At 40.6% G+C, this 72089-nt stretch overlaps 1 protein-coding gene across 1 annotated transcript; it reads right to left on the bottom strand.

Annotated features, from left to right (window-relative positions):
- Nucleotides 1-11626: 11626 nt before the first annotated feature.
- Nucleotides 11627-47641, bottom strand: LOC101147715 (zinc finger protein 729). The gene is made up of 4 exons (XM_019014857.4): nucleotides 47490-47641; nucleotides 29206-29332; nucleotides 28311-28406; nucleotides 11627-19523 (listed from the first exon to the last, which is right to left on the bottom strand). The coding sequence occupies exons 1-4, from the start codon at nucleotides 47517-47519 to the stop codon at nucleotides 16018-16020; spliced, it is 3759 nt and encodes a 1252-aa protein (XP_018870402.2). The 5' UTR covers nucleotides 47520-47641; the 3' UTR covers nucleotides 11627-16017.
- Nucleotides 47642-72089: the final 24448 nt, after the last annotated feature.

The raw sequence follows: 72089 nt of genomic DNA, 5'->3' as shown, positions 1-72089 counted from the left end.
GACTCTTTTATACATACCTAGTCAACAGTTTGAATTGCCATGTTCATACATAGACCGAGCCTACCGGTGATGTCCTAAATCTTACACATGAACCCATTCCACCATTGAAATTGTGACTGTCATGTATGGATCCAGCCACAGGTTGGATGGTGACAAATTTCTGTACCCAACTCACTTGCACAATGAACCTGGCCAATAGAAGATATTTTGACTCTTGTACCTAGGCTTAGGGCAACAGGTAAGGTTTTGGGTTTTCTGCTTGTATAAATGTCACAGAGGATTATCACACTCACTTATGCCCCCAGGGTTGTAAAGAAAGTGCCATTACATAACTCAGCACAAAGTTGAGATTGTGACTCTCAGATGCACACTCAGCCAACAGTAAGAGAATTGCCATTCATACACACGGACAGAACCCACTGGTGAGGTCCTGAATTTTACTCACAGATGCAATCCACAGTTGGAGTTTTTAATGTCATGTGTACATCTAGCCACCGGTGGGATGGTGACTCATATCTGATCCCAACTAAGAGGCACAGCAATGACTTTTATACCTGGACACAGCCAATATGAGAAATGTTGACTCTCATACCTGGGCGTGGGGCAACAAGTAAAATCATGCATTTATACAGCACTAATGTCTCACGGGGGATTGTGAGTCTCACCCAAACAATGTACAGCCCTCTGGTGGTACAGAGAGTGTCATAAGAGGACCCAGAACACAGCTGAGATTGTGATTCTCATATACACTTCCAGCCCACAGTAAAAATTGTCATCCTCCCACATGAATACAGACAACTCTTGAGCTTCTGAATCTCACACCTGGACACAGTTGAAAGTTGGAATTATAATCCTTACATGTAGATTTTGTCTACAGGTAGATGGTAACTATAGGACCAGGATTCATTTTACCTGTGAGGCTTTGCCTCTGATACCAGTACACAGCCTACAGGTAAAATTGAGGGTCTCATGCATGAATCTAGTCCGTCATTGAGATTGTGACTCATGCATTTGGATGCAACTCATGGGAGGTGTTGACTTTCCCACCTGAAGCTGGAACATATGTGGAATTGTGAATCTCATCCCTGGACCTTCCCACAAGTGTGATTGTGACATATACTTTTGCATAACCCCTGAGTGATTTTACTTTCCTGCCTGGGCACAGCCCTCAGGGGAGATTGTGACATATACCTCGGTCAAGCACCTAGGTGATGTGACTCTCTTGCTTAAGCCCTGCCCACAGAGGGTATTGTGAAATATCACTGGGTCATCTGACTCTTATCATTAGCCTGGGCCCTGCCCAGAAAGTCATTTGTGAGATATCACTGAGCCCAGTACCTCGGTGATGTGACTGTACTGCCTGGGCCCTGCCCACAGTAGGTATTGTGACATACCTCTGAACTCATTGCCTAGGTGATGTGACTTTTTTCTTTTGCCTGCATTCTGCCCCTTGAAAATGGACTGTGACATACCACAGGCCCAAGTACTTAGATGATATGATTCTTCTCTTCTGCCTGGGTCATGGCAACAGGAGGCTGAATTATTTTAGCAAGCCCAGATTGCAGGTAATGTAAGCTTCTATCCTAGGCCCTGCCCACAGGAGGTATTGTGATTTATCTCTGTGGCCATAATTTAGGTGCTGTGACTCTTCTATTCTCTCTAAGCCATGCCAATGGAGGGGGATTGAAATATATCTTTGGGACAGCATAAAGGTAATGTGAAATTCCTGCCCAGGCCATGCCCATAGAAGGCATTGTGACATATCACTGGTCACAGTATGCAGGTAACTTAACTCTCCTTCCTGGGCCCTGCCCACAGGGGATATTTTAACATATCTTTAGCCCAGCACTTAAAATACGTGGCTCTCTTAGCTTGTTTCTTTTCCACAAGTGGGATTTTAACATATAAGTGCACCCAGTACACAGATGAGACTGTGACTCTTGTATGCTCATCCGGCCAACAGTTATGAGTGTCATTCTCACACATGGACAGAGAACTCTAGTGAGGTCCTGAGTCTTGTACATGGACACAGCCCACAGCTGGAATTTTGACTGTCATATGTAGATCCAGCCACAAGCATGATGTTAGCTCACAGGCACCATGATGACTCTTATAACTAGACCCAGCCAATAAAATACATGTTGACCCTTATAGCTGAGCTTAAGGAAACTGGTAGGGTCCTGAGTCTCCTACCTGTATGAAAGTCACAGCAGATTATGAAACTTATTCATATTGTATAATGCCCCCTGGCAGTACAGAGTTTTATTACAGGGGCCAGCACACAGGTGAGATTATGACTTTGATATGCAGACACAGCTAACAGTATTGTTGCCTTGGTGCTAAGCCCAGCAGTACAACTCAATTCTTTTTTAGGACTGTGAGCCCTAGGAGCAGCAAAAGTCACATCCACTAGGTGCTGGGTCCAGTAATATGTCACCATATCCCTTGACAAGACAGCACAGGTAAGATAGTCACATCAACTAGGTGGGAGTGAGAACCTGGATAATAGAGGAGTGACATCAGCTTGGTGCTGGGCCCAGTGAAATGTCATGTTGGGTATAAGTACATGAGTCATGATCTCAATGGTGTACTGGATCCATGCATGACAGCATCAATCTGTCCTGTGGACTGTCTTCTTAGTAGAGTGACAGCCTCACAGGTTTGCTGAATGTTGGTTGGAGAGTCAGAAACCCAAATGTGAATGAAATCTGTATATAGAGTCAATTCACTACTTTTGACTGGCTTTGGGTGTGAGATTCAGAACCTCAACAGTGGGCTGTGTTCAGGTGGGATGATGACAGTCTATACTGTTGGCTGGGTGTGCATATCACTGTCACAATCTCAGCTGTGTGCAGTGCTCAGGCAGAAAAGAAGACTCAAATCACCTAGATGAATAATTAAGATATTTTATTCTCTTTTATTCGTCTTTTCTAATACTTCTATGGGCAAAGCCAATGCAGGAGAGTTGCATCCCCTATGTTTTGGACACAACCATATGTCACAATACACAATGTATGCAGGGCCCAGGCAGTAGAGGGAAGTCAAATAACCTAGGTGCTGGACCCAGTGATATATCACAATACCTCCTTGGACAGAGCCCAAGCAGTAGAAGAGAGTCACATCCCCTCAGTGCTGTGTGCAAAAATGTGTCACAATACCAACTGAGTGGATGGCTCACTCATGAGAGTCACACCACCTAGGGGAGGGTCTCAAAAATATGTTGCAATGCCCCCTGTGGGTAGGGCTCAGATGGAAAAGAAGAGTCACATAAATTAGGGGCTTCATGTCACAATCATTCCAGTTGAAAGAGATAAGGCACAAGAGAAGTGATGCATCACATAGATGCTGGGCCCAGCAATATGTCACATTCCTCACATGGACAGGCCCTATGAAGAAAAGAAGAGTCACATCATCCAGGTGATGGGCCAAGAGATAGGTCTCCATGAACCCTGTCACCTGTGTACTGGGCCCAGTCATAAGTAACTTCCTTCTGTGGGCATGGCCAGGTAAGAGAGGAGAGTCATATCACCTAGACACTGGTCCTAGAGATATGCCACAATCTATTCTATGGGCACAGTTCAGGTAAGAGAAGAGAAAAGTCACATTAACTAGGTGATTGGCTCAGAGCTATGTCACAATGCTCCTACAAGGCAGGGTCCAGGCAGAAGACCCAAATCATCTTGTTGCTGAGCCCAGCAATATGTCACAATCTCCCCTGTAGGCAGATCCTGAGACTAAGAGTTACACCAATTACCTGTTGGCCTACTGATAGGTCATAATCTTCCCTGTGAGCAGAAACCAGGCAGTAGAAAAGGTTCATATCACCTGCATGATTGGCACATAGATATGTCAAAATGCTCCCTGCTGGCAAACCCCAGGCAGGAGGCTTACAAAACATAAATGTCAGCCCCAAAAATATATCACAATGATCCACACGGGCTGGGCACAGGCAGAATAGACATACAACCTGAGTGCTGAGTGTGGGGCCTAGAAACATGTGACAATGCTCCATGTAGGCAGGGCCATGGCAGAAGAGTAGAATAACATCACCTATGTTCTGAGTTCAGTGATATGTCACAATTTCATCTGTGAGCTGGGCCCAGGTGGGAGACTTCAAATTATGCTGGGTGCTGGGCACATGTTATGTCAGTCACACCTGCAGGAAGGTCCAGGGATGAGATTAACAATCCTGCACATATCCCAGTTTCAGATATGACAGTCAACACATCCTGAATGTTGGGTCCAACTACATGAGGCAGGTCTCATCAGTGAATCAGATCTATACGTCATAGCCTCAATTCCTATAGCATATTGTGTTGACTTAATGGAGTCCCAGCCTTCTTGGTGTGCTGAATCCCAGTCTGAGAGTCACCAACCCACCTGTGGACCACATTTATGTATAACAGCCTTTTTAAAAAAAATCTTCTGACTGCCTCTGGTTGTTAGATTTAGAACCTCAACGGTGCACTGTGTTGATGTACGTATGACTTACATCTTTACTTGACCATCTTACTTTCAGCTGGGTGGTTGACCATCTTTACTTTCAGCTGGGTGTTCATATGAGGGTCACAATCTCACCTGTCTGCTGGGCCCTGTGAAAACATTCTCTGTACCAACTGATGGCGTTATACAGTGTATGTTAGTGTCACCATTCACTCTGAGGCATTCATGCTAGTATGGACCAATGATTGTACCTGTGGCCCTAAGCACAGATATGACAGTCAACATCACTCCTGTTGGCTCAGTCCAGATAGGAGAGTCCCACCTATGAGTGGATTTAGAAATAAGTTACCATTCCAAGTGTGGCCAAATCTTCACATATGAAAGTCTTAATTCCAATTGTAAGCTGCATTTCTGTGTGTTTTAAAACTTCACCAGTGGGCTTTGTCTATGTGTGAATGTGATGAATGAAATGGTTGGCAGGGTGTATGTAAAACACAATTTCACCTGTGTGCCAGGCTTTGTGTTAACACTCTCTGCAGCATCCAAGATCTTTATATGATATGCAACAAAGTGGTAACCCTCTATTACCTTCAAACAAAGGGAAGACCCATAGTATTACCCATATTGTCTGGTTTGAGGTACAAAAGTCATGATCACACCTGTAAACTGAGCAAAGATATATGTCACAATCTTACTTGTGGGTAAGGAGCAGGCAGGAGAATCACATCATCTGGGTCCTTCTCTGGGAATATGTCACAATCATTTTTGAGGGTAGGGAATTGGCAGGAGAGTCACACTATCTGTGTGCTGGGCTCAGTGATAAGTCATTCTCTATTTTGTGCAGATGGTCCAGGGCAAAGCTCACAGGAGACAAGGTCCCATCAATGAATTGACGGGTCCAAAGATATGTCAAAATACCCCTTATGGGCAGGATCCAGGCAGGAGACTCATATCACTTTGGTGCTGGGCCCAGAAATATGTCACAATATCTTGTGATTGCAGCGTGAAGGCAAAAGAGTAACATCAACACAGTGCTGGGACAAGGGGCATGTTACAATCTCCCCAGTGGGCAGAAGCTAGGAAAAAGAGAAAAGTCACATCAGCTAGGAGCTAGTCTCAGAGATATGTCACAATTTTTCCTGTAGACTGAGACCAGGCTGGAGAAAAGAGTCACGTCACCTGGATAATAGGCAGAGATAGGTCAAATGTCCCTTATAGACAGAGCTCAAGCAGGTAAGTTACATCACATGGGGCTTGGGACTCAGCAATAGGTCTCAGTGGCCCATGTGGGCAGGGCACAGGTAGGAGAGCCAAATATCCGGGGTGCAGGATCCAGTAATATGTCACAGTGCCCTCTGGGGCATCGCCAAGACAAGAGAGGAGAGTCACATCATCTGCGTACAAGGCTCAGAAATATGTCACAATGTCACCTGTGGTTACAGACAAAGCAGAATAGTCACATAAATTAGATGCTGAGTCAAGAGATATCTCACAATTTTACCTTTGACTGAGCCCAGGCAGAAAACTCAAAATCACTCAGGTGGTGGGCAGGGGCATATGTCACACTGTCACCTACAGGAAGGTCTAGTAATGAGATTAACAATTTAGTTGCTGGGCGTGGTGGCTCATGCCTGTAATCCCAGCACTTTGGGAGGCCAAGGCAGGTGGATCACCTGAGGTCAGGAGTTTGAGACCAGCCTGACCAACGTGATGAAACCCCGTCTCTACTAAAAATACAAAAAATTAGCTGGTTGTGGTGGTGTGTGCCTCTAATCACAGCTACTCGAGAGGCTGAGACAGGAGGATTTCTTGAACCTGGGAGGCAGAGGTTGCAATGAGTAGAGATTATGCCACTGCACTCCAGCCTGGGTGACACAGCAAGACTGTCTCAAAAAAAAAAAAAAAAAAAAAAACAGAAAAAAGAAAAGAATTTGGCACGTGTCTTGGTTCTAGGTACAAGAGTCAACACCTCTTGTATGTTATGTCTAAATACAGGAGTCACAATCTCAATGGTGGACTGGAATCGTGCATGAGAGCCTCAATCACTTTTGTGGACTGTGTCTCCTTAGTCACAGCCTTACAGGTATGCCGAGTCATGGTCTGAAAGTCACCAGCCCTCCTTTTGACTGGATCCACATGTGAAAAGTCCACCCTTGGCCTCCAGTTGTGAGATTCAGTTCCTCAGCTGTGGGCTGTGTTCATGTGGAAAGATGACAATCTTGAATGTTGGGTGAGTATGCATATGAGTGTCATATTCTCACCCGTGTTCTCAGTCCTGTTAGGACACTCTCTGTACCACCCAAGGGCTTTATACATTATGTATGAAAGTCACAATCTACTCTGACATATTTGTACTGATATGGACCTATGATTGTACCCATGGCCCTAAGCCCAGGTATGAGTCAACATCTCTTCAATTAGGAGAGTCCAGATAGGAAAGATTTTACCTGCTTATAGGCTGGGTTTATTAAAGAGTCACTAACCCAAAAATGGCCAGATGTTCACATATGACAGTCACTATTTTAACTTTGAACTGTGTCTACTTGTGAGTTTCAGGACTTCAAAATTGGACCCTGTCCATGTGTGTGGGTGACTTTAAAGGTTGGCAGGTGGCACACACAAAAACAATCTCATATTTGTGCTGTGTCCTGTGATGAGTTTGTACCACTTGATGGCTTTATACTGTATGTGAGGGAGTGGTATAACTTTTTTTTTTGTATAAATGTCATCATCATATCAGTGATCTCGGTAAATATATATATCAACATCCCTCCTGTGTGTAGGGAATGAGTAAGAGAGTTACGTCACCTTGGCACTGGCCCAGGAATATGTCACAATATTTTCAGAGGGCAAAGACCAGGCAGGAGAGTCACATCACCTTGATGCTTAGCCAGGAATATGTTACAATCCCCACCTGAAAACAGGGCACAGGTGGCAGAGTCGCATCACCTGGGTGCTGGGCCATGTTATATCCCAAAACTTTCTGTGGGCAAGGCCCAGGCAGGAGAGGCATGTCACCTGTTTTCTGTGCCCAGTAATAGGTTACAATCTTCCCAGTAGAAAAAAGAAGAGTCACTACTTTTTGCTGATGAACGCAGATATGTCACAATTTCCTTGTAGATAGGGTCCAGACATAAGCCTCTAATCTAATTCCACTAATCCACACTAATTCCAACTCTGGCTCTGACAGCTTATGACTTATCATATACTTATCATTTCTGTTATGCCCCAGGAATGAGTTTCTCAGTGACTTTTGAAGCAGTTTGTCCACCTGCTTTGGATGAACATTATTATCCTCTTGAATCCAAGGGCTGCTGTTTTGTTAAGCATATGAAGTCTTCCCTTGAGTATTCCTCTCACTTCCGTTCACTTTCTTCTGTAGCGTCCATTTTTCTAATTACTTTCCTGCCCTTCTCAATATGCATCAAGACCTTCAAGGTCATATATAAAAAGAGTGGGGAGGGAAGTCTAGCCCCCTCTGGGCAGTTAGCTGAAAAATGGGCTTCACATATACTAAAAGAACATGGGAAGTGGAAATCTGAGAAGAGAAATACTTATTTTGTTGCTAGAATGCTCTAGCTAGAGTCACTAGGTCAATGGAGTCAATGATGTAGGCCAGGCGAAGGCCACAGGTGCAAGAGACCCATAAAACAGAGATCAAAAGCTAGTTGTGCATGGTAAGACTTGAACCCCAAAGATGAAGAGGGGGACACAGTTCACTCCAGTATCTTCTCTGTTCTCAAGTGGGCAACTAGTGGATCACCTACAACTAGTGATCAGCAGCTTCCCAATAAGATCTCAAGAGTTGGGCAAGTAGGGGGAAGTAACCAAGACCCCGGAAGTATGTCAACATACAAAATCCCAAGTCAAAAAGTCACACTGTGCACTTGCCTTTTAAGTCACCCACTTGGCCCTCTTCCAAGTGTACTTTCGTTCCTTTTGTTTCTGTTCTGTAGCTTTCTAATGAACTTTTACTGCTGCTTTAAAACTTGCTTCGGTCTCTCCTGCTTTATGCCCCTCAGTCGAGTTGTTTCTTCTAAGGCAAGAATCGAGGTTCCTGCACTCATACCCGTATGAATTCACTTCCAGTAAAAGGTAGGAGAAAAGAGTGACATCACCTAGGTGGTGGTCCAGAAATATGTCACAATACCGTATTAGGGGAGGGTCAAGGAAAAGACTCATATTACCTAGGTGAAGTGCTTAGAGATATATCACAATGCCCCCTGTGGGTAGGACTCAGGAAGAGAAGAGTTAAATTACCTAGAAGCTGTGCCCAGCTATATGTCACAATTAGCCCAGTGGGAAAAGCCAAGGCATGAGAGGCACATCATGTAGGTGCTGGGTCAAGTGATATGTCACAATGTCCTCTGTGGCCAGAAAAGGAGACACACATCATCCAGCAGAAGAGCCCACAAGTATGTAATGATGATTCCTATGGACAAGGATCAAGGCAGTAGAATCACATCACCTGAGTGCTGGGCCCAGTGATAAGTCACTCTTCTGTAGGCATAGCCCAGGCAGGAGAGCAGAGTTACATCAACTAAGTCCTGGGCCCAGAGATATGTCACATTCTCTCCTATGGGCAAAGAGCAGGTATAACAAGGTAATCATTTCCAATAGTTGAGCTTCCAGAGATTATGTCACGATGGTCTCTGTGGTCAGGGTTCATGCAGGAGACTCAGGTCACGTTGACTGTGCCCCAACAATGCGTCACAATGTTTTCTGAGAAGAGGGTCAAGGTAAAAAAAGCAATGTCACTTTGGCATTGGGCCCAGTGATATGTCATTGTCTCCCATGTGAGCAGACATCAGGCAAGAGAAGACAATCACATCCCCTTAGTTATGAGCACAGACATGTCACAAAGCCCCAGGTAGGTAGTGCCAAGGCAGGAGAATAGTGTCACATCACCTAGGTGCTGTGTCCAGTGATATACCACAATCCCATCTGTCAGCTGGGACCTAAGACAGTCAAATCACTCAGGTGCTGGGAGAGGCATATGTCACAATAACATCCACAGAAGATCCACGGTGAGATTAACAATTCCATACATGTCCCAGTTTTAGGTATAAGACTCAACACCTCCTGAATGTTGAGTCTAAGTACATGAGTCACAATCTCAACAGTGGACTGCATCAGAGCCTCTACTCTTCCTGTAAACTTTGTCTTCTTAGTAAATTCACCATGTCGTGGGTGTGCTGAATCATGCTGTGGGAGTCACCAACCTACCTGTGGACCAGATCTATGTGTGCAAGTCAATTTTCCAACTTTTGACTGCCTTCAGGTGTAGGATTCAGAAACTCTACAGTGGGGTGTGATGTCCCCAGCTGAAGGGCTATTCATGCACAGAAGGGTGGTTATTGTAATCATCATGGTTTCTGTTGTTTTTACCTTGCTAAGAATACATGTGTAGCTTATAGCTGTGCAAGAAAACCATAAGGGTTTTGGTTAAATTACCTGTTGTTATATGTTATAAAGTAGACATAAAATTGGCCAAAATAGATTAAAATTCTACAAACATGGAGTCAAGTTTCTCTTGACTCCAGATAAACTTGGAGGCTTAGGAAAGACAGACCTGGAAAAAACCCAGTAAAAGGCTAATCAGAAGCTCAGAGGAAATTGCAACCAGTTGCCCTTTATCTACCTATGACCTGGAAGCTCCCGCCCCACTTCGCGTTGTCCCTTTCTGAACAATGTGCATCTTACATATAGTGATGGATGTCTCCTGTCTCCCTAAAATGTATAAAACCAACATGTGCCCCAACAACCTTGGGCACGCATTGTCACAACCTCCTGACACTGTGTCATCTCAGATACTTTGGGCTCAAATTAGTAATTTCAGGTAGAAATTAAAATTCTTCTTAAAATAGAAACAAACAAAAGGACTAAACACAGAAAAACTAATAAAAGTGTGCTCAAGTCTGGGCACAGTGGCTCACACCTATAATCCCAGCACTTTGGGAGGCAGAGGCGGGGTCAAGACCAGCCTGGCCAACACAGTGAAACCCCATCTCAACTAAAAATACAAAAATTAGCTCTCTCCCTCTCCCTCTCCCCTTTCCTTTCTACGGTCTCCCTCTCCCTCTCCCCTTTCCTTTCTACGGTCTCCCTCTCCCTTGTCTCCCCTTTCCACGGTCTCCCTCTGATGCCGAGCTGAGGCTGGACTGTACTGCCGCCATCTCGGCTCACTGTAACCTCCCTGCCTGATTCTCCTGTCTCAGCCTGCCGAGTGCCTGGGATTGCAGGCGCACGCCGCCACGCCTGACTGGTTTTCGTATTTTTTTGGTGGAGACGGGGTTTCGCCGTGTTGGCCGGGCTGGTCTCCAGCTCCTGACCACGAATGATCTGCCAGCCTCGGCCTCCCAAGGTGCTGGGATTGAGTGAGTCTCGCTCACTCAGTGCTCAATGTTGCCCAGGCTGGAGTGCAGTGGCGTGATCTCGGCTCACTACAACCTCCACCTCCCAGCCGCGTGCCTTGGCCTCCCAAAGTGCCGAGATTGCAGCCTCTGCCCGGCTGCCACCCCGTCTGGGAAGTGAGGAGCCCCTCTGCCTGGCCGCCCAGTCTGGGAAGTGAGGAGCGACTCTTCCCGGCCACCATCCCATCTAGGAAGTGAGGAGTGTCTCTGCCCGGCCGCCCATCGTCTGAGATGTGGGGAGCGCCTCTGCCCTGCCGCCCCGTCTGGGATGTGAGGAGTGCCTCTGCCCGGCCGTGACCCCGTCTGGGAACTGAGGAGCGTCTCTGCCCGGCCGCCCCATCTGAGAAGCAAGGAGCCCCTCCGCCCGGTGGCTGCCCCGTCTGGGAAGCGAGGAGCCCCTCCGCCCGGCGGCCGCCCAGTCTGGGAAGTGAGGAGCCCCTCTGCCTGGCAGCCGTCCCATCTGGGAAGTGAGGAGCGTCTCCGCCCAGCAGCCGCCCCATCCAGGAGGTGGGGGGCAGCCCCCGCCCGGCCAGCTGCCCCGTCCGGGAGAGAGGTGGGGGGCAGCCCCCACCCGGCCAGCCGCCCTGCCCGGCCAGCCACCCCGCCCAGGAGGGAGGTGGGGGGCAGCCCCCACCCAGCCAGCCGCCCCATCCAGGAGGGAGGTGAGGGGCAACCCCCACCCGGCAGCCGCCCCGTCGGGGATGTTGGGGGGGGCCTCCGCCCAGCCACCGACCCGCCTGGGAGGTGGGGGGCGCCTCTGCCTGGCCGCCCCGTCTGGGAAGTGAGGAGCCCCTCTGCCCAGCCGCCACCCCGTCTGGGAGGTGTACTGCACAGCTCATTGAGAACGGGCCATGATGACGATGGCAGTTTTGTCGAATAGAAAAGGGGGAAATGTGGGGAAGAGAGAGATGGGATTGTTGCTGTGTCTGTGTGGAAAGAGGTAGACATGGGAGACTCCATTTTGTTCTGTACTGGGAAAAGTTCTTCTGCCTTGGGATGCTGTTAATCTATAACCTTACCCCCAACCCCATGCTCTCTGAAACATGTGCTGTGTCCACTCAGGGTTAAATGGATTAAGGGCGGTGCAAGATGTGCTTTGTTAAACAGATGCTTGAAGGCAGCATGCTCCTTAAGGGTCATGACCACTCCCTAATCTCAAGTACCCAGGGACACAAACACAGTGGAAGGCCACAGGGTCCTCTGCCTAGGAAAACCAGAGACCCTTGTTCACATGTTTATCTGCTGACCTTCCCTCCACTATTGTCCTATGACCCTGCCAAATCCCCCTCTCTGAGAAACACCCAAGAATGATCAATAAATACTATTAAAAAAAACACACATTTTTAAAACAACAACAACAACAACAACAACAACAAAAAATTAGCCCAGCATGGTGGTGCGTGCCTGTAATCCCAGCTACTCAGGAGGCTGAGGCAGGAGAATCACTTGAACCTGAGGGCAGAGGTTGCAGTGAGCTGAGATTGCAGAACCGCACTCCAGCCTGGGTGAAAAGAGTGAAACTCTGTCTAAAATAAAACAAAAACAAACAAAAACCCTAAAATTTATATGATATGACAAAAGACCCTGAATAGCAGAAGCATTCAAGCAAAAAAGAAAGGCTAAAGGTATCATCCTACCTGACTTTGAAATATACTGCAAAGCTATAGTAATGAAAACAGTATGGTACTTGAACAAAATGAGTCACACAGGGCAATGGAGCACAAGAGACAAGAAATATATCCATGTATTTAAAGCTAACTGATTTTTTATATAGGTGACAATTTCTTAGGAAAATGACAGTATCTTCAATAAATAGTGTTGAGAAAACTATAGCCACATGCAGAGCAATGAGTCTCTCATCTTACTCCATATATATAAATCAACTGAAAATATATTAAATACTTAAATGTAAGGCCTGAAACTCTGAAACTACTACAAAAAATATAGACTGAAAGCCCCGTAACATTCGTTTCGGCAGTGATTTTTTTTTATTTAACCTCAAAATCCCAGGCAACTAAAGGAAAAATAGATGAGTCAGATTACTTCATATTAAAAAGTTGCTGCACAGAATCTGATATAATCAACAAGCCAAATGGGAGAACATTTTTGCAAACCATACTTGTGACAAGGGGTGAATATCAAGATTATGTAAGAAAGTGACTATACAATAAAAAACAAATAACTATGAAAAATGAGCAAAAGGCTTAATATTTTAAAAAGACATACATATGGCCAAGAGATATTTTAAAATGCTCAATGTCACTTATTATCAGAGAAAGGCAAGCCAAAAAATCTATGAGATAAAAAGTCACTCATATTAGAATGACTCTTATTAAAAAGAAAAAAGTGTTGGTAAAGATGTGAAGTAAAAGGAATGCTTGCACACTGCTAGTTTGAGTGTAAATGAGAACAGCCATTATGAAAACAGAAATAGAGATTTCTCAATAAATTTAAAATAAAACTGCCATATAATACAGCAATTTCACTATTGGATATATATATATTTAAAAACAAATGAAATCAGAATGAGAAATATTTGTATTTCTATGTTGTCTGCAACACTCTTCATAATAGCCAAAATATAGAATCAACAGTTCAACATCTAATGATTAAATACTGACAAAGTAGTATATATACAAAATTTATCTATTTATCTTTTAATAAGCCAGGAACAGAAAGAAAATTTTATGATTTCACCTAAACATGAATGATATAAAACTTAAATTCACTGAAGCAGAGAATAAAATTGTAACCACCGGACGCCAAGGTATTTAAAAGAGGGCTTTAGAAAGATGTTTGTCAAAGAATAATACATAATTATAGTTAGATAGAAGTAATATATTCAAAAGACTTGTTGTACAGCATGGTGTCTGTAGTTAATAGTAATGTATTTTTGAATAATGCTAGGACAATGTCATGTGCTCTCACCACAAAAATGTTAACTATGTGAGGTACAGCATTAATTACCTAAAATTAAGAGTTTGACAATGTATATATATACTTCAAAACATCATGTTTTACAGAATACATGCTTTATCTGTCAAGTTGAAAAATATATATTTAAAACATTATAGAAGGGTATCAATTTTTTCAAATATTCTCTGTCTTTGTCATTAACTTGGCTAAATGGTATCAAACGTATATAGTTTTGTGCTGTCTTGTCATTTAATTTTTCAGTCATAACCATAGGAACTCTGACATTTAACAGCATGTTCTGAACTCAGTACCGTGCATGGGAGGAGCCAACGTACATTAGGGCTTTTATTTTAAGTTTAAGACAGCAGAAGTTTCTGGTGCTAATTGCAAAGGTATGAAAGACATTAAAAGGGTAGGTGTTGTTTATGACCTAAAGATTGGCCACTGTTTGAACACTGTAAACAAGTTTGCATGCAAAATAACAGGAAATGTTTTAACCTGAAAGCCGTTACAACTTCGTTTCCAAAATTTTTCCAGAGAAAATTACCAGAGTTGCCTACAGTGAGGTGACTAAAAATAAAAACTGTAGACTGAAATTCACCCGCTTCAAAAATTGTGAGTGAAAAATGTCTCCAAATTGTAATATCAATATGAAAAATAAACATTATTTCAACATTAAACATGTAAACACATAAATAGAATGGTTATAACATTATTCACATTTGTAGGGTTTCTCTCCCATTGAATTATCTTGTTTAGTAAGAGTTGAGGACTGGCTAAAAGTGTTCCCACTTTCTTCACATTTGTAGGGTTTTTCTCCAGTATGAATTTTCTTATGTCTAGTAAAGTTTGAGAATTGATTAAAAGCATTGGCACACTCTTCACATTTATAGAGTTTGTCTTCAGTATAAACTATCTTATTTTGAGTAAGGTCTCAAAACCAGTTAAAAGCTTTGTCACATTTTTTATATTTTTAGGGTTTCTCTTTAGTATTATCTTATGTTCAGTAAGATTTGAGAACCCGTTAGAAGCTTTGCCACATTCTTCACATTTGTAGGGTTTCTCTCTAATATAAATTATCTCATATTCAGTAAGTTTTGAGAACCCGTTAGAAGTTCTGCCACATTCTTCACATTTGTAAAGCATCTCTCTAGTATGAATTATCTTATGTTCAGTAAGTTTTGAGAAACACTTAAAAGTTTTGCCAAATCCTTTGCATTTGTAGCGTTCCTCTCCACTATAAATTATTTTGAGTAAGGTTTGAGAACTGGTTAAAAGCTTTGCCCATTCTTCACATTTGTAGTGTTTGTCTCTAGCATGAATTATCTTATGTTCAGTAAGATTTGAGGACTGGTCAAAAGCTTTGCCATATTATTCACATTCGTGGAGTTTATCTTCTTTAGGAATTCTCTCATTTTGAGTAAAAGCTGAGCAATGGTTAGAAGCTATGCCACATTTATGATATTTGTAGAGTTTTCCTTCAGTATCAATTATCTTATGCATATTTAAGCTGCGAGGACTGGTTAAAGGCTTTGCCACATTCTTCACATTTGATGGGTTTATCTCCAGTATGAATTGTTTTCTGTCTAGTAAGGTTTGAGGATTGGTTAAAAGTTTTGCCACATTCCACATATACACCATGGAATACTATGCAGCCATAAAAAAGGATAAGTTCATGTCCTTTGGAAGGACATGGATGAAGCTGGAAACCATCATTCTCAGCAAACTATCATAAAAACAGAAAACCAAACACCACATGTTCTCACTCATAGGTGCAAATTGAACAATGAGAACACCTGGACATAGGGTGGGGAACATCACACACCCAGGCCTGTCAGGGGGTGGGGGGCGGCGGGAGGGATGGCATTAGGAGAAATACCTAATGTAAATGACGAGTTGATGGGTGCAGCAAACCAACATGCCACATGTATACCTATGTAACAAACCTGCACATTGTGCACATGTACCCTAGAACTTAAAGTATAAAAAAAAAAAAAAAGTTTTGCCACATTCTTTACATTTGTAGGGTTTCTCTCCAGTATGAATTGTTTTATGTCTAGTAAGGCTTGAGGACTGGTTAAAAGCTTTGCCACATTCTTCACATATGCAGGGTCTGTCTCTAGTATAAATTATCCTATGTGTATTAAGGTTTATAAAATGGTTGAAAGCTCTGCCACATTATTCACATTTTTAAGGTTTCTCCCCAGTATGAATTATCAAATGTTTAGTAAGGGTCGAAGGACGGTTAAAAAGCTTTGGCACATTCTTCACATTTGTAGGGTTTCTCTCCAGTATGAATTGTTTTGTCTAGTAAGGTGTGAGGATTGCTTAAAAGCTTTGGTACTTTCTTCACATTTGTAGGTTTCTCTCCGGTATGAATTGTTTTATGTCTAATAAGGTATGAGCACTGAATAAAAGCTTTGCCACATTCTTCACATTTGTAGGGTTTCTCTCCAGTATGAATTGTTTTGTGTCTAGTAAGGTGTGAGGACTGGTTAAAGGCTTTGCCACATTCTTCACATTTGTAGGGTTTCTCTACAGAATGAATTATCTTATGTTTAGTAAGGATTGAGGACTGACTAAAGGCTTTGCCACATTCTTCACATTTGTAGGGTTTCTCCCCAGTATGAATTATCTTATGTTTCGTAAGGGTTGAGGAATTGTTAAAAGCTTTGCCACATTCGTCACATTGGTAGGGTTTCTTTCCAGTATGAATTACCTTATGTTTTCTAAGGGCTGAGAAATGCTTAAAAGCTTTGTCACATTCTTCACATTTGCAGGGTTTCTCTCCAGTATGAATTACCTTATGTTCAGTAAGTTTTGAGGACCACTTAAAAGCTTTACCACATTCTTCACATTTGTAGGGTTTCTCCCCAGTATGAATTATCTTATGTTTCAGAAGGGCTGAGAAATTGTTAAAAGCTTTGACACATTCTTCACATTTGTACAATTTCTCCCTAGTATGAATTAGCTTATGTTTCTTAAGGGTTGAGGAATTGTTAAAATCTTTGCCACATTCTTCACATTTGTAGGGTTTCTCCCCAGTATGAATTGCTTTATGTCTAGTAAGATGTGAGGATTGCTTAAAAGCTTTGCCACATTCTGCACATTTGTATGGTTTCTTCCCAGTATGAATTATCTTATGCTTCATAAGGGTTGAGGAATCATTAAAAGCTTTGCCACATTCTTCACATTTGTAGGGTTTCTTTCCAGTATGAATTATCTTATGTTTTCTAAGGGCTGAGAAATGCTTAAAAGCTTTGCCACATTCTTCACATTTGCAGGGTTTCTCTGCAGTATGAATTACCTTATGTACAGTAAGTTTTGACAACCACTTAAAAGCTTTACCACATTCTTCACATTTGTATGGTTTCTCTCCACTATGAATTATCTCATGTTTTCTAAGGGCTGAGGATTGGCTAAAAGCTTTGCCACATTCTTCACATTTGTAGGGTTTCTTTCCAGTATGAATTACCTTATGTTTTCTAAGGGCTGAGAAATGCTTAAAAGCTTTGCCACATTCTTCACATTTGCAGGGTTTCTCTCCAGTATGAATTACTTTATGTACAGTAAGCTTTGAGGACCACTTAAAAGCTTTACCACATTCTTCACACTTGTAGGGTTTCTCTCCAGTATGAATTACCTTATGTTTCATAAGGGCTGAGAAACTGTTAAAAGCTTTGCCACATTCTTCACATTTGTACAATTTCTCCCTAGTATGAATTACCTTATGTTTTCTAAGGGCTGAGAAATGCTTAAAAGATTTGCCACATTCTTCACATTTGCAGGGTTTCTCTGCAGTATGAATTACCTTATGTATAGTAAGTTTTGATGACCACTTAAAAGCTTTACCACATTCTTCACATTTGTAGGGTTTCTCTCCAGTATGAATTATCTTATGTCTTCTAAGGGCTGAGAAATGGCTAAAAGCTTTGCCACATTCTTCACACTTGTACAGTTTCTTTCCAGTATGAATTATCTTATGTCTTCTAAGGGCTGAGAAATGGCTAAAAGCTTTGCCACATTCTTCACATTTGTAAGGTTTCTCTCCAGTATGAATTGCTTTATGTCTAGTAAGGTGTGAGGATTGCCTAAAAGCTTTGCCACATTCTTCACATTTGTACGGTTTCTTCCCAGTATGAATTATCTTATGTTTAGCAAGGATTGAGGAATTGTTAAAAGCTTTGCCACATTCTTCACATTTGTACAATTTCTCCCTAGTATGAATTACCTTATGTTTCCTGAGGGCTGAGAAATGCTTAAAAGCTTTGCCACATTCTTCACATTTGCAGGGTTTCTCTCCAGTATGAATTACCTTATGTACAGTAAGTTTTGATGACCACTTAAAAGCTTTGCCACATTCTTCACATTTGTAGGGTTTCTCTCCAGTATGAATTATCTGATGGTTTCTAAGAGTTGAGGACTGGCTAAAAGCTTTCCCACATTCTTCACATTTGTAGGGTTTCTTTCCAGTATGAATTATCTTATGTCTTCTAAGGTCTGATATATGGTTAAAAGCTTTGCCACATTCTTCACATTTGTAGGGTTTCTCTCCAGTATGAATGGCTTTATGTCTAGTAAGGTGTGAGGATTGCCTAAAAGCTTTGCCACATTCTTCACATTTGTACGGTTTCTCCCCAGTATGAATTATCTTATGTTTCATAAGGGTTGAGGAACTGTTAAAAGCTTTGCCACATTCTTCACATTTGTAGGGTTTCTTTCCAGTATGAATTATCTTATGTTTTTTAAGGGTTGAGAACTGGCTAAAAGCTTTGCCACATTCTTCACATTTGTAGGGTTTCTCTCCAGTATGAACTACCTTATGTATAGTAAGTTTTGAAGACCACTTAAAAGCTTTACCACATTCTTCACATTTGTAGGGTTTCTCTCCAGTATGAATTATCTCATGTTTTCTAAGGGTTGAGGACTGGCTAAAAGCTTTGCCACATTCTTCACACTTGTAGGGTTTCTTTCCAGTATGAATTATCTTATGTTTTCTAAGGGCTGAGAAATGGTTAAAAGTTTTGCCACAATCTTCACATTTGTAGGGTTTCTCTGCAGTATGAATTACCTTATGTGCATTAAAATTTGAGGATGCCTTAAAAGCTTTGCCACATTCTTCACATTTGTAGGTTTTCTCTCCACTATGAATTCTCTTATGGTCAGTAAGATTTGAGGACTGGTTAAAAGCTTTGCCACATTCTTCACATCTGAAGGGTGTCTCTCCAGTATGAATTATCTTATGTTTAGTGAATGTTGAAGAAAATTTAAAGGCATTGCCACATTTCTTAGATTTGTAAGGTTTGTCTTCAGTATGAATTATCTTATGTTTAGTAAGGGTTGAGAACGATTTAAAGGCTTTGCCACGTTCTTCACATTTATAGATATTCTGTCTAATATGAATTCTCTTATGTTGAATTAAGCATGAAAGCATGAAAAATGATTTGCTACATTTTATACATTTGAAAGTTTTCTTTTTAGTGTGTCTAACCTTATTTCTATTTGAATATTTATGAAAGACTTTCATATATTTGTTACACTGAAATATTTTTCTCTGGGTAGTTGTCCTACATTGGTTAAGTTTATTATAACCTTCTTCGTGCATCTTACCCTCATTGGCACTTTTACAATCTTTTCTTAATCGTAAATTCTTATGTCCATATCTTGCATATGTTCTCAGTATTACTTCTTGGAAAGAATCTTTTGTGCTCTGATCTGGCCAAAGGTCTTGTGTAAAATGAGAACGCATAACTAGAAGAAATAAAAATAACAAATTATTCCACTTGCTAGACTCAGATGAATATACTTTACAAATCTAACCTATAAAATTATGCAAACCACGTAAGATGGCACAGCAAAATAAGACAGGCCCTAATTTCTTCATAAACATATAAATGTAACAAAAACATAGTGACCAAATACATTTGTGGAAAATTTATATATAAGTTAAGTGTGTAGAGTACCCCAAGTAAGCACAATGCAAAGAGCCACACAGAAGGAAAGGGAAGTCGGTTACAGTTTCCCAATGCAGCTCTTCCTGCTACCAAAAATAGCATAGGCTCTTTAGAAGTAAATTGCTGACTGGGAATAGCAGTTCATGCCTGTAATCCCAGCACTTTTGGAGGCCAAGGCAAGTGGATTACCTGAGATCAAGAGTTCAAGACCAGCCTGGCCAAAATGGAAAAACTTCATCTCTGTTAAAAATTCAAAAATTAGCCAGATGTGGTGGCACACGTCTGTAATCCCAGCTACTTGGGAGGCTGAGGCAATCACTTGAACTTGGGGAGTAGAGATTGCAGTGAGATGAGATTATGCTAGTACACTCCAGCCTACGTGACAGAGTGAGACTCTGTCTCAAAAAAAAAAAAAAAAGGAAATTGCCAACTCCTGGTTTATTGTTTAAAGACAAATAAAACGGTGGCATGGCCAGGCGCAGTGGCTCATGCCTGTAATCCCAGCACTTTGGGAGGCCGAGGTGGGTGGATCACCTGAGGTCGGGAGTTCGAGACCAACGTGACCAACATGGAGAAACCCCATCTCTACTAAAAATACAAAATTAGCTGGGCGTGGTGGCACACGCCTGAAATCCCAGCTACTAGGGAGGTTGAGGCAGGAGAATTGCTTGAACCTGGGAGGCGGAGGTTGAGGTGAGCCGAGATCATGCCATCGCACTCCAGCCTGGGCAAAAAGAGTGAAACTCTGTCTCAAAAAAACAAACAAACAAACAAAAATACCAGTAGCACATATATATTTATTTCTGGCTTCCAGGGGCCTTTCTGGTTTTTTGTCTCTGATGACATAAAGTGATGAAAGAAATGGTGGCATACTTTAAAATGACAGCTTGAGTCTGCTGAGACCAAAGTTAGATGTTACAGCAGCAGAGAATATAGTACCACACACACACAAAAAAATAGATGTAGCAAGTGATTACTATTGAGAAGAAACCTGAATAACGTTCTTTACCTAAAACACACACACACACACACACACACACACACACACACACACACACACACACACACAATTTCAGACAAGACACATTCTAAGAACATGTTTGACAGACTCCCAGAATCTCTAGCCAAGATAATTGGTTTCAGACTATTCCAGGACAAGGCTACATTATGAAGATTCCAACAGGTAGCTTTTTTGATGTACAAATTTTAATCAACGATTACAATGTATATAGAATATTAGGACAACATGGCCCAATCAAAAAAAGTATAAAATTTTTAGAAAGCAACCATAAAACAATGAAGATTAATAAATTAATTTTAAAAAATTCAAATAAATTAAATAACACTGAATGAGAGAAACAGGAACACAGATCACTACAAAAAATTGAAAAAAATGAGGATACCTCTTCCCCTAATGGTGTGAGGTAATTCATGAAAATGGCTTGCTATTCACCTAAGCCAGAGAACCCCACAATATCATGCTAAACAAGAGGTTCATAAGGGCTATTCTTACATATGACAAAATATGCTTTAAAGCAACAGCAACTAAAAAAAACAAAGAGGGACATTATACAATGGTAAAAGGTCTTGTACAAAAGGAACATATCACAGTCCTAAACATACATGCACCTAACACTGGAGCTCCCAAATTTATAAAACAATTACTAGTAGACCTAATAAATGAGATAGACACCAACACAATAATAGTGAGGACTTCAATACTCTACTGACAGTACTAGACAGGTCATCAAGACAGAAAGTCAACAAAATAAACAATGGATTTAAACTATACCTTGGAGCAAATGGACTTAACAAATATATACAGAACATTCCATCCAACAACTGCAGAATACACATTCTATTCAACAGCACATGAAACTTTCTCCAAATAGACCATATGATAGGCCCCAAAATGAACCTCAATAAATTTAAGAGAACTGAAATTATATCAAGCACTCTCTCAGACCACAGTGGAATAAAAGTGGAATTCAACTCCAAAAGGAACCTTCAAAACCATGCAAATACATGTAAATTAAAAAACCTGCTCCTGAATAATCATGGGGTCAAATATGAAATCAAAATGGAAATTAAAAAAATTCTTCAAACTCAACAACAAAAGTGACAAAACTTATTAAAACCTCTAGGATACAGCAAAGGCGGTGCTAAGAGGAAAGTTCATAGCCCGAAACACCTACATCAAAAAGTCTGAAAGAACACAGACACTCTAAATTCACACGTCAAAGAACTAGAGAAACAAGAAGAAACCAAACACAAACCCAGGAGAAGAAAAAAAATAATCAAAATCAGAGCAGAATGAAATGAAATTGAAACAAACCAACAGACAAAAACCAAAAGATAAATGAAACAAAAACCTGGCTCTTTAAAAAGATAAATACGATTGACAGACCATAAGCAAGATTAACCAAGAAAAAAAGAAAATCCAAATAACCTCAATAAGAAAGGAAACAGGAGATATTACATCTGACACCACAGAAATACAAAAGATCATTCAAGGCTACTATGAACACCTTTAAGTGCACTAACTAGAAAACCTAAAAGAAATGGGTAAATTTCTGGAAAAATGCAACCCACCCAGCTTAAATCAGGAAGAATTAGATACCCTGAACAGACCAATAACAAGCAGCGAGACTGAAATGGTAATTTTAAAATCACCCACAAAAAAAGTCTAGGACCAGACAGAATTTAGCAGAATTCTACCAGACATTCAAAGAATTGGTAGCAATGCTATTGACACTATTCCACAAGACAGAGAAAGAGGGAGCCCTTCCTAATTTATTCTATGAAGCCAGCATCACCCTAATACCAAAACTAGAAAAGGGCATTAACCAAAAAAGAAAACCACAGACTGATGTCCCTGACGAAAATAGATGCTAAAATCCTTAAAATAGTAGCTAACTGAATCCAGTAACATATCAAAAAGAGAATCCATGATCAAATAGGTTTCATACCAGTGATGCAGGGATGGTTTAACAAATGCAAGTCAATAAATGTGATACACCACATAGAAAGGAATAAAAACAAAAATCATATGATCATCTCAATAGATGCAGAAAAAGTATTCAACAAAATCCAACATCCCTTTATGATTAAAACTCTTAGCAAAATTGGCATACAAGGGACATACATCAATGTAATAAAAGCCATCTATGACAAACCCAGAGCCAACATAATACTGAATGAGAAATTGAAAGCATTCCCTCTGAGAACTGGAACAAGACAAGGATGCCCACTCTCACCATGCTTCTTCAACACAGTACTAGAAGTCTTAGCCAGAGCAAGCAGAAAAAAGATAGGGCATCAAAACTGGTAAAGAGGAAGTAAAACTGTCACTGTTTGCTGATGATATGATTGTTCACTTTGAAAACCCTAGACTTTTCAAGAAAGCTCCTAGAAATGATAAAATAATTCAGCAAAGCTTTCAGATACAAAATTAATGTACACAAATGAGTAGCTCTTCTATACACCAACAGCGACCAAGCAGAGAGTCAAATCAATGACTCAACCGCTTTTACAATAGCTGTGAAAAAAAAACCCCAAAAACTTGGGAATATGCCTAACCACGGAGGTAAAAGACCTCTACAAGGAAAACTACGAAACACTGCTAAAATGAACCACAGATGACACAAACAAATGGAAACACAGCCCATGCTCATCGATGGGTAGAATCAATATTGTGAAAATGACTATACTGCCAAAAGCAATCTACAAATTCAGTGCAATTCCCATCAAAACACCATCATCATTCTTCACAGAATTAGAAAAAATGATTCTAAAATTCGTGTGGAACAAAAAAAAAGCCTGCATAGCCAAAGCAAGACAAAGCAAAAAGAACAAATCTGAAGCCATTACATTACCTGACTTCAAACTATACTATAAAGCCAGTCATGAAAACAGCATGGTACTGGTACAAAAATAGGCACATAAACCAATGGAAAAGAATAGAGAACCCAGAAATAAACCCAAATACAGCCAACTGAACTTTGACAAAGCAAACAAAAACATAAAGTGGGTAAAGGATACTCTTTTCTTTTTTTTCTGAGATGGAGTTTTGCTCTGTTGACCAGGCTAGAGTGCAGTGGTACAATCTCAGCTCACCACAACCTCTGCCTCCTGGATTCAAGCAATTCTCCTGCCTCAGCCTCCCGAGTAGCTGGGATTACAGGCACCTGCCACTGCACCTGGCTAATTTTTGTATTTTTAGTAGAGATGGGGTTTCACCACCTTGGTCAGCCTGGTCTCGAACTCCTGACCTCGTGATCCACCTATGTCAGCCTCCCAAAGGGCTGGGATTACAGGCATGAGCCACCACACCCAGCCAGGGATACTCTTTTCAACAAATGGTGCTGGGATAATTGGCTAGCCACACATAGGAGAATAAAACTGGATCCTCATCTTTTACTTTATACAAAAATCCACTCAAGATGGATTAAAGACTTAAATCTAAGACCTGAAACTATAAAAATTCTAGAAGATAACATTGGAAAAACCCTTTCAGACATTGGCTTAGCCAAGGATTTCATATACAAGAACCCAAAAGCAAATGCAATAAAAACAAAGATAAATTAGGGAGGGTTCTCTCTCTATCTTGTGGAATAGTGTCAAAACGGAAACTTAATGAAACTAAAGAGCTTTTGCAAGGCAAAAGAAACAGCAGAGTGAACAGACAACCCACAGAGTAGGAGAAAATCTTCACAATCTATACACCTGACAAAGAACTAATATCTGGAATCTACAATGCACTCAAACAAATCAGCAAGAAGAAAAACAATCCCATCAAAACTGAGCTAAGGACATGAATAGACAATTTTCAACAGAAGATATACAAATGGCCAATAAACATATGAAAAAATGCTCAACATCGCTAATGATCAGGAAAATGCAAATCAAAACCACAATACGATACCACCTTACTCCTGCAAAAATGGCCATAATAAAAAAAAATCAAATAACAGTAGATGTTGGTGTGTATGTGGTGATCAGGGAACACTTCTACACTGCTGATGGGAATGTAAACTAGCACAACCTCTATGGAGAACAGTGTGGAGATTCCTAAAGAACTAAAAGTCATACTACCATTTGACCCAGCAGTCCCACTACTGGGTATCTACCCAGAAGAAAAGAAGTCATTACATGAAAAAGATACTTGCACACATGTTTATAGCAGCATGATTCGCAATAGCAAAATCATGGAACCAACCCAAATGTCCATTGCCTATTAACCAATGAGCGGATAAAGAAACTGTAAGATTATATATATGATGGAACACTACTCAACCATAAAATGGAATAAATTAATGGCATTCACAGCAACATGGATGAGATTGGAGACTATCATTCTAAGTGAAGTAACTCGGAAATGGAAAACCAAACATCTTATGTTCTCACTGGTATGTAGGAACTAAGCTATGAGGATGCAAAGGCATAAGAATGATACAGTGGACTTTGGGGACTTGAGGGGAAGAGCGGGAGGGAAACGAGGGATAAAAGACTACAAATAGGGTGCAGTGTATACAGCTCGGGTGATCAGTGCGTAAAACTCTCACAAATCACCATTAAAGAACTAAAGAACTTACTCATGTAACCAAACACCACTTGTACCCCAATAACTTAAGAAAAAATAAATAAATAAAAATAAAGTAGTGCACAGGATACTTAAAGACAAAAAAAAAAAAAAAACCCCAGAGCTTTCCAAATTTTGATGTAATAAAAGAAAAAAATATGCTTTTTTTTTTTTTTTTGATGGAGTTTTGCTCTTGTTGCCCAGGCTGGAGTGCAATGGTGGGATCTCGGCTCACCACAACCTCCACCTCCCAGGTTCAAGCAATTCTCCTGCTTCAGCCTCCCGAGTAGCTGGGACTACAGGCATGCACCACCATGCCCGGCTACTTTTGTATTTTTAGTAGAGACAAGGTTTCTCCATGTTGGTCAGGCTAGTCTCAAACTCCATACCTCAGGTGATCCACCCACCTTGGCCTCCCAAAGTGCTGGGATTACAGGCATAAACCACTGCGTCTGGCTGAAAAAAATATTCTTAATCCATAACACTTGATCAGAAATTATTTTACTTTAAAAACAGTAAAAACTAAAGACTTTCTAAAATGAAAGATAAGGGTGTTCATCACCACTAGCACAGCTAAAAAAAAAAAAAAAAAAAAAAATGCTACATTGTGGACACACACAGTGGCTCATGCCTGTAATCCTACACCTTTAGGAGGCCAAGGCAGTCAGATAACTTCAGATCAGGAGTTCAAGATCAGCACAAAAAACATAGTGAGACTCTGCATATATAACAAGAGAAATGCTAAAATTAGTCTTTTATGTTGAAAAATAAAATGATGCTAGACAGCATCAAAAAACCATATATAAATATATAGCTTTCTGTTAAATGTAAATATACAGACACATATTAAAAAATGCTAAAATGAGTCTTTCATGTTGAAAATAAAATGATTCTAGATAACATAAAAAAAGCTTTCTATTAAATGTAAATATACAGACATATATAAAATTTCTTACTATAATAATAGTGCAGAAACCCTTAAAATTCTTCTATAGGATATAAAAACAAAATGTAAATCTGCATAAATCTGAATACACAATATGAAATAATTTATAATATTAATAACAAACTGGAAAATATAGAAATATAGCTTTTTTGTTCCATTGAAGTTATGAGATTAAAACATACTGATTTAATCTTAAGATATTTTACATAATGTCCGTTTTTCAAGATAACTACAAAAATTTTATAGAAACTATGCAAAACAAAATAAAATAAGCAAAGCGTGCCACTACAAAATTAAACCAAAAATAGTTAAACAAGAAATGAGATAAAACATGTTAAAAAAAACATATAAAACAAAACAATGAAACTGGTATGTAACTTTATTTCTTTTCTTTTCTTTTTTTTTTTTTTGAGATGGAGTCTCACTCTGTTGCCCAGGCTGGTGCACAGTGGCATGATCTCAGCTCACCACAACCTGCACCTCCAGGTTCAACTGATTCTCCTGCCTCAGCCTCCTGAGTAGCTGGGGCTACTGATGTGTGCCACCATGCCTGGCTAATTTTTGTATTTTCAGTAGAGACAGGGTTTCTCTATGTTGGCCAGGCTAGTCTTGAACTCCTGACCTCATGATCTGACCGCTTTGGTCTCCCAAAGTGCTGGGATTACAGGCATAAGTCACTGTGCCCGGCGCAAAACTTTATTTCTTTAAGAAATCATTTTAAGTATAAATTTATTAAACTACTTAATAAAAAGAAATGTAATTCCAGGACTTTGGGAGGCCAAGGTGGGCTGACTACCTGACTCCAGGAGTATGAGACCTGCCTGAGCAACAAGGCAAAACCCTGTCTCTAAAAAACAAAACAAAACAAAAAACTAGCTGGGTTTAATGCCATGTGCCTGTAATCCAGCTACTTAAGAGGTTGAAACTAGAGGATTATCTGAGTTTGAGAGGCTGAGGCTGCAGCTCACTGCCATGATCACACCATTGCAAACCAGCCTGGCTGACAGAGTGAGACCCTATTTCATTAATTAATTAATTAATTAAAAGAAAAAGAAAGAAGATGTCTGAGTGGCTTAAGGAAAAAAGCATGCAATATGTTCCTACAAGAGACCAATTTTAGCACTGAGTCAAATAGTCTGTAAGTAACAGAATTTAAAAACTTTATATTTCATGCAAATAGTAGCCACAATTGGGTGAGGTAGCCATAATTATATTGGGCACAATATGCTTTAAGTCAAGTACTAATATGAGACAAAAATTGATATTATATAATAGTAATATGGGTCAATTTACCAGGAATCTATAACTATTATATTTATATGTACAAGTAGGTATAACAACAGGGCTCCAAAATATATAAATATTGACAAAGGTGAAGCAAGAAATATATAGCAACATAATGGTTGCAGACACTGAGACCCTATTTTCAATAATAATAATAATAAATAGAAAATTCATGTAAAAGATTAAGAAAACAAAATGTAGGTAACATTATAGACTAATATTTTGCATACAGAGAAATATCTGAGAGTAGATAATTTATAAAGAAAAAAGGTTTATTTGGCTCACAGTTCAGCAGACTGTACAAGAAGTGTGTGCCTGTATCTGTTTCTGGTGAGTGTCTCAGGAAGCTTATGATCACAGTGGAAGGTGAAAAGGAATTGGACATATCACACGGTAAAAGACAGGGCAAGTGTGAGGTAAAAGAGCCAGGTTCTTTTAACATAGTTTCTCAAAACTATACAGATATTTGTGTGTCCCCAATAACAATGGAAAAGCAGTCAGATTGTGCAGTCCCTTATACGCCATGAACAAGACTTTGGCTCTCATTGTAAACTTGAAGGGAGATCACCAAAATGAAAACAGAATCCTTACAGAATTTTTAAAGCATAAGACAGAAGATGCCTCTACGTGAGAGCAAAATTTAAAAAATCTCAGTCTTCCCAGAAACTACTTCCTTTGGAGCACAGCTTCTCAGGTCACATTTTGAGAACTGGCTTTCTCCTTGACCTCTGGACCTCTCATCTGTGTTGTCTGTTGTATTCACTCTCACATACCTGGGGGTTTAGTTACCATCTCATGTCTCTTCATATTCCAAGGCTCTTTCCCTTGCTTCAGACAAGTTATCAAGTCTGGCTTAAAGACAGCCATACCTGTTTCATTAAAAATAAATAACATAAATATTGGTCATATTCCCCAAATAATATGCTCATTAAAGAGAATGTAATAGAATATTCTAGTAAATTGATCCCCCAATACTAATTTATAACATACATTTCTAAATATTTAGAAAATATTTTCAATTTGTACAGGCCCTTAATTTTACTACCTGGTACTACTGAATCAAAAATTGTTGGTGGCAATGAGATTTTAAGGTGTGGCAACTATATTTTATGCCACTCAATTTCAGCAATTTTCACTAATCTAGAGTGAAAAATACAGATCTGCTCAGAAATGTGAAAAGTTCAGGTAAAAATGAAACATCTTTAAAAAATTCCTTTTGGCCTGGCGCGGTGGCTCACGCCTGTAATCCCAGCACTTTGGGAGGCCAAGGCAGGTGGATCACAAGGCCAACAGATCAAGACCATCCTGGCCAACATGGTGAAACCCCGCCTCTACTACAACTACAAAAAAATTAGCCAGGTGTGGTGTTGCATGCCTACAGTCCCAGCTACTTGGGAGGCTGAGGCAGGAGAATCGCATGAACCTGGGAGGTGGAGGTTGCAGTGAGCTGAGATAGCACCACTGCACTCCAGCCTAGGCAACAAGAGTGAAACTCCTTCTCAAAAAAAAAAAAAAAATTCCTTTCTACACTTATAAATCCCTGTTTTCAGAAAACAGGGATGTGAAACTCATTTATAGTAAGCATATATCACCAAAACACATTCTACAGAAAAGAGAAATTAAACCTATAGAATATAATAGGAATTGCTTAATTAAAATTATCCTCACCCAGGAAGACCAGGTTTCTGTAGTTCTCTAACATAACATCCCTATATAAATTCTGCTGAACCGTGTCCAGGCATTGCCACTCCTCCAGAGAGAATTCTATGGTCACATCTCTAAATGTCAATGGTCCCTGAAAAACACAACAAAAGACACACATACATTTCCCAAGTGGCCATGGGCAGAAATTTTTAATTTGACTCAAGATGAAATGAGAGAATAAAGAGAACAGATTCTAACTTATAGGGATGACCGAACATATCCAATAAAATAATTTTCAACACAGAAATATTACATAATGTAGTCTCAAATTCTGAGAAACAAGAATGGCATAAGATCCGCAACACCAGTGTAGATAAAATACCTTTCTGGATAATAAAGTATAAAACTAAGGGCATGATAACAAACATGTACATTTTTTTGTGCTATATTTACATCATACAGAATAAGTCTTGTATATTTTTCAGATCAAAAAGACATGCTGAGTTAGAAGACACCTCTCAAATTTTAATGTGTACAATTAACTGGAGATCTTGTTATGCATATTTATTTTAGAAGATCTAGAATAAAGTCTGAGTTTCTGAATTTCTGACAAGCTCACCAGTGATGCCTGTTTTTGACCCAAAAAAGAATCTTTTGTCAAACATTCAGCAAGTGGGGGAGCCTGTGTTTTTCCCAGTTTTTCTGGCCTGTAAACAAAGATGAGAGACTTCATTTTCCAAAGATAGATATATGCGAAGAAAATCTAAGGAAGAAAGGCAGGTGCCAGATTAAATGTGATCACTGGTGCACATCAGCTGCATAAAGATACTTAATAAAAGGCCAGGTGCAGTAGCTCACTCGTGTAATCCCAGCACTTTGGGAGGCTGAGGTGGGTGGATCATCTGAGGTTAGGAGCTCAAGACCAGCCTGGCCAACATGGTGAAACCCCATCTCTAATAATAGTACAAAAATTAGCCAGGCATGGTGGCATGCTATTCTGGAGGCTGGGGCAGGAGAATCGCTTGAACTCAGGAGTGGAGGTTGCAGTGAGCTGAGATCGCGCCACTGCACTCCCACTCTAGAAATGCAGCAGGATTCCCCAGCCAAAACTCTAATCTCTTTTATCCAGTTCTGTAAGGTAAGACTCCAGGGTGGGACGTGACCTAAATAAGGCCTCCAAAAACAGTGGATCTAAACAGAACTTGGCCAGGGAGTGGACCCTATGGAGAATTCTGTTCTCTATGCTACTGGGAGTGCTTCCAGTTTTGTTTTTCCTAAGCTTACCTAAGATGCACTTAAATCCCAAAATCTGTGTAATATAAATATTTTTTTAGACAGTGCCCAATTTTATGACATATACTAATAAGCAATTTAAACAAGCCTTTTATGGTTCCTAGGGTAATTTTATTAAAATATACATATGTATTCTACCAAGGTAAAATAAATAGAAATAAACATAAACATCCCTTCAAGTGATGACATCAGAAGTCAGAAGAATATAAAGAAAGTAGTCCAAATAAAGCCCAAGCGTTTCTGCACACATCTGTTTATTGTACCAATGATATGATGATGTTTAATTCAACCATGTACCCAGTTGCTAGTCTAGACTATAAGTTCCTGGGTGGTAGGGACCATGACTCCCTCATCTATTTTTTTAATGGCCACATGAAATGGAAGCTATTAGTTTATCTGTTTGAGTCTCAGGACCTCCTTCTTGTTTTTCACCCAAGTACCAACAAACTGGAGAAACTCTTGTCTGGGTACCAACTAAAGGTATCTCTTGTATGAGGGGAGGAACAAACACAGGATGACTCATTTCTCTTATACTGAGACAGAAGCAGAATTAACTACTCTTGTCAACTTGACACAGTTCTGCTCTGGACATCCTCAAATGTCTCAAAGATGCCTAGGTGATTGTGAGAGGGTTTCCAGTGACTCTGGGCTAATGATCCAATGATGAGCCAGGCAGAAGAGACTCAGGCTGGTTATAAATAGAAAATGGAACTGCCCTGGTTAAGCTCCAGAATCTAGATCACCTCTTCTGATTTGCTAGCTCTTGGGTAAGAGAAATAACAATACTCTACTCCAGTATCACATTTTACAGGTAGGTATAGTTGTAGTCATGGCTCTGGTTACTCTGTGGCCTTGATCTCTCACTCCTAAGATGCCTGTTTATACTTACAGATTCTGTCATCAGATTTTATTTATACCTGGAGTCTCTCACATACCTGTAACAGGTCACTGGAAAAGATCTGAAAATCTCACAGAGCCACACTCTCAAAGAAAAGATTTAAGATGTCTACGTTGACATCTCACAATACAGAAAATGTCTTCTGTTGGTTTTCTGCATATTCTCAATTCAAAGTTTGGCCCTGTCTTGTAAATCTTAGGCAGAAGCCAGATCTTATGTGCAGATTCCAGGTGGGATCAACCAGACTCTGCCTCCTTGGGTGTTACAGCAAACAGAGTACAATCAAAGGAGAGATCTCATAATAGACGCTACTCTGGCACATTCTAAATAATATGTCTACCTAAAATGAAAAAGCTGAGAAAATATAGATTTAAGTTGACAGTTTATTTGGGCCAAGCTTGAGGACTGTAACCTGGGAGCAAATATTCAAGTTGCCCGCAACATACACTTGATTAGCAGTGTGATTACAAGTTGATTTGTAAAGGCTAAAAAAGATAGACAGAGAGTGGATTGATACAAAGTTGTTTGTCAGAAATTTTTATTATTTACAGGAATAACATTGATTATTGATTGGATATACACCATTAAGTTTTACGGTACAAGTTATAGTGTCCAGTGTGCATTATTAATATATAGCTACTTGTGGCAATAGCAAACAGCTTCAAAAGATGAATACATAGTTCAAAAAACAAAAAGAGAAACATAATTCTGCTCTCATTTTAATGTTTCTATAAGTTGGACAACCAAAAGGACTTGCATCTCTCAGAAAGAAAGTTTTTCTTTTTTCTCAAATCTGAAGACCTGGATTCAGAATTTGAAGTTGCAGTTTTAGGTCCTGAATGGATGGGATAGCAGCAGGTTTTCCCTGCACATTTGTGGGCATTTTAGCAAGATGAAGAAAAAGGAAGCACAGATTCCCAAGTGTACATGTCTACTCAATGCACATATGTTACTCTGATTGGGTTTCTGGGCCCCATAGACTGTGAATCAGTTTCAGTTCGGAAGATCCAAAGTCACTGAAAAACATAAAATGGTTGATTGCTGCCCTGTGAAGTTTGTAGAATTCTGATCTAGCTTCTCTAAAAGTTACTGTGCAGGATTAAAGACACCAAATTGGCAGAGAAGCAATTCTGCCTGCATATTTAGGGGACAGTATGCACTTTGCAGCACAATTGTGAATTGACTGATAGCCTGAGAGGGAAAGTTTCCTCTAGAGTAAAGCTTGGGTGGCACCTTATATTTATATATCATGTCTGATAATTCTAGACAGTTTTTGTGAAACATAATTAAAAGATAAATTTTCTTCAGCCCCAGAGAAACTCCACAATACAACAGACATAAAACTGTTTTATTACACAATTAAACCTGAATGTGACATGCATCACAGTCAATCTGCTTAAGAGATTGAAAAGATAGAAAGACAGTAACCGTAATTAGTTCACAAGTAGAAAAATGTATAGCACCATGTCATACACAGTTCATCCTAAATTCACCTGGTAATTGGGAAGGCTAGCCATGCAGGCTAATCAGTTATATTCAATGACAAAATAAACTTTTCACATCTTCATGAAAAGAGGTAATTTTGCAACTTGAATCCAGGTGCCTGCTGAAGGTAGGCTCTCAATCTCCTACAAAAATGATTGAATAGAGTGCTATCTTTTTGGCTATTTACACTTTAAAGCAATGGCTCTCTACTCCCTGAGCACTTGGCTACATCTCTCCTGCTTGCCCTCTCCTGTTAGCTAGTGTCCTCTCTTGACCACTACCATCTGCCACTGAGGCACAGCACACTGCACAGGGCTCACATCTGAAAGCTCACATCTTACATAAACCACAACTGCCACAGCAGCACTCCAGTGTCACCCCAGAGAGGGAAGCCTGAGCTTCAGGAGGAGAGCCTGCAGGCCTCCTGGGGAGAACTGCACCTTTACATTAATGGACATTGGAACAGTAATTCAGCCTCAGTTTTTATTTACAATGTGACATGGAAAAACTACTGCTGGATTTCCAACATTAAGTCCAAGTACAGATAGCTCCAAAAGTTCTCACTGTGACAGCCCACCTCATTCACAGACAACAGGGAACATTTAATACTGCAGACACACAAAGCATTGGACAGAAAAACAGCTCTCAGTCTGAGCAAGATTATGCTTAGAGAAAAAAAAAAAGTTAAATGCATTTTAAGTAAAAACTCAGTTTAGGCCAGGCTTGGTGGCTCACGCCTGTAATCCCAGCACTTTAAGAGGCCAAGGCAGGTGGATCATGAGGTCAGGAGATCGAGACCATCCTGGCTAACACGGTGAAACTCCATCTCTACTAAAAATACAAAAAATTAGCCAGGCTTGGTGGCACAAGCCTGTAGTCCCAGCTACTCGGGAGGCTGAGGCAGGAAAATCACTTGAACCTGGGAAGTGGAAGTTGTAGTGAGTCGAGATTGCGCCACTGCACTCCAGCCTGGGTGACAGAGTGAGATTCTATCTCAAAAACGAACAAACAAACAAACAAAAACTCAATTTAGATATAAGATATAGATTGATATAAGTCAGCCAGAAAATATTCTCTTAAAAGGAATTTCTCTCTAAACAACCAAAGTGCACAGCTACTCTCGGCATGAGAAACATGAGCATTATGAAGAAAAGGGATATATTCTCAGCAGAATTTTATAAGATTTCTCTTCCATCTCTGCTGCTCTCTCATCTCCTAGCCATTGAATGGGGGTTATATATTGAAATACATCTCACAATTTCCACCAGCACTTTTTGATGAAGATGTATAATCTGACTTTGTTCCTATAGTGGAATGTATTTAAGCTTGCACATAGCTAACTAAAGAGCTATTATGGTTTTGCGGTGGCCACATCATCTGTGTTTATTTCTCCTCTAATAGCAGCATTCCAATTTAGTGAAATGAAAGATGCTATAAATAGGCTGGGCATGGTGGCTCATGCCTGTAATCCCAGCACTTTGGAAGGCCAAGGTGGGCAAACCTCCTGGGCTCAGGAGTTTGAGACCAGCCTGCCCAACATGGTGAAACCCCGTCTCTACTAAAAATACAAAAATTAGCCAGGCATGGTGGTGGATGCCTGTAATCCCAGCTACTAGGGAGGCTGAGGCAGGAGAATCACCTGAGCCCAGGAGATGGAGGATGTAGTGAGCCGAGACCACGCCATTGCACTCCAGCCGGGGTGACAAGAGCGAAATTCTGTCTCAAAAAAAAAGACACTGTAATTATGCTTATCTATAGTTATCCCTATTAGATAAGTTAATAAACATGTCAGACTAATATCTACCCTAGCAATTTGGCAGTAAATTTTATTTGGATATTAGAAATAAATATCTAAGTATAAATAACTTTAATGTATTAGATATAAGGCATGTAAGAATTTTTTAAATTGTCTTTAGCCATAATTCAGTTAAAACACTATATTTTTTATATGTATATATACTTTATATGTTTCAAAAGTATGAACAGCAATATTAAAATGACTATTTAATGAGTATTCAGTCAAAGTAAATATTTTGGCCTTATATTCATACTACTGAAGAAAATGCTGTTTAATTTATATGAATGCAGGTTGTCTACAAACACTACACGTAACTATGCTAATACCTTGTATAATCGGTTTTCTGTCAAAGAAACGTACTCAGTATCTTTCAGCTTTTATCATTCTGTATTGCTAAATTTCATCCTATCTTTGTGCTCAATGTTTTGTGTGTGTGTGTGTGTGTGTGTTTTTTTTTTTTTTCTTTTTGAGATGGAGTTTCGCTTTTGTTACCCAGGCCAGGATGCAATGGGGTGATCTCGGCTCACTGCAACCTCCACCTCCTGGGTTCATGCAATTCTCTGGCCTCAGCCTCCCGAGTAGCTGAGATTACAGGCATGCACAACCACACCGAGCTAATTTTTTGTATTTTTAGTAGGGACGGAGTTTCTCCATGTTGGTCAGGCTGGTCTCAAACTCCTGACCTCAGGTGATCCGCCCGCCTTGGCCTCCCAAAGTGCTGGGATTATAGGCATGGACCACGGCGCCCAGCCTTACGTGTTCTTAATATGAGCTTTAATCTAAACAAATCTTTGTCTCCTTTAAAGACCATATATATATATATATATATGCCTACACCAAAGCAAAAACAAAGCAATAAATCTAAATAAAAAGAATCCTGAGTCACAAAGAATGATGAGGTTCATTTTGTTTTAATATGATTTATATATAGTTCAAAAAAGTAGAGAAAAATATCTACATAAAATCTAAATGCTTTAAAAAAGATAAGCAAAATATATTTTCTTATTTTCCGGTAGGAGAATAAATCCTCTTATTTCTAATTTGTATTTTCTCCTACAAAAGCCAGGTCTTTTGATATATTCTTAAATTCTCGGACATCTGAATTTCAGCAGACATTGAAAATCTAAGGAGTATCCTTGGGCACATTGTGTGCACTTGAAAATATGCTTATGAGAAAAAAAAAACAGAAGAGAAAAAGGTGTTATAAAAAACATATTGGTACACGTAAATAAAAAAAGTTCTTAGAGACCTAAGAAGAGATGTAGATTCTGACACAACAATATTAGGAGGCTAAAAGACCTCACAGATACTATTAGACAGATTACTGAGGCAGAAAACAAACAAAAATATTTAAACCTAAATTCAGCACTTGACCAAAGAGTCCTAGTAGACATCTACAGAACTCTCCATCTAAAAACATTCTTCTCATCACCACATGGCACGTACTCTCAAATTGACCATACAATCAGAAATAAAACAATCCCCAGCAAATTCAAAAATCCTCAAACCATACCAATCACAAAGACCACAGCTTGATAAAATTACAATTCAATACATAGAAAACCACTTGAAACCATACAATCACATGGAAATTAAACAACCTGCACTTGAATGACTTTTGGGTAAATAATAAAATTAAGGTGGAAATTTAAAAGTTTTTGAAACAAAGATACAACATACCAGAATCTCTGCAACACAGCTAAGGCAGTGTTAACAGGGAAATTAATAGCATTAAATGGTCACATCAAAAACATCTCAATTTAACAACCTAACATCATAAATAAAAGAAGGAGAGAAGCAAGAGCAAAGCAACTCCTAAGCTATCAGCAGACAAAAAAAATAAATAAGATCAGAACTGAAGATTTAGATATGAAAACTATACAAAAGAACAAGAAATCCAAGAGATAAATCTTTGAAATAAATAAATAAGGTAAATAGCTAGATTAATGAAGAATAAAGAGAAGATTCAAATAAACAGTTAATGACAAAAGAGAAATTATCACTGACCCCATAAAAATACAAATAACTATTGAAGTCTACTATGAACACCTGTCTGCACACAAACTAAAAAACCTAATAGAAATACATAAATTTCTAGACAAATACATTCTCCAAAGACTGAACAAAAAAGAAACTAAATTCCTGAATAGACCAATAACAAATTCCAAAATTGAATAAGTAATAAATAGCCTACCAACCAAAATAAAGCCCAGGATTAGACAAATTTACAGCTGAATTCAACCAGATGTAAAATGAAGAGTCTGAACCGTTCTAATAAAACTATTCCAAAATTGAGAAGAAGGGACTCCTCCTCAGCTCGTTATATACAAACAGCAACATTCTGATGCCAAAACCTGGCAGAGATAAAACAAATAATAGAAAACTTCAGGCCAATATTCCTGATAAACATTGATGAAAAAATCCTCAACAAAATGCTGGCAAACCAAATCCAGCAGCACATTAAGAAGCTACTCCACTATGATCAAGTAGGCTTTATCCCTGAGATGCAAGGTTGGTTCAACATGCAACAATTAATAAATGTTATTCATCACATAAAGAGAATTAAAGATAAAAACCAAAAAAATTATCTCAATAGATGCAGAAAAAGATTTCAATAAAATTTATCAGCCTTCATGTTTAAAATCCTCAACAAACTAGGCATTCAAAGTACACACTTCAAAATAATGAGTTGTCTATAACAAGCCCAAAGTAAACATACTGAATGGATAGAAGCTGAAAGCATTTATCTTTGAAAACTGGCATATCGACTGGGTGCGGTGGCTCACGCCTGTAATCCCAGCACTTTGGGAGGCCGAGACGGGCGGATCACGAGGTCAGGAGATCGAGACCATCCTGGCTAACACGGTGAAACCCCGTCTCCAGTAAAAATACAAAAAATCAGCCGGGCGTAGTGGTGCGCGCCTGTAGCCCCAGCTACTCGGGAGGCTGAAGCAGGAGAATGGCGTGAACACGGGAGGCGGAGCTTGCAGTGAGCGGAGAAGATTGCGCCACTGCACTCCAGCCTGGGCGACAGAGCGACTGTCTCAAAAAAAAAAAAGAAAACTGGCATACCTTCTCTCACCACTCCTATTTAACAGAATTGCAAGTCCTGGCCAGAGCAATCAGACAAGAGATAAAATAAAAGGCATTCAAACAGGAAGAAAGAAAGTCAAACTATCCCTGTTTGCAGATGACATAATTCTGTATCTAGAAAACCCTACAGTCTCTGCAGAAAAGCTCTTTAAACTGACAAATCACTTCAGCAAAATTTCAGAATACAAAATAAATGTATAAAAATTGGCAGAATCTCTGTATATTAACAACATTCAAGCCAAAAGCCAAATCAAAAACACAATCCCCTTCACAACTGACACACACACACATACAAATATCTAGGAGTACACCTGACCAGAGAAGTGAAAGATCTCTATGTCAAGAATCACAAAACACTGCTTAAAGAGTCACAGACGGCCGGGCACGGTAGCTCATGCCTGTAATCTCAGCACTTTGGGAAGCCGAGCCGGGTGGGTCATTTGAGGTCAGGAGATCGAAACCAGCCTGGCCAACACAGTAAAACTCCATCTCTACTAAAAACACAAAAATTACCTGGGCATGGTGGTAGGCACCTGTAATCCCAGCTATTCAGGAGGCTGAGGCAGGAGAATAGCTTGAACCCAGGAGGCAGAGGTTGTGGTGAGCTAAGACTGTGCCATTGCACTCCAGCCTGGGTGACAGAGTGAGACTCGGACTCAAAAAAAGAAAGAAAAAGAAAAAGAAAAAAAAAGTCCGAGATAACACAAATAAATGGAAAACTATTCTATGCTCATAGGTAGAAAAGATCAAAATGATTAAAATGGCCATAATGCCCAAAAAAAGAAATGATTTAATGCTATTCTTATTAAACTACCAAAAACATTCTTAACAGAACTATAGAAAACTATGTTAAAATTCATATGGAAGTAAAAAAGAGCCCGAGTAGCCAAGGCAATCCTAAGCAAAAAGAACAAAGCTGGAGGCATTACATTACCTGACTTCAAATTATACAACAGGGCTACAGTAACCAAAGCCGCATAATACTGGTACAAGAAACAGACTCACAGACCAATGCAACAGAAGAGAAAGCCCAGAAATAATGCCACACTCCTATAACCAACTGATCTTTGACAAAACTAACAAGAGGAATGTGGGGAGAATTCCCTATTTAATAAATGGTGCTGGGATAACAACCTAGCACTGTGTAGAAAATTGAAACTGGACCCCTTCCTTACATCATATACAAAAATCAACTCAAGATGAATTAAAGCCTTAAATGTAAAACTTAAAATTATAAAAAACCCTTAAATATAACCTAGAAAATACCATTCTAGACATGGGAACTAACAAAGATTTTATGATGAAAATACCAAAAGTAATGGCAGCAGCAACAATTGACAAATGGGACCTAATTAAACTAAATATCTTCTTCACAGCAATGGAAACCATCAATAGAGTAAACACAAAACCTATAGAATAAAATAAAATATTTCCAAACTATGCTTTTGACAAAGGTCTAATATCCAGAATCCATAAAAAACTTGTTTACAAGAAACAAACAAATGACCTCCTTAAAAAGTAGATAAAAGGTGGCCGGGCTCCGTGGCTTATGCCTGTAATCCCAGCACTCTCAGAGGCCAAGACAGGTGGATCACCTGAGGTCAGGAGTTTGAGATCAGCCTGGCCAACATGATGAAACCCTGTCTTTACTAAAAATACAAAAAATTAGCCAGGTGTGGTGGTGGACACCTGTAATTCCAGCTACTCAGGAGGCTGAGGCAGGAGAATCTCTTGAAACCAGGAGGCGGAGGTTGCAGTGAGCCGAGATCACACCATTGCACTCCAGCCTGGGAAACAAGAGCGAAACTCTGTCTCAAAAAAAAAAAAAAAAAAAGATAGACAAAAGGCTAGGAGTGGTGGCTCACGCCTGTAATCCCAGCACCTTGGGAGGCCAAGGAGGAAAGAGCACTTGAGGTCAGGAGTTTGAGACCAGCCTGGCCAACAAGGTTAAACCTTGTCTCTACTAAAAATACAAAAATTAGCAGGGCATGGTGGCGAGTCCCTGTAATTCCATCCACTCAGGAGGCTGAGGCAGGAGAATCGCTTGAACCCAGGAGGTGAAGGTTGCTGTTTTCTGAGATTATGCCAGTGCACTTTAGCCTGGGCGACAGAGTGAGACTTCATCTCAATTATAAAAAAAAAAGGTAGACAAAATACACGAACAAATGTTTTTCAAAATAAGATATATATGTGGCTAACAAGCATGTGAAAAAAATACTCATGACTAGAGAAATGCAAAGAAAAAACCACAACGAGATTCCATCTCACACCAGTCAAGATGGCTATTATTACAAAGTCAAAAAATAACATGCTGGCAAGGTTCCAGAGAAAAGGCTATGTGCTGCTGGCATGAGTGTAAATTACTTCAACCATTGTGAAAAGCAGTGTGGCGATTCCTCACAGAACTAAAAACAGAATTACCATTTGACCCAACAACCTCATAATTGGGTATATACCCAATAAAATATAAATTATTCTGTCATAAAGACACCTGCACTGTGGGGAAAAGCAAGAGAGATCAGATTGTCACTGTGTCTGTGTAGAAGGAAGTAGACATAGGAGACTCCATTTTGTTATGTACTAAGAAAAATACTTCTGCCTTGAGATTCTGTGACCTTACCCCCAACCCCGTGCTCTCTGAAACATGTGCTGTGTCAAACTCAGGGTTAAATGGATTAAGGGCGGTGCAAGATGTGCTTTGTTAAACAGATGCTTGAAGGCAGCATGCTCCTTAAGAGTCATCACCACTCCCTAATCTCAAGTACCCAGGGACACAAAAACTGTGGAAAGCCGCAGGGACCTCTGCCTAGGAAAGCCAGGTATTGTCCAAGGTTTCTCCCCATGTGATAGTCTGAAATATGGCCTCGTGGGAAGGGAAAGACCTGACCGTCCCCCAGCCCGACACCCGTAAAGGGTCTGTGCTGAGGAGGATTAGTATAAAAGGAAGGCATGCCTCTTGCAGTTGAGACAAGAGGAAGGCATCTGTCTCCTGCCCATCCCTGGGCAATGGAATGTCTCGGTATAAAACCCGATTGTACGTTCTATCTACTGAGATAGGGAAAAACCGCCTTAGGGCTGGAGGCGGGACATGCGGGCAGCAATACTGCTTTGTAAAGCATTGAGATGTTTATGTGTATGCATATCTAAAAGCACAGCACTTAATCCTTTACCTTGTCTATGATGCAAAGACCTTTGTTCACGTGTTTGTCTGCTGACCCTCTCCCCACAATTGTCTTGTGACCCTGACACATCCACCTCTCGGAGAAACACCCACGAATGATCTATAAATACTAAAGGAACTCAGAGGCTGGCGGGATCCTCCATATGCTGAATGCTGGTTCCCCGGGTCCCCTTATTTCTTTCTCTATACTTTGTCTCTGTGTCTTTTTCTTTCCCAAGTCTCTCGTTCCACCTTATGAGAAACACCCACAGGTGTGGAGGGGCAACCCACCCCTTCATGCACATATATGTTCATTGCGGCACTATTCACAATAGCAAAGACATGGAATCAACCTAAATGCCTATCAATGGTAAACTAAATAAAGAAAATATGGTATGATAAGGTGTGGTGGCTCATGCCTGTAGTTCCAGCACTCTGGGAGTCTGAGGCAGGTGAATTGCCTGAGCTCAGGAGTTCAAGACAGGCCTAAACATGGAAAAACCCCGTCTCAACAAAAAATACAAGAAAAATTAGCTGGGCTTGGTGGCACACACCTATAGTCCCAGCTACTTGGGGGCTGAGGTAGAAGAATTGCTTGAGCCCCGGAGGTTGAGGCTGCAGTAAGCTGAGATCATGCCACTATACTCCAGCCTAGGTGACAGAGTGAGACCCAGTCTCCAAAAATAAATAAAATAAAAGATTTAATGAAAACAAAATATGGTACATAAACATCATGGAATACTGTGTTGCCATAAAAAGCGAACAAGATTATGTCATTTGCAGCAACATGGATGGAGCTGGAGACCATTATCCTTAGAAAACTAATGCAGAAAGAGAAAACCAAATGCATGTTCTCATTTATTAGTAAGAGCTAAATAATAACACATGGACACAAAGAGGGGAACAACAGACACTGAGTTCTAGTTAAGGGTGGAGGATGGAGGACAAAGAGGATCAGAAAAATAATACCTGTGTGGTGCTGTGCTTAATACCTCAATGACAAAATAATCTGCACACCAACCCCCCGACACAATTTCACCTATGTAACAAACCTGCACATGTACCCCTGAATCAAAAATAAAAGTTAAAACAAAAAACTCGCTGGCTGGGCACAGTGGCTCACACCTGTAATCCCAGCACTTTGAGAGGCTGAGGTGGGTGGATCACGAGATCAGGAGTTTGAGACCATCCTGGCCAACACGGTGAAACTCCGTCTCTACTAAAAATACAAAAATTAGCGGGGCTTGGTGGCAGCCACCTGTAGTCCCAGCTTCTCAGGAGGCTGAGGCAGGAGAATTGCTTGAAACCAGGAGGCTGAGGTTGCAGTGAGCCGAGATCGTGCCACTGCACTCTAGCCTGGGTGACAAGAGTGAAACTGTCTCAAAAACAAAAACAAAAAAAACATAAAAGAACTTTATGGGTTGGGGAGAGGGCAATGCAGGTGGAAGGACTGGTTTGTGCTACAGATAGTGGCCCAGGTGTGACTCTACTCTGATTAATTTCTGGGTCCATGCAGGCAGACGAGATTATGAACAGGTTGTCCAGAACCCCAGGTTGGTGGAGAAAACAGGTTGCTGCTGCAGATTCAGTGTCTGGGGGTTGGGATATGCCAGGAGACTTATAGACACTTTTGTGAGTTTTTGGCAAGGAACACTAGGATCAAAAATGCCGTAGTGAAATTGCTGAGGGTGGTACCTAGTCCTATGAGGGGTGTGGACAAGTCAATGTCTAGTGGATATGTTTGTAAGAAGGTGGGAATCCTGTGGTGGCAGCAGTGGAAAAAGGGGGTCTGTTATCAGAACTTTTTTCCTCTAAGTTTTTATCCTCTCTCACCCCGGGAGGAGATCTGAAATCACAGGATAATGGGCAGTGTGACGGCCTGTGTAGAGAAAAGCAGAGCCTCTCATTCCCAGACACCCAGAGATCCATTCCAGACCAGGCCTCTGTGATATCTTTTATCTGGAACCAAATTTGTAGAGCTTGGTAAACACCAAGCAATTCTCCAACACCAACTCATTGCCTAACATTTGAATTCTGACACCACTCAGAGTCAGCACAGACCCTGATTCAGGGCTCAGTCTCACAACATTGTTCTTACTGCAGATGTCAGTCACAAACCCCATAGACCCATCTGTTTCTGAGCTACCGTTTAAAAACTGGGGACTCTCATAACCTTCTTCAAGTTCAGTAATATTATACAGCTACTCACAGAACTCAGGAAAACATCCTAGTTACATTTATCAGTTTATTAGAAAAGATACAATCCAGGAAAAGTCAGAAAGAAACACCCTTCCCATTATGACTTAGATGGTGCTCTTTTCTTACCTGTCACATAGCCAGACACAGACTCTGCACACTGTCTCTTTTTTCTCATTAAAAAAAATAAATAAATCAGCTGAATTTGTTTTCAGTGGTCAACCTAGAATACTTGTTAATCAAACATTACTTAAGTTTATTTCCTTTCAACAGGTTTCTGAACTTTGAACTACCCTCAGTCTGAGTCAACATACAACCCCATTTTATGTAGTTCCTAAGAACATGATGACTTCAGGGTAAAACATTCTCTGATCTAAAATCTCATTCTTTCACCCTCCATTTGCCATCCCCTCCCACCTCCTAATACTGTTTGCTCTTCCATATGAAACAAGGCCCTTGTCTGCCTAAACTTTGCAATCCTTGAAGATCTCAGAGTTGGTACTTCCTCCTCTTGCAATACTCTTTTGGAATTCAATTCTTTTTCCAACATAAATCTAACTATGTTTTACTTTACAAAGTCTAGAAACTACCACAAAACAATAACAATTTCATCTTCAGTAAGACCCTCCCAATCCCCTTTCATCTTAACCTTAACTGCATCTGGCTGTGGGTCCCCAACTTTCCAAGGCTATGTAGTTTCTCTCAGGATAAAGGCATCTTCCATGGCTGGGGTGAGCAGGCTGGAATATCTGCAGAGAAGACTCCCCAGAAAAAACTAAGTGGTCCTTTAATAACTTCCTTTTGCAGGTTCAGTATTAGCCTTAGCTTAGAGTCACTGGGCTCAGGCTTTAATTTTCATGTCAGAGTTATTCATGTGGTTTTTGAAAGTAAGTGTTTGAAAAATTCAGCAGAATTACTCTAACACAGTGTACATGTAAGGGAAGAAAATTTTAAGGTGCTTACATTTTATGTCTCAGTAAGATAAGCAAAAGTATCTATTCCTTTCAGACAATAAATGTATTATTTTACTATTTCCATTAAAAATCATGTAGTAAACAATTAGTCATATGGGAACATTTCTAGAGGGTACAAAGTTTCAGCTCATAAAATTTAGCATGAAACTCAGACAGCAATATAACAGGAGATAGAATAGAGATATTCACGGTTACAAATTTACCCTGCAAAAAGAGGAACTGATGTTTTCATGAATCTACATAACTCATCAATTACCTACCATATTTTCTTGCGGAAATGGGTGCATTTTCTGAAGCCAAAATGGAAGAGAGATTTTGCCTATTTTTTTCTCTGATAGCATTCTAAAAGTGAAGCCTTGAAATTGTTTAAAAACACCCAGCCATAAAAAACAAACCAGAGAAAATTCCTAAACTCATTCTGAGAAAAGAGTAAATAAAAATTTTTGCCGGGCGCAGTGGCTCACGCCTGTAATACCAGCACTTTGGGAGGCTGAGGCGGGTGGATCACAAGGTCAGGAGATCGAGACCATCCTGGCTAACACGGTGAAACCCCATCTCTACTAAAAATACAAAAAATTAGCCGGGTGTGGTGGCGGGCGCCTGTAGTCCCAGCTAGTCAGGAGGCTGAGGCAGAAGAATCACTTGAACCTGGGAGATGGAGGTTGCAGTGAGCAGAGATTGCGCCACTGCACTCCAGTCTGGGCGACAGAGTGAGACTTGGTCTCAAAAAAAAAAACAAAAAAAAACAAATGGAATATATAATTAAATATTAATTTTATTCTGAAATCCATCTCTTTTTTGCCCTTGGTAAATATTTTCTTATCTTTCTTTCAATCCCTACTAACAAAATGCAATTCACAGTTAAAAAACTGAGGTCAAAATAAGCGACCAAATCTTTTCAAGGTACAGATGTGTCTGACTCATGTTTCAATCAGGCCATCCAATCACTTGAGAGATTCTCTCACTCCATTCTGCTCACTTAAGTGCCCAATAACCCCTTCTCAGGAGACTCTGAATTAAGCCCCAGTGAGTGCCCCAGGTGTATTTTACTTTGCAAGTTCTTACACCATCTCACTGGATCAGTTTTTTTTTTCTTTTGGGATATTATTTTTGATTTCAAAGATTCTCACTATTTTTCTTTCACTATTTTTTCATTATATTTCTTTCCCTATTGTTTTGCCCCCTTAGAGAATGCAGGGGGCAGAAATTATTTCAATGCTTTTCCTGCAATACCAGCAACTGATTGGCTGACCAGCAAGAAATGGAAGCTGGGTTGGGTCTTCAAGAATTGGAAGCTGGGTTGGGTGAAGACAATCTTAATGTCTCAAGGGTTAGCTTTTCAAAGGAAGAGTATGCCAGGAGATTCCTCTCAATTCCAGGGCATCCGCCTGCTTCCCTGAAAGGCTACACTCCATACCTCAGATTGTCCCATGGGAGAAAATGGCCAGGAGCTGATATTCACTAGACACTCTAGCAGACATAGCCATGGGGGGTATTTTAGTTAATTCCCAGACAGTACTGAAACCCAGGACCAGGAAAAAAATCTGAAGAATGGCTGAAAACACATCACTCCATAAAGTTTCCAAAGGAAAACATTTACCCCGAAACATTCTGATAAAATCTGTGGGCCTAGGAGGAAAAAAAAAAAAAAAAAAAAAAACAGTCCAAAGATTTTTTACAACGCAGTGTCAGGGGATAATTTTTTGCTTTCTTCTCATGGGAAATATTTACAAACAGAAAACAAATATTAGGAAAAGTGCCATCCAATGCTTTGTTAAAAAATAATTAAAACATGGTATCAAAAATGTACACTAAAGGACAAATAGTAGGGTGGGCATGGTGACTCACGCCTGTAATCCCAGCACTTTGGGAGGCTGAGGCGGGCAGATCACAAGGTCAGGAGTTCGAGACCAGCCTGGCCAACATAGTGAAACTCTGTCTCTACTAAAAATACAAAAATTAGCCAGGCATGTTGGCACACGCCTGTAGTCCCAGCTACTCGGGAGGCTGAGGCAGGAGAATTGCTTGAACCCGGGAGGCGGAGGTTGCGGTGAGCCAAGATCAGGACACCACACTCCAGGCTGGGCAACAGAGCGAGACTCCATCTCAAAAAAAAAAAAAGGACAAATAGTAATGTGAATCAGAGAGGAAAAAATTGACATTTGGGAAGGTAACAATGAACTGGAAATTTTATATTTTACTGCAAGCCAGAGATAGGCTGCAGGAATGGGGGTTTGGGAGTACACATAATACTCTCCTTGGGATACCTGTAAAAAATGCAAGGGAAAAAAATCAGTCCTCTGAGGAGTGTGAAAATAATTAAGAATAATTAAGTGGCAGGCAATTAGACTGAGGTGGCTCTAGTCCCTGATATCTACTTTTTAAAAAATCTAATTCGGCCAAGCGCAGCGGCTCACACCTGTAAACCCAGCACTTTAGGAGGCCGAGGAGGACGGATCACCTGAGGTCAGGAGTTCGAGACCAGCCTGACCAAAATGGAGAAACTGCCGTCTCTACTAAAAATAAAAAATTAGCCCGGCGTGGTGGCACATGCCTGTAATCCCAGCTACTCAGGAAGCTGAGGTAGGAGAATCGCTTGAACCCGGGAGGCGGACGTTGCACCGAGAGGAGATCGCGCTATTGCACTCCAGCCTGGGCAACAAGAGCAAAACTCCGTCTCAAAAAAAGAAAAAAAAAAAAATCTAATTCAAGTGCATTTTTTTTTGTAAATTATACATTGGGGGAAACAAAACTCAGGCTTAACCAACTATAAACTACAATTAACCTCTGATTATATAAACGGGAAATTTCCATCTTGATTGTACAAACTGAGAAACTACGTAACTGTACATAACCAATTACCGAATTTGGTTTTCTTCATTGTGCACCTTAAAAAAATCTTTCCGTCAAATCCCTTCCATACACCATAAACTACAAACCATAGCTGGGTGCTCTACAATTTTTGAATCACTTTGATTAAATTACTTATTATTTTAGTGGTGACTGCCATAAATTTTTAATAGAAGAAAAGAGGGACTGGAAACCTCACTGGACCAAAGCTCTTCCCATTCAAGAACCCGCATCCGGAGTCAGGATTCTCCCCTGATGCCCCTCCCGTGGTCTCTGCACAATTTGGGAGAGACGCGGCCACGCGGGTGCAGAGCGGCCCAGAGAGGGCTCCAGGCCAGGGCAGAGTCACAGCGCATGGAGGAGACAAGTCGCCCAGGGTCCCGCAGTCAGCGCAGCCGCCATCTTATGGCTGAAGGAGACTGAGGCCGAGATGGGCAAGAAGAACTCCAGGTGCAGATTGTGGAGCTGACTACGGGGAGGCCTGAGTCCCGCCACAGCCACTTCCCACCGGTTCCAATCAGCCCCTTCCCCTTCTCGGGATGTCGGACCCGGCACTCTTACCATTTCTAGGCTGCCGGGGGCACCTGGCATGTTAGCTGAGGATCTTCCAATACCGCAGGTTACAGGGTCACAGAGGCTGAGGACACACAGCAGTGAAGACGAGACCGGGAACTGCGGCTACAACGAGAAACAACGGCCCCGCCACATCTCGGATGCCGCCTTTCCGTTCCAGCTGCATGCCTGATTGGACGGTTCCCAGCCCAGAGTCTCTGATTGGATAATTCTTAAATCCCCGCCTCCTCAGATCCTGAGTGACAAAAAATGTGATCAGATGCTGGACAGAATGAAGACTGATAGGTCGCGCGGTGGCTCGCGCCTGCAATCCCAGCACTTTGGGAGGGAAGCCCAAGCGAGTGGATCACCAGAGGTCGGGAGTTGGAGACCAGCCTGGACAACATGGCAAAACCTCGTCTCTACTAAAAATAAAAATTAGCCAGACGTGGTGGCGGGCGCCCGTAATCCCAGCTACTCCGGAGGCTGAGGCACGAGAATCGCTTGAACTCGGGAGGCGGAGGTTGCAGTGAGCCGAGATCGCAGCACTGCACTCCAGCGTGGGTGACAGAGAGACAGTCTGTCCCCCCCCCCAAAAAAAAAGTAAAGAGTGACAGTCTAGGCTGCAGCCTTTTCAGGCAGGGCTTCTTCCCTGAGCTAAGTAAGCCAGGCCAACCCCAGAGGGTATTTGCATTTAACCTTTTGTATAAGGTCATATTCTTTCATAAATAATGTATTATATGGTTATACACAAATGAAAAGAATATAATAAAAATTATCTAAAAATTTCTGATTTTATGACCTCCCTGACTTCTATTTTTTTCATCAGATTGCCTGAGATTTTAAAAGAAGGCAATCCTCTGAAATAAAATGTGAGCTACATGTGAATTTTAAATTTTCTAGTAGCCAAACTTTAAAAAGAAAAACAAACAAAAAATGTGGTATTTATTGTAGCAATTTAATTAACCCAGTATATCCAAAATATTATCATTTTAATATGTAAGCAAAATGTAAATTATAAATGAAGTGTAGATATTTTTTGGAACTTCATCTTTGAAACTAACTCTGTATTTTACCTTTCCAGCACATCACAGTTTAGACCAGCCACATTCCAGGCACTCAGTCGCCACACATGGCCAGTAGCTGCCACATTGAAGTGCAGCTCTGACCTCGGGAGCGAAGGGCCTGAAAAAACTTTTCTGCCAAAGCTGAAAAAAGAGCCTTTCCCTACCAACATTTCTCTTCAGCTCTGAGGGAGGCACAGATAGTAGCCATAGAAAAATCAGAGGACAGCAAGAAAAAAACAACCACAGGTAGACCACTGCTGGCCACCCATTGTCCACCTTTCTTCCAGAGATCAGAAGGTGAACAAAGGATGATAAGGCCACAGGAGAAGAAATCTCTATGTCTTCAAACCTGTGCACAGTCTTGACCTCCAATGTTTAGATATGAAGAAAACAGATTAAAGGCAAACTTACTTTTCTATTTGTCCTTGGCCCTAATGGTCAGGCCGTGGTTATCTGTTTTCTCCTGTGGTATGGGGGACGGTGTGAGTATAGGCACCAATTACATGCGTACATATCCATATATATTTCTGCATTACTCAGCATTCTCTTACTTGGCATCCAACTTCAAATCAGGGGGAAAAATCAGTACCTATAGGGTGCCCACTGTTAGAAGAGAACTAGTAATCAACTTGTCAATGAATCCTGGCATCCTATCTGCACTGGGTGCATGTATTACTTAGCTATTGCAGCATAACAAATCATTCAAAACTTATTTGCTCATAATTGAGTTGGACAGCTATTTAGGCTGGGCTCAGTGAGGCTGTTCTTTTTGTCTCAGCTGAGCTCCTCCAGACATGTATCTTCAGCTGTTTGTTGAATAGGCAGCTGTGCTTCTGGGGATAAGCTTCTGCTTCTGGGGCTGTCAACAGGGGTACCTTGCTTCTCCTCCCCATGGTATCTTATCCTCCAGCTTGCTGACATCGGCCATTTTTCATGGAAATGGTAGCATTCTGAAAGAAAAACAAGCATTCAAGACCTTTTGAGCCTAGGCCTCAAACTGTTACATTGTCATGTTCACAGGTTTCTACTGCCCTGAGTGAATAAGGCCAGCAAAATCTAGGATTTGGAAAACATCCTGGATCTTGATGGGAACAGCTTTAAAAGCACCTGGCAATGGGCGTGGATACAGAAAAAACTAGAAATTGCTACCATTTTTGAAATCAGTGTCATTCTGCCTTTTTTTTTTTTTTTTTTTTTTTGCATATGTGGTTTATAGAACTCTTTCACATCAAGAATCTTGTCCAAAGACACACAGCTACTAAGTGGCTGGGCTGAGACTCAGGATCAACTCTGTCAGACTCCAAAGCCCATCCACCTCCATAGATGACACTACTAAAGTAGCTGCCCTAGACCCTTGAAATCCTGGAGAGTGACACGTCTACAATAGAGGCCAGATTCCTTTTATTTTAGTTTTATTAATCTATTTAACTTCTTTTGAGATGGGGTCTCACTCTGTCACCCAGGCCGGAGTGCAGTAGTGTAATTTTGGCTCACTGTAACATCCTCCTCCCATGTTCAATTAATTCTCCTGCCACAGCCTTTCAAGTAGCTGGGATTTCAGGTGCTTGCCATCACACCTGACTAATTTTTGGGTTTTTAGTAAAGACAGGGTTTCACCATGTTGGCCAGGCTGATCTCAAACTCCTGCCCTCAAGTAATCTGCCTGCCTCGGCCTCCCAGGGTTCTGGGATTACTGGCGTGAGCCACTGCAGCCAGCCCACATTCCTTTTACATTTCTGCCAATATAGTACTGTTTATCATTGGGAATAATCCTGTCAAGAATTTGCAGAAGTGCACAGTGGCTCACACCTGTAATCCTAGCATTTTGGGAGGCTGACATGGGAGAATAACGTGAGCTCGAGTTCAAGTTCAGCCAACATAGTAAGAATCTGTCTTCATGAATAAAAATTTAAAAATTAGCCAGACATGGTGGTGCATGCCTGTAACCCCAGCTACTCAGGTGGCAGATGCAGAAGCAGAAGGATCGCTTCAGCCTGGAAGGTCAAGCTGCAGTGAGCCATGTTTGGATACACCACTGCACTCCAGCCTGGGGGACAGAGTAAGACCTTGTCTCAGAAAAAAAGAAAGAAAAAGAAAGAAAGAAATTGCAGAAGCACTTTAAAAAGACATAGAATGCTTTATATTTGTAGCTGATGGATAAGTTTAGAAAATCAAATGCTGCCAACAACAGATTATTTATTTTTCATCATAGAAAAAAATGGAAAACTTTTAAAATGAAAATACTGTAGAAAAATTAAATTTAAAGAGTTTAAATGGGCAAAGAATGATTTGCAAATTGGGCAGCCTGTGGAGCCAGAGTAGGCTCAGAGAGACTGCAGCATAGCCACATGGTGGAAAAAGATTTATGGACAGAAAAAGCAAAGTAACATACAGAAAATGGGGATGAGATACAGAAACAGCCAGATTGATTACAGCTTGAGATCTGCCTTACTCGAACATGGTTTAAACAGCTGATGTCCTTTTATTGCCAAAAACACAGTAGTTGGTACAAGAGTGGGTTACAGTCTATTTACATATCAAGTTAGGTTTCAGTTAGTTACGTACAGAGAACCTATTGACAAAAATTAAACAGAAAAGAAGGCAGCTTTAGGCTATAATTGATTTAATAATTTCTCCTTTTTGGTCATCTTCTCAATTTTGAGAGACAGACCAAAACTTTAGTCATTGATAGCATCAGTCACCATCAAAAGTGTACTTATTTAGTCTCAAATCCCACTGTGAAATAGCAGAACTGTGGGTTTTGTAAAGTAAAAACAAGGACTTCAGGTTATTATTTTCAAAAAGAATTACAGTAGAAAGGAACTCCTTGTGTTAAAATCTGCTGTTTACAGAAGAAAACAAAACCGGAACTGCTTTGGGATCACCTATTTCCTTACATTTTTAGTTTATATCACATTTAGCATGAGTGACTCCACAGAATAATGGATTTAAAAAAATTATCAGATAATTTCCTCACGCTTTTTTCCAGATGATTTTATTCTCTACCAGAGGTGTTTTTCTTTTTAATCATTGGTTCTTTTTGCTTGACATCATACAATACGTATTATTTTATTTCAAGCTTGTCTTATCTGGTAGGTTTATGAGATACATCCAGGTTGTGTGATTTAGTAGTTCATTTTTTTCTGTGGCTGGGTGGTATTCTCTTGTATGAATGAGATATAATTTGTTCATCTATATTTCTAGTGATGGATATTTAGGCTGTTCCCTGCTTTAAGCTATTATGACTAAAAGCTCTATAAACATTCTTGTACAAATACTTCTTGGTATATAATTAAATTCCTTTAATAGCATTTAAGTGACACCTCCTTACATTTCTTAGTGGTTTCTCCAGGGATAACTATACGCATCTGTAACATATCACGATCTACCTAGAGTTTATACTGTACTATTTTAATAAATGTAAAATATGAAAACCTTGCTGTTGAAGAGTTACAATTACTTCCTTTTATTCTTTATGCTATTCATATATTTTACATCTACACATATATCTCACAATACTGTGTTATAATTTTTCCTTAAATAGTCATAAGTCTTATAGAGAAATTGAGAGGAAATAGTATTTATAAATATTTGGAGGTAGATACTTTGGGGCTATTACTTTGGGGCTATTTATAAATATTTGGGGCAGATACTTTGGGGCTAACAGAAACACTGTTTCTCCTTTAAATTTTATCCACAATGTTTGCATTTTTAAGTACATGTTGTCTACAGTAATTATTACTGTGGTGTCTTAGTGGTGATTTTCTATTTTGCATTATCTTCTACATTGATTAGTATAGTTGGAATTTTGTAAAGAAAAAATTTTTCTTTTTTTCGACTATTTTCTTTCTTTCTTTCTTTCTTTCTTTCTTTCTTTCTCTCTTTCTTTCTTTCTTTCTTTCTTCTTTCTTTCTTTCTCTTTCTCTCTTTCTCTTTTTGAGATGGAATTTCATTCTTGTTGTCCAGGCTGGAGTTTAATGTCATGATCTCAGCTCACTGCAACCTCCACCTCCCAGGTTCAAATGATTCTCCTGCCTCAGACTCCCAAGTAGCTGGGATTACAGGCATACACCACCACGCCCGGCTAATTTTGCATTTTTGGTAGAGACGGGGTTTATTCATGTTGGTCAGGCTGGTCTCGAACTCCCAACCTCAGGTGATCCACCCTCCTCAGCCTCCCAAAGTGCTGGGATTACAGGCATGAACCGTGGCGACTGGCCTTCTTTTTTTCTTATTTGTATTTTTCTCTATCTTTATGGATTCATGGATTTTTTTTTTAATTCTCTGGGTGTTAATCCAATGCTAATAATGTTTATTGTGTTTTTCACATTTTTCCAGCTTGGGCTCCTGGGAAGTCTTTCAGGTTGATTTTCTCTGACATGGCTGCTTCTGTTGTTCATAAAGCACTTTTAAACTTTTTAGCTTAACAATACTCTACCTTAACTTGGATTTTCCACTCCAGTGCTAGAATTGTCTATTATTACAAGTAGTCTTGCTTTTTTTGTTGAAGAATAGTACTTAGAAACCATGATATGAGAGCTAGGTGTGCTCATTAATACTGGGGTGTCACTGCTTCTGCTACCTCTCAGCAAACAGAGTTTGGAAAGGTACATATTAATATTGACTCCTGTATGAACACATCTCTCTCTTTCTGTCTCTCTCAATAGATATGTTATGATACATGCATTTATCAAAATATTCTCAACTCCATTCTAGAATTCTCTTTTTTTTCAACTTCAGAGAGATGCAGGCACTAATTATATTTATTTATGTATATATATATACACAAACATATAGAGTGCTTTTAAAAATTGCTAGTCTATATGCTTATAGACAAGCAATACATACCAGAACACAATGTTTGTGTTCAGTTCTTGAGTCTTGCAGTATTTAATCAAAATAGTGTTATTCAAAGTGATTTACACCAAGCCCTTTCATTCCAACCTTCTTCAATAGGGTTAGATGATACATTTCTAGTAAGGGTAAACTCTTCTTTTTACTCCCTGCATTTTATCTGAATTTTCCCCCAATCCTTGTTTTTTCTAATTTTCGGAGAGGAAAATTTATTCTTTGTGATGTACAGTTCCATAGGTTTTGGAAACTGTCTAGAGTCACATAGCCATCTTCACAGTACCACACAGAACTGTTTCATTGCCCCCAAAATTATCCGATGCTTCCTATTTGTAGTTAAGTCTACCCTCATCTATTCTTTGGCAATCGGTGATTATTCTCTTTTTATTCTTCTTCTTTTGTAGGGAGGTCTATGTTGCCCAGTCTGTTTTCAAAATCCTGGGCTCAAACAGCCCTCTCACCTCAGCCTCCCAAAGTGCTGAGATTATACACTTGAGCCATCAAGTCTGGCCTGATTATTATCAATCCTTATAATTTTATTTTTCTACAATGCCATATACTTGGATTATATAATCTGTAAACTTTGGATTTTACTTTCTTCAATTAAAGAAATGCATTTGTGACTTATCTATACTGTGATGTCGATCAATAGTTTTTTTTTTTTATTGACAACTGGATTCTATTGTAGGTATGCACTGGTTTGTTTATTCATTCACCTGTTGAGAAGCATCTGGTTTACATCTAGCTTTTTGCAATTACAAATAAAGTGAGCAATAGACATCCACAAAAAGTTTCATTTCAGCATTAGTTTTCAGTTTAGCAATCACCTAGCAGTGGGATGTCTTGGTAACATAATAAGTGTATGCTCAACTTTATAATAAGCCACTAAACTATTTTCCAAAGCTACTCTACCATTTCATATTTCTGGATCTATTTAATCCAAATTTTCCTTGACGGTCTTTGAAATTTTTCTTTTCATGATTGCCATTATCATAATTGTGTGCTATCTCATTCTTATTCATGCTTTATTTTTTTCCATTTCTGTTGGGAAACCCGAATTTTATAATCAATGCAGAAAGAAATGTATAAGATGCTTAGGGATTAGCCTTGGATTCTGGAAACTGACTTCCAGAAATCTGCTATGCAATTAGAGCTTTACAAACATTAAAAAAAATTATAGTTTATTCTCTGTGGTTTTCTTTTTCTTTCTTTCTTTCTTTTCTTTTTTTCTGAGAGACAAGTTCTTGCTCTGCTGCCCAGGCTGGAGTGCTATGGCGCGATCTCCACTCGCTGCAACATCTGCCTTTCAAGTTCAAGCGATTCTAATGCCTCAGCCTACCGAGAACCTGGTATTACAGGCAAATGCCACCACGCCCAGCTAATTTTTGTATTTTTAGCAGAAACAGCGTTTTGTCATGTTGGCCAGGCTGGTCTCAAACTCCTAACCTCAAGTAATCCACCTGCCTTGGCCTTCTTTTTCTTTCTTTCTTTTAAGAAAGATTCTCTCTCAGCCAGGAAGGAATGCAGTGGCATGACTGCAGCTCACTGCAGCCTCAACCATCTGGGCTCAAGCAGTTTTCTCACCTCAGCCTTCTGAGTATCTGGGACCCCACTCATGTGTTGCCATGCTCAGCTAATTTATTACTGTTATTTTTAGAGGTGAGGTCACACTATGTAGCCCAGGCTGGTCTCAAACTCCTGAGCTAAAGTAATCCTCCCACCTCGGCCTCCCAAAATGCTGGAATTACAGGCAGGTGCCATCACATCCACATTGATGTTTTATTTTGTATATCAAAATATGAAAAATAGCATTGATGTCCACAAATAGACTCCAAGAAAATGTTATACATATTAAAAAGTAATTTCCAAAGCAAATACTAAAATTGAAAGCAATTGAAATAAATAAAAATGACTAAATAAGATATAGATAATATGACCAGAAAGAGAGAAGGTTAGTTTTTCTGACTTTGTTTTTTTCCAGCATCATTTATTAAATAGGGAATATTTTCCCCATTGCTTGTTTCTATCAGGTTTGTCAAATACCACATGGTTGTAGACGTGTGGTCTTATTTCTGAGGTCTCTATTTTGTTTCACTGGTCAATGTGTCTGTTTTTCTTTTTACCAGTACCATGCTGCTTTGGTTACTATAGCCTTGTTGTATAGTTTGAAGTCAAGTAGCATGATGCCTCCAGCATTGTTCTTTTCACTTAGAATTTTCTTGGCTACACAGGCTCTTTTTTCGTTCCACATGAATGTTAAAGTAGTTTTTTCTAGTTCTGTGAAGAACATCAATGGTAGTTTGATGGGAATAGCACTGAATGTATAAATTACTTTGGGAAGTACAGCCATTTTCATAATATTGCTTCTTCCTATCCATGAGGATGAAATTTTTTCCATTTGTATTTGTCCTCTCTTATTTCTTTGAGCAGTAGTTTGTAGTCCTTTTTGAAGAGGTCCTTCACATCCCTTGTTAGCTGTATTCCTAGGTATTTTATTTTCTTTGTAGCAATTGTGAATGGGAGTTCATGCATGATTTCACAATCTGCTTGTTTATTGTTGGTACTTGTGATTTTTGCACATTGATTTTGTATCTAGAGACTTTGCTGAAGTTGCTTATTAGCTTAAGGAGCTTTTGGGCTGAGACAATGGGATTTTCTAGATATAGCATCATGTCATCTGCTGAGACAATTTGACTTCCTCTCTTCCTATTTGAATACCCTTTATTTCTTTCTTTGACCTGATTTTCCTGGTCAGAACTTAAAATACTACATTGAATAGGAGTGGTGAGAGAGGGCATTTTGTCTAGTGCTGATTTTCCAGAATTCTTCCAGGTTTTGCCCATTCAATATGATATTGGCTGTGGGTTTGTCATAAATAGCTCTTATTATTTTGAGGTATTCTTTTTCAATACTTAGTTTATTGAGAGTTGTTAACATGAAGGGATGTTGAATTTTGTTTGTTTGTTTGTTTTTTTGTTTGTTTGAGACAGAGTCTCACTCTGTTACCCAAGCTGGAATGCAGTGGCATGGTCTTAACTCACTGCAACCTCTGCTTTTTGGGTTCAAGGGATTCTCTTGCATCAGCCTCAGAGTAGCCTCCAGAGTAGCTGAGATTACAGGCCCCCACCACCATGCCCGGCTAATTTTTGTATTTTTAGTAGAGATGGGGTTTCACCATGTTGATCAGGCTGGTCTCAAACTCCTGATCTTGTGATCCACCTGCCCCAGCCTCCCAAAGTGCTGGGAGTACAGGTGTGAGCCATCGCGCCCAGCCAAGGAATGTTAAATTTTATTGAAGACTTTATTATTAGTATTATTATTTTATTTTTTTGAGAGGGAGTCTCGCTCTGTCACCCAGGCTAAAGTGCAATGGCACAATCTCAGCTCACCACAACCTCCACCTCCTGGGTTCAAGTGATTCTCCTGCCTCAGCCTCCCAAGTAGCCAGGATTACAGGTGCACACCACCACCCCTGGCTAATTTTTGTATTCTCAGTAGAGATGGGGTTTCACCATATTGGTCAGGCTGGTCTTGAACTCCTGACCTTGTGATCCACCCACTTCGGCCTCCCAAATTGCTGGGATTACAGCTGTGAGCCATCATGCCCAGCCCTTACTGAAGACTTTTACTGCATCTATTGAGATAATCATGTGGTTTTTGTCATTGGTTCTGTTTATGTGATAGCTTACATTTATTGATTTGTGTATGTTAAATGAGCTTTGCATCCCAGTGATGAGGCCGACTAGTTTGTAGTGGATAAGCTTTTTGATGTGCTGCTGGATTTGGTTTGCCAGTATTTTATTGAGGATATTCACATCAATGTTCTTCAGAGATATTGGCCTGAAATTTTCTTTTTTTGTTGTGTCTCTGCCAGGTTTTGGCATCAGGATGATGCTGGCCTCATAAAATGAGAAGGGAGGAGAGTCTCTCCTTTTTAATTCTTTGGAATAGTTCCAGAAGAAATGGTACCAGCAATATAGCAGTTATTAGGAAATTATTTTAGTCACTTAGGAAGTGTAAAAATGTTCTCAGTGAAATTTTTCTTTAATAGAAATCAGCGAAAAACCATCTCTTTTCTAAAGTAAAGCAGCCTGAAAAGTTAAGCTGCAAGCATAGATAAGCAAGCTAGAACCCTGCATAGATGAATGTGGGCAGCTGTACTGAAAGCCAGGTCCACCCAATATGGCAATTCCCCCTTCCTTTTCTTTGTCCCCTCGTGTGCAGTTGTCATGGAGCCAGCCAGGTAGAGGCCAAATTTGCATAATAAAAGATTGGGGTGGGAAGGCAAGTTTTTTTGCAGGTTATGTAAATGGTACACCTGGTCAAACCAATCTTTTGAACCCCATGTAAATCAATCACCCCCTCTTCAAGCCTCTTTAAAAAATCAATTGCATCCTGGAAACCTTGGGTGCCCCACTTTCTCTGCATGAGAAAGCTCTCTCTCTCCCTCTCTTCCTTCTTTCTTTCATCGATTAAACTTTCTGCTCTTTAAACACACTCCAAGTGTGTGTGTCTGTGTCATTAACCTTCTCAGCATTAGATGATGAACCCTGGGTATTTACCCCAGACAACAATGCTGCTACACCAGCTCCTTTTTTTACCTCTGGTAGAATTCAACCATTAGTCCATCTGGTTCTGGGCTTTTTGTGTGTGTTTTTTTGGTTGGTAGGCTATTTATTACTGCCTAAATTTCAGAACTTAGTTGGTCTTTTCAAGGATTTGACTTCTTCCTCGTTTAGTCTTGGGAGGGTTTATGTGTCCAGAAATTGATCCATTTCTTCTAGATTTTTTAGTTTATTTGCATAGAGGTGTTTATAGTATTCTCTGTTAGTAGTTTACACTTTTGTGGGGTCACTGGTGATATCCTATTTATCATTTTTTATTGGGTTTGATTCTTCTCTCTTTTATTCTTTATTAGTCTAGCTAGTGGTCTACGTATTTTATTAATTTCTTCAAAAAAGCCAGCTCCTGGGCCAGCCATGGTGGCTCATGCCTGTAATCCCAGCATTTTGAGAGGCAGATAAGCTGAGGTCAGGAGTTCGAGACCAGCCTGCCCAACAGAGTGAAACCCCGTCTCTCCTAAAAATATAAAAATTAGCCAAGCTTGGTGGTGCATACCTGTAATCCCAGCTACTCAGGAGGCTGAGGCAGGAAAATCATTTGAACCCAGGAGGCCAAGGTTGCAGTGAGCCAAGATCTTGCCACTGCACTGCAGCCTGGGCAACAAGTGTGAGACTCCGTCTCAAAAAACAAAACAAAACAAAGCAAAACAAAACAAAACAAAAATCCAACTCCTGAATTCATTGATCTTTTGAAGGTTTTTCGTGTCTGTATCTCCTTATCTTCCTCAGTTTTGTTCTGATCTTAGTCATTTCTTATCCTCTGCTAGCTCTTAAATTTATTTGCTCTTGCCTCTCTAGTTCTTTTAGTTGTAATGTTAGAGTGTTGATTTGAGATCTTTCTAGCTTTCTAATGTAAGCATTTAGTGCTATAAATTTCCCTCTTAACACTGCTGTAGCTGCATCCCAGAGATTCTGGTACATTGTTTTTTTGTTCTCATTGACTTTAAAGAACTTCGTGATTTCTGCCTTAATTTCACTTTGTGATTTCTGCCTTAATTTCATTATTTACCCAGAAGTCATTCAGAAGCAGGTTGTCCAATTCCCATGTAGTTGTGTAGTTTTGAGTGAGTTTCTTAATCTTGAGTTTTAATTTGATTGCACTGTGGTCTGAGAGACAGTATCATATAATTTGAATCCTTTTACATTTTCTGAAGAGTGTTTTACTTCCAATTATATGATTAATTTTAGAGTAAGTTCCATGTGGCACTGAGAAGAATGTATATTCTGTTGTTTTGGGGTGGAGAGTTCTGTAAATATCTATCAGGCCCACTTGATCCAGAGCTGTGTTTAAGTCCTGAATATTCTTATTAATTTTCTTTCTCATTGATCTAATATTGATAGTGGGGTGATAATGTCTCCCTGTATTATTGTATGGAAGTCTAAGTCTCTTTGTAGGTCTCCAAGAACTTGTTTTATGAATCTGTGTGCACCTGTATTGAATGCCTATATATTTAGGATAGGTAGCTCTTCTTGTTGAATTGATTCCTTTATAATTATTAAAGGAGGAGACCACCCCTCATATTGTCTTATACCCAATTTCTGCCTCCAAAGAAAGAAGAAGTAAAAACTAAAAGGCAGAAATGAAATCCACAGGCAGACATCCCAGTGCCGTGCCCTGGGCCTGGTTAAAGTTTGACGCCTGACCTAACTGGTTATGTTATCTATAGATTCCAGACATTGTATGGAAAAGCACTGTGAAAATCCCTGTCTTGTTCTGTTCCATTCTGATTAATGGTACATTCAGCCCCCAGTCACATACCCCCTGCTTGCTCAATTGATCACGACCCTCTCACTCTGAACCACTTACAGTTGTAAGCCCTTAAAAGGACAGGAACTGCTTACTCGGGGAGCTTGGTTTTTGGAGACGTGAGTCTTGCTGAAGCTCCCAGCTGAATAAAGCCCTTCCTTCTTTAACTTGGTGTCTGAGGGGTTTTGTCTGTGGCTTTTCCTGCTACATTTCTTGGTTCCCTGACTGGGAAGTGAGGTGATTAATGGATGGACCATTGAGGCAGCCCCTTAGGTGGCTTAGGCCTGCCCTGTGGAGCATCCCTGCGGGGGACTCCGGCCAGCTTGAGTGACGTGGATCCTGAGAGTGTTCCTGGGTAGGCATTTGCCCCGGTGGAATGCCTTGTCAGAGCGGTGCAAGGCAGGCCCCCACGGAGGATCAATGCAGTGGCTGAACACTTGGAAGGAACTGGCACTTGGAGTCCAGACATCTGAAACTTGGTAAGACTGGTCTTTGTAACTTGCCTACTCCATTTGAGTGGAAGTGTGGCCTGATCACCCACAATGTGCCTGTACCAGCACTTTGGTTTTTGTTTTTGACTTGATTTGGATTGCTCAATACTTTGGTTTTGGTTTTGACCTGGCTTGGATTTCTTGATACTCTGATTTTGGTTTTGATTCTGGTTTGGTGTAAACTGTAAAAGTATGTGTGTGCCCTTTTAACCCGTTCTTTGTTTTGTGGTATGCGTGTGGTGTGAGCGTGGTGTCTTATCTCAAGAAAGCATGGGTCAGGCACAAAGTAAGCCCACCCCACCAGGAACTACGTTGAAAAATTTCAAGAAAGGATCTAAGGGAGGCTATGGAATACTATGACAGCAGGAAAACTTAAAACTTTGTGTAAGATAGACTGGTCAGCATTAGAGGTGGGTTGACTATCAGAAGAAAGCCTGGACAGGTTCCTTGTTACAAAGGTATGGCACAAGGTAACCTGTAAGCCAGGACACCCAGACCGGTTCCTGTACATAGACACTTGGTTACAACTGGTTTTAGACACCCCCCAACCCACAGTGGTTGAGAGAACAGCAGCATAAGCAGCTTGCAGAGGCAAGGAAAGACCAGCGGAGAGAGAGAGAGAGAGGAAAGAGACAGAGAGAAAAAGAGGCAAAGAGAGAGAGGAAAAGACAGAGAGGAAGAGACGAAGAGACAAAGAGGGAGTCAAGAAGAGAGAGAGAGAAAGAGAGAGGCAGAGAGAGAGGAAGAGACAAAGGCAAAAGGAAAGTCAAAGAGAGAGAGAGACAGAAAGTCAAACATAATTGATAATTGAAGGTCTTCTCCATGACCCTACAACACTCCAATACCACCTTGTAAGTGTAAACAAGGGCGTAGTCTGAAAGCACTGAGGCCCCCAACAACCTGTAGCCTTCCTATCAAAAATCCTTAACCCAGTAACCCACAGATGGCCCAAATGCATTCAATCTGTAGTGGCAACTGCTTTGCTAACAGAAGAAAGTAGAAAAATAACTTTTAGAGGAAACCTCATTGTGAGCACACCTCACCAGTTCAGAAGTATCCTGAGTTAAAAAAAAAAAAAAAAAAAGACTTAACATTAACCACTGAAAATTCACTTAACCCAGCAGGTTTCCTAACAGGGGATCTAAATCTTAATTACCATACAAAAGTCCAACCAGACCTAGGAGGAACTCCCTTCAGGACAGGATGATAGATGTTTCCTACTGGGTAATTGAAAAAAAGAAAGGCATCTATACCAATTTTAAGTTAATTTGGACTAAACAAGGTCTTATTAATAGCAAAGGATAGTTGGAATCTCAAATTTACAAGGTTTTCAACAAAAGTAAAGTTTGCTAAAAGTTAATAGTGTAACACGTATTATAGTAACTTTTAATCTTGTGGCCTTAGACAGTCTGGTCCACAGACATAAAGGAAGTTTGCTTTTTGAAAAGAATGGTTGTCATCTTAAAAAAAAAAAAAGGGAAAAAAAGGGGGGGCAGAATTTATGTAAAAAGAATGTTTTATGGTAAATTATTGTCCTGAAACAAATTAACTGGTTGTTTAAAGAAAGAAATGTTTGTAATAAGTCAGAAAGTTGAGGCATGTCAAAGAATTATCTGCAAAAGTCATGAAAGAGAAAAAAGTTATAAAAAAGAAATTATGCAAGAAATGTTGTATAATTTAAAAGTAATTAGGCCTCCTGAGTACTATTGAAGAAACAGTTTATGTGCGAGGTGTATAAGGAAACTAAAATATACCTTTGGTAAAAGGATTATAAAGAGGCATAAGATTGTAAATTTTTACCTACATTGAAAGGTTAAAAAAATTTGTTTTGAAGTTTTAAGCAAGTTTTAAAATGTTAATTATAAAGAAAAATCTGTGTGTAAACATTAGCTAAAGTTAAAGGGGTATCATCCAGTTTTTCTGTGAACTGGACATTAAAGTAAAAACACAACAGATTTTTCTTAAAGCACTAACCTGCTCTTTAAGAAAGATTATAAAAGGTTAAAAAGAGTCTATAAAAATCTTACCTTGTGGTCTGACACTAAAAATTGAATAAACATGTCTACAAAGTTTTATTAAAACTAAATTTAACATTAATAACACGCTAATATAAAGGTGACATTTAGCTTATCTGGTATAAAAATCATACAGGAAGCATTGTCAACTATAAAATGGTGTTTGGCTTCTTTGGTCTAAAAACTAATGAAAATAGATGCTAAAGGAAATTTCTCAGTAAAAGGCACCAAGGACTATAAAGTCTTCTGCTGATGGACTTTTAAAACAAAAAGGTCAATTTAAAAAAAAGGTCAGTTTCTTAAAAATCATATACTTGGTTTATCTTCCACTTTCCCTTCCCTCAAAACTAAAAGTCTTTTAGCACATGTACCACCCCAAGAATTTCCGGCAAACCAGCACCAGCCTGAAGATCACGTTCTTATCAAAGGGTGAAAAGAAAGGAAACTCAAGCCAGCCTAGGAAGGACCCTACTTTGTGCTGTTAACCACCAAGACTGCTGTTTGTACAGTGAAAAAATGATGGACTCATCACACCCGAGTCAAGAAAGCACCACCCCCTCCAGAGTCATGGGCCATAGTCCCAGGGTAAAACCCTACCAAACTAAAGCTAAGAAAAATTTAACTCTTTCATCTATTCTATTACACTTTCTTCTTTCCTTGCTCTATTGCTGACCTTCTAGGGCTATTAACATAACCAAGTCAATTTCGCCTCAAGTTATTGCCTTTAATGCTTGCCTTGTTATACCCTGTGGGGACTTGCCAAGTCAAAGACAGCTCTCTACTTCAGAAAAGTACCTCTGTCCCTCCTGACTCTCCTCAGACTGGGCATTAGTAAATTAGGACCATTTAATCTGGGGAAATTTTGATAAAGACTCCAATGTCAACCAGGATTCTTGGCCCCCAATGTAGAGCTTTTATGCCGTAGCTGGTCCAACTTTCTGTGGACCACTAAAGAGCAAGGATGGACTGCCCCAACAAGTTTTTGTAACTTCCTAAAATCATACATTCATTTTACTAGAGGATCATAGAAGTTAAAGACTTAAACTTTGGCAATTAAGACAGGATACCAAGATGCAAATGCCTGGTTGGAATGGATCAAATATTCCATCCACACATTAAACAAAAACAATTGTTATGCTTGAGCACATGGCAGGCCAGAGGGCCAGATTGTCCCCTTTCCACTAAGGTGGTCCTCCAGGTGACCAGGCATGGGCTGTATGGTAGCTGTTTTCCAGCATTCTATAGCCTGGAGTAATAAGTCATGCCAAGCTCTCTCTGCTATATCCCAAAGTCTGGCACCCTGTGGGTCTGCCCCCAAGGGCCATCCAGCTTCCATCTCCCAACACTAAGTTCACTTTGCATCTCTCATGATAGGGAGGAAACTTAGCATTCCTTGGAAACCTGAAGGGATGTACTGAGCTTAAGAATTTTCAAGAGCTTATCAATCAGTCAGCCCATTGTTCATCCTGGCATGGATGTGAAAGGAGCCGGGCACATTCCTCAGCCCCGGGCTCAAAACAAACAAGCCCAGTACAAACACATCCCATCTTCTCATCTCACCACATATCGCCATATATCTCTCAAACTTCCGGAGCCCAGTACAAACACCACCAGGAAAGTCTCCGATAAGGGGACAGCCATTCAAAGTTTTACTGAAAAAGCGGGAACCAAAAGAATTCCTTTGTTCCCCTGTAACTCTCAGGCTATAAAAAGCAAACACTCGCATTGTTCAGGGCCCTCTTGTATGCTGTGGAATGGAGGGACCAGGTTCGAACTTGTAGTAAAGATTCTTGCCGCTTGGCTTTGACTCTGGACTCTGGTGGTCTTCTTTGGGGAACTAATGGTCTGGACATAACAGATGTGTGGTGGTATTGTGGTGGACCTTTACTGGGCACTCTGCCGAATAACTGGAGTGGAATTTGTACTTTAGTCCAATTGGCTATCCCTTTCACCCTGGCATTTCATCAGCGAGAGGGAGGAAAAATAAGACACCATAAAGTGAGAGAAGCCCCTTATGGGTCTTTCTACTCTCACATCTATTTAGATGCAATTGGAGTCCCACGGGGAATACCAGATCAATTTAAAGCTTGAAATCAAATAGCTGCAGGATTTGAGCCAATATTTTGGTGGACGACACTTAATAAAAATGTAGATTGGATAAACTACTTCTATTATAACCAACAGCAATGAGCTTTTCATGAGTTAAAAGAAAAACTGATGTTGGCCCCAGCCCTGGGGCTACCTGACTTGACAAAACCCTTTACACTCTATGTGTCAGAAAGAAAAAAAATGGCAGTTGGAGTTTTAACCCAGGCTGTGGGGTCCTGGCCAAGGCCAGTGGCCTATCTCTCAAAACAACTAGATGGTGTTTCCAAAGGCTGGCCCCCATGTCTAAGGGCCCTGGCAGCAACCCCACATATTGTCTTTTGCCCAATTTCTGCCTCCAAAGAAAGAAGAAGTAAAAACTAAAGGCAGAAATGAAATCCACAGGCAGACAGCCTGGTGTCTCACCTTGGGCCTGGTTAAAGATTGACCCCTAACCTAATTGGTTACGTTATCTAAAGATGCCAGACATTGCACGGAAAAGCATTGTGAAAATCCCTGTCCTGTTCTGTTCCATTCTGATTACCAGTGCATGCAGTCCCCAGTCACGTACCCCCTGCTTGCTCAATTGATCATGACCCTCTCATACGGACCGCCTTAGAGTTGTAAGCCCTTAAAAGAGACAGGAATTGCTCACTGACAGAGCTCGGTTTTTGGAGACATGAGTCTTGCTGAAGCTCCCGGCCGAATAAAGCCCTTCCTTCTTTAACTCCGTGTCTGAGGGGTTTTGTCTGCGGTATGTCTTGCTACCTTATGTAATGCCCTTCTTTGCTTTTTTTGGTCTTTGTTGGTTTAAAGCCTGTTTTGTAGGAAACTAGAATTGCCACCCCTGCTTTTTTCTGCTTTCCACTTGCTTAGTAAATTTTCCTTTTTTTTTTTTTATTTTGGGCATATGTGTGTCTTTCCATGTGAAACGAGTCTCTTGAATACAGCACACCAATAAATCTTTACTCTTCATCCAATTGGCCAGTCTATATCTTTTAATTGGTCCATTTAACCCATTTACATCTAACGCTAATATTGTTATGTGTGAAGTTGATCCTATCATCATGATGCTAGCTGGTTATTTTGCACACTAGTTGATGCAGATTATTCACAGTGTCATTGATCTTTGTATTTCAGTGTGTCTTTGCAGTGGCTGGTATGGGTGTTTTTTTTTTTTTTTCCATATTTAGTGCTTCTTTCAGGAGTTCTAGCAAGGCTGGCCTTGTGGTGATGAATTCTCTCAGCATTTGCTTGTCTGAAAAGGATTTTATTACTCCTTTGCTTATGAAGCTTAGTTTGCCTGGATATAAATTCTGGGTTGAAAATTAGTTGATTCCAGAATGTTAAATATTGGCCCCCCACTCTCTTCTGCTTGTAGAGTTTCTGCTGAGAGATCTGCTTTTAGTCTGATAGACTTCCCTTTGTAGATGACCTGACTTCTCTCTCTGGCTGACCTTAGCATTTCTTCCTTCATTTTGACCCTGGAGAATCTGATGATTATATATCTTGGGGTTGATCTTCTCATGAAGTATCATACTGAGGTTCTCTGTATTTTCTAATTTTGAATGTTGGTCTGTCTTTCTAGGTTGGGGAATTTCTCCTGGATGATCTCCTGAAGTGTGTTTTCCAGCTTGGTTTCATTCTCCCCATCTCTTTCAGGAACTCCAATCAGTCATAGGTTTGGTCTTTTTACATAGTCCCACAGTTCTCAAAGGTTTTGTTCATTCCTTTTTATTCTTTTTTCTCTCACCTCGTCTGCCTGCCTTATTTCAGCAAGATAGTCTTCAAGCTCTGACAGTCTTTCTTCTGCTTGATTGCTTTGGCTATACAAAGTTCTTGTGCTGTGTTTTCAGCTCCATCAGGTCATTTATGTTTCTCTCTAAACTGGTTATTCCAGTTAGCAACTCCCGTAATCTTTTACCATGGTTCTTATCTTCTTTGCATTGAGTGAGGACATGCATCTTTACCTCCTTGAAGTTTGTTATTATCCACTTTCTGAAGCCTACTTCTGTCAATTCATCAGTCTTTTCTCTGTTCAGATCTGTGCCCTTGCTGGAGAGGTGTTGTGATCATTTAGAGAGGAAGCACTCTGGTCTTTTGTGTGTTCAGCAATGTTTTGTTGATTATTTCTTATCTTCATGAGTTTGTCCAGTTTTGATCTTTGAGGCTGCTGACTCTTAGCTGACGTTTTTGTGGGGACTTTTTTTTTTTTTCAAGATGGAGTCTTGCTCTGTCACCCCGGCTAGTGTGCAGTGGCATGATCTCAGCTCACTGCAACCTCCAACTCCTGGCTTCAAGCAATTCTACTGCCTCAGCCTCCTGAGTAGCTGGGATTACAGGTGCCCAGCATGGCACCTGGCTAATTTTTGTATTTTTAGTAGAGACAGGGTTTCACCATCTTGGCCAGGCTGGTCTGAAACTCCTGACCTCGTGATCGACCTGCCTCAGCCTCCCAAAGTGCTGGGATTACAGTTGTGAGCCACCATGCCCGGCCATTGTGGGGACTTTTTTTGTTGACATTGTTACTGTAGCCTTTTATTTGTTTTTCTTTCAATAGGCATGTTCCTCTTCTGTAAGGCTACAGTGGTTTGCTGGGGGTTCACTTCAGGCCTATTTATCCGGGTCACTCCTGCCCACAGAGAAAGCTGGAGAACAGCAAAGATGGGTGCCTCTTCCTTCCTCTGGGATTTCTGACCCCGAGGGACAGTGACCTAATGTCAGGAGGAATGCTTCTGTATAAAGTGTCTGGAGACCCCTATTGGGGGTCTCACACAGTTAAGGGCATGGGAACCAGGAACCATTTAAGGAAGCATTTTGGCTGTCCCTTGGTGGAGGGGGTGTGCTGTGCTGGAGGGAAACCCACTCATCTGGGCTGCCTGAATTCTGCAGAGCTAGCAAGAGGAAAGACTAAGTCTGCTGGTCCATGGAGACTACGGCAACCTCTCCCCCTAGGGGGTCAGGCCCAGGAAGATCAAGGTTTTGTCCCTGAGCTCCCAGCTGGAGCTGTTGGAGGTTCTGCAGGGAGGCCCCACTCAGTGAGAAGGGATGGATGAAGGTCTGGCCTAAAGAGAGAGTCAGGCCATTGTCTGCAACAGCTGGTGTGCTGTGCTGTGGGGAACGCCTGCCTCTTGGGACCAAGCGGTCTAACCTCCTTGGCTCCAACAGGGGAATAGCATGGCCTGGAGCTACAGTGATGACTGCCACCCTCCCCTGCACCCCAGGGGCTTAGGGTCTTTGGTAGCTAGCAGCTGCAGTGATGGCTGCTGCCCCTCCCCAAGGGAGTTCAGATGACTTAGACAATAGGCAGCCACATTATGTAGCCCAGTCTGGTCTCAAACTCCTGGGCTTAAGTAATCCTCCCACCTCAGCCTCCGAAAATGCTGGAATTACAGGCATGAGCCATCACATCCACACTGAGGTTTTATTTTTAATATCAAAATATAAAACAGCATTGACATTCATTAATAGAATCCAAGGGAATATTATGCCAGTTAAAAAAGTAATTTCAAAAGCAAATACTAAAATTGAAAGCAAATTAAAATAAATAAAAATAACTAAATATTATATAGATAATATAACCAGAAAGAGAAACATTTAGTGCAGTAGCCGGGCACAGTGGCTCACGCCTGTAATCCCAGCACTTTGGGAGGCCGAGGAGGGCAGATTACAAGGGCAGGAGCTCGAGACCAGCCTGGCCAACACAGTGAAGCCCCATCTCTACTAAAAATACAAAAATTAGCTGGGCGTGGTGGCAGACGCCTCCACGAAACCCAGCTATTTTGGAGGCTGAGGCAGGAGAATTGCTTGAACCCAGGAGGTGGAGGTTGCAGTGAGCGGAGATCGCACCACTGCACTCCAGCCTGGGTAACAGAGCTAGATTCTGTCTTGGAAAAAAAAATATAATAATAATAAAGTGCAGTACACTCATGGGATATTTTTAGTGGGGAAGATTCTATTTCCATAAGAAATTCAAAATGAGATAACTTCCAGGTTTTAGAAACTGATGCAAAACATATAAATATAGAAAGCCTCTAAGGTGATCCCATGATGTAGTATTACTTCAAATAAAAACTGGGCAAACTCAGCAAAAGGAAAGTTAAAGTTAATCTCAAGTGTCAGAATAGATACAGAAGTTCTAATAGTATAATATTAAATGGAATCCAGAATTTTATTAAAAAATATGTTATTTATGTATTGTATTATTAAAATGTAAATGTAATTAAAAATAGAAAATCTTTTGTTTTATTTAATTCCATAAAAGGTTAAAACGTGACCATTCTCTGTGATTTTGAAAGCGGCATTGTCTAAACAGATGTGTATTTGCATCTACATTTATCTACACATACATTTATATACTCTCTGTCTACGTATTCTCCATCCATCCATTCATAGAATGTATAAAAAGGATGAATCTAAAATAGAGTGATTAAAAATAGAGTGATTAACAAAAGCATTTGAAATGTATTATCAGTTTATTACTGTGTCCAGATATTTATATGTTCAAATACAAAATATAAAATATTTTTATATATTCACACACAAAAATATAAAATATATGTTCATACACAAAATATAAAATAAGTTTATCTTATCAACTCTTCCAGATAATTTAATAAAATGTTTTAAAACTATGCAGCTATGGTTATTAGCTGAAAATAGGAAAGAATATATTTATTTGTACAAATAATAGAAATGCTATTTCAACTGAATATAAAATACAAAAATATCATTGAAAAAGGCAAATAATGTACATTATCTAAAAAATAAACAACTCTGTGCTACAAGAGTTATGCAGCACACAGGAATCATATACAAATATCAATTATTTATATGTATTTTTTTTTTTGAGATGGAGTCTCGCTCTGTTGCCCAGGCTGGAGTGCAGTGGTGCTATTTCAACTCACTGCAAGCTCTGCCTCCCGGGTTCACACCATTCTCCTGCCTCAGCCTCCGGAGTAGCTGGGACTACAGGTGTCCGCCACCATGCCCGGCTATTTTTTATTTTTATTTTTAGTAGAGACAAGGTTTCACCGTGTTAGCCAGGATGGTCTCGATCTCCTGACCTTGTGATCCTGCCCGCCTTGGCCTCCCAAAGTGCTGGGATTACAGGTGTGAGCCACCACGCCCAGCCAACTATTTACATGTATTTTTTGAGACAGGATCTCACTCTATCACTTAGACTGGAGTGCTGTGGTTTGATGGTGGCATGAGCAACCACATCTTACCTAGCTATAGACATTTTAAGTAATTTCAGTGTGAAATACTAAACATAATTCAAAATGTATTTTCCTTATATGCAATGAGGTAAATAGAGTTTCAAGATCTAAATGATGAGTGAAAAAGAATTCCAACAACTTGCGGCATGATAATGCAAACAGCTCACATGTGTGCTGCACTCTCACTGTGCCAGCCTGTGTTTAGAAGCATTTTAGATACTTTTGCGCATTAAATTCTCATCAGAAATAACTCAGGTAAGTTTAATTAATCTCCATGTCACAGACAAGGTGACTGAAAGGAAAAAAGTTCAGGACTTATCCAAGGTCACCCAGACAGGAAATGGGTGAGCTAAGGTGTGCTCTGACCGACTCCTGCTTCCCTGGCACAGACAGAGCCATTGTTCATTGATTAAACAACTGCTCATTGAGCACCTCCCACGGGCCGAGCACTGTGCTTGGCACTGGGAACATAGTGGTGAACTAGACACAGCTGCCAGGAGCAAACACTAAAGAAGTAAACAACAAACAGCAAGATTATTGCAGAAAATGTCAAGTTACCAAGACATGCTGCTGCTATAAAAGATGGGCGTGCACAGGCCTACTGGGAGTGGGTTCTAGTTGGAAGGACGAGGGTGGAGCAAACTTCCCCAGGAAGAGTCAGAGCTGAGCCTAGACTGGAGGCTCCTGTCAGTGTGAGGATGTGGTTAGAGTCTGTCTCAGTTTCTTTCTATGCAGCCCCTAAAATCTTTGGAATGTCTGAAATGAGAAGTGTCTATTGCATGTAGGCACTGGTCCTCACATACATTAGAGAACAGAACTCTTGCTGTGCCCACAGCCAGGGAAAGGGGGGCAATGTCTATCTACCTCATGGGTTCTAGAGCTCCTTGTCCTGCCAGGACACTCACCGTCACCCTCACCCCCATAAGGTACAGATGGCAACCAGGGTGCCGCATACCACCCACTGGTGCACCCCAAAGGATGCTGAGTCCTGTAGGGGCCGTGGGCCTGAATAGTGTTTCCTAGTCACAGAGTCTTTCTGATTTTTTTCACTCACTAGCCCTGTGCCTCAGTTTCCCTCACTGTGGCACAAAGTCAACATCCCATTCTGCAGGCTAGGTGACCCAGAGATGTCATCACAGCCCATTAAATGACTATAGCATGTGAAAGTGGGAAGTGAGAGTCCCTCCTGCTCTGGGTCTTTTGCCCCAGGACAGATGTTTATCAGGCCAGCTTCCTGGGGAGGGCCACATCTCCTGCTTTGGGAGCATTGTTTCCAAATTGAAGTCACTACAGTTAACGACTCCCAATGCACTGGGGGAAGCACAGGGGTGGGATGGGGTAGAACAACACCGCATCACAAGAGCCTTGGATCCACCCCCGAGAGCGAGAATCAATTTCAGACTCCTGTCTGAAGCTGACCACCCCGAGGAATTAGGATTTGGGTATAAGACAAAGTCCTTGGTTCAGAAAACAAGATCTTCTGGTTCTGGACTCTGTAGCTGTCCTGGGTAGGGGACTTGTTTCCAACTATGTGCTTTAATTGAACCTAAGGGGATGGGACACCCATAAGGGACTCTGACGCCAAGGGTGAGTCCTGCCTTCTGCCTCCCAAACTCTCTCTCCAATAGTAGATATTGGGCGGCAAAATGTCTTTACCAAGAAAAAAAAATATCCAGAGACCAGGCAGGCTAATAAATGCTTACCAGGATTATCTGGCCTAATTATCACAACCGTCATATTCGTCCTCTGGGACAGGTGAGGAAACTGAGCTTGAAGGAGGACACCGGGAGCCTGGTCGGGCCACTGGCAGCCTGAAGCCCCAGAGTTCCGGGCATTCACCACCCTCCAACCCCCTCTCTCCCTCCCGGCCCCAGGAGGCTTCATTCCCAGCTCATTCACTTGTCAATCACTCAGACTCGCTGGGCCTCCAGCGGGGCCGCCCCTTTCCGCCCGCTTGTCCCTCCCCACCCGCAGCTCTTCCGTCCCGCGCGGCTCCTTGGCCTGGGCTCCAAGGCGGGGCCGCCCACGAAAGCCACTGGCAGGGACGGCTCCGAGTCCGAGCCCCCGACACCCCAGCCCCGCTCGCCCCGCCCGCACCCGCTCGGTCCCTTGGGCTGGGGGCCCCGGCAGGGCGGGCGCGACCCAAGGCCACCGCGCACGGCCTGAGCCGAAATCCCAACCCCAGATCGCAGGAACCCGCCCTCCAGGCACCAGGATGGGCCCTCCTGGCGGGTGGTTGGGGACCCGGGTGTGTATCTGTGGGAATACTTGGTCAAAAGTGGCTTTTTGTTTTCCCAAAGGTAAAGCCTCCTTTGTAATTACGTATTTTCTTCTTACTTAAAATGGATAGAATCTCATTATTTAGATATACCCATGATTGTGTCAGTGAATTTGAGTATACTTTTTAAAGTTTTTCTCAGTTTAGTCCTTATGTTTGTTTCTATTTTAAGATTTTTTAAATCTACCTAAAATTAGTAAAGTGAACCCCAAAGTATCTGAGACAGGTCTCAAT

Source organism: Gorilla gorilla, chromosome 20 (genome assembly GCF_029281585.2).
Source record: "Gorilla gorilla gorilla isolate KB3781 chromosome 20, NHGRI_mGorGor1-v2.1_pri, whole genome shotgun sequence".
Classification (NCBI taxonomy): Eukaryota; Metazoa; Chordata; class Mammalia; order Primates; family Hominidae; genus Gorilla; species Gorilla gorilla.
Note: the sequence above shows the minus strand (reverse complement) of the source record. Positions and strands in the feature narration are given on the sequence as shown.

What these genes read in the sequence shown, in the direction of transcription:
- LOC101147715 (XM_019014857.4), bottom strand. Translation starts at nt 47,519, where the DNA reads ATGCCAGGTGCCCCCGGCAGCCTAGAAATG. An exon ending in CCCCCGGCAGCCTAGAAATG is followed by an intron (nt 29,333 to 47,489) that starts GTAAGAGTGCCG and finishes TGTGTTTTTCAG; the next exon opens with GGACCATTGACATTTAGAGA. An exon ending in GATGGTAACTAAACCCCCAG is followed by an intron (nt 19,524 to 28,310) that starts GTATGTGAGAGT and finishes TATTTCTTCTAG; the next exon opens with TTATGCGTTCTCATTTTACA.